Raw genomic sequence first — 72,089 nt, 5'->3', positions numbered from 1 at the left:
TGCTAAATAAAGAAGAAAATGATATACATTGAGATGATTACGTAAATCTAGTTTAAAAAATTTTTAAATCACAACAGTAAGAAATATGAATGGTGTGTCGATTTTTCAAAAATGTCTTTAAAAAATTTCACGTAAACATCTTTTTTTTTTCTTTGTATATTTTATCTAAGAGTTTTTCTATAAGTTGGATACGTTAAACAATGTGATAGTATTGTCTAATACAGTATTATACTATTATCTTAGTACTACAGTACCATGTTAGATTATATTATAGGTATACCATAATATTCAACACAAATTTTTGCATAAGAAATAAATGATTTTCATAAACTAGTGAAAATCATTTATTTCTTTATTTTATTGTAATGGTTCTTAATCTATTAACATGATTAATTCATACATAAATGTTAATCATCTAGTGCGTACCACGTCATGCAGAAAACTACTACAGAACGAGGAATTATTTTTACCAGGCTGCAATTTTTAATCGTATTTTTTAAATTTATTGAATTTAAAATATATGCTCTCCACCTCAAATTAGTAGTGTTTTGCCCCTGTACATCATACTTGCCTNAAAAGTCTTTTAAGCTAAATAAAGAAAAAACTGAAATCTAATTTTAAACACAAAATTTAAATACTAAAATACGATTTTATTTTGTTTGCTAAAGTACCAGAAAACATGCTAAATTGCCAATCTGTATTCTAATACCAATCTACTAAACTGAAGTTTCAAATACGCAAATAACCTCTCACTTGACAACAATAGAAATAAATAAAATAGGAGATTAGTAAATTTAATTTAAAAAATTAGCATAGTCCAAAAATGAAGCGAGACCTTCAGGATAATAGATCTTCCTGTTCCTATAGTCTTCAACAAAGACTACAGCTGCTACTCACTATCACATGACAGAGTTTATCATATTTTTCTACTTTTGAAGATTGGTGTGAAGTCCTCTACACTGTTTTTAGACTATTTGAATTTTTGTAACAATAGGAATTCACTGTGTATTGTCAATTGGGATAAACAAGGTCATTTCTGTTTCTCTCTCAAAACACATGGCTGTTTTAAACATAAATCATCTCTCACTCTTTTTAATCACCCTTTTAAAAAGTTTTTTTCAGTTAAGTATACAAAAAAATTAACAATATCAACTAAAAGAAAGAGGAAAAAATGTCAAAAAAAAGAATGCCAATAAAAAATGAAAAAGATGCAATAAAAATTATATAAAATGACACATTTAAAATTTTCTTCACTTTTCTAAAAGGATATAAGGGTCAGCTCGATAAAATCTAGTCATTAGTTTTGATACTTAAATAGTTATATAATTTGTATAAAATGAAAAATTTTACTATTCTATGATATGTTAAAATCCAAACAGTTAATTCAAAATATCAGAATTATTACATTTATCTATAACACAGTCAATTGATTTATTTTTAAATTCATATTTAATTAATACTAATGACTAAAATAATTTATTTTCATTTCATGTATTGTATAATTAAATTTATTAAAAATTCATAATCAGTAAACAAAAACAGATTTTAATTACAATATTCATATACATTAAAAGTAAATATTTTATTGATTGAATTATATTAATTAATCTGACTATTTTTAGCATTTTTAATCATGAAGGAACCTATTATTATTTAAAGAAACTTCAAATATTAATAGTATATTGAAAAAATATTGTATATCATATACAGTATATGCATTTATAACTAAAAAGCTGCTGGAGATCTAATCAATAAACAAACATATTTATTTATTAACCATAACACAACATAATAAATTAAATATTTATTTAATTTATTACAATTTTTGGAGAAATTTTAATCACTTTTATTGATCAAATATGGTATTAATGTTTAAATTTACCTACATGATCCACTAAAATAATAATGTAAATGTTAAGAATAGAACCAGAGAGCATAAGTTAATAGTAATTTTTTGCACAAACTAAAATTCAATTATTAAATTAAACTGGAGAAGACATTATGTAAAAATTAATTTTCCATTATTAATGCTGCTAGAAAAAAATTAACATAAGAATATTCAATTTGATGAATATTAAAAGCATAATTTCATCAAGAGAATACAAAAACAGGACAAGTGAATAATTTATAATATTACAAAAACTGTTAGAACAAAGGCAAACAACTGTAAGACGTTTAACAGTCAAGAGACACTGTTGCAAGGTTGGCATAAAAAATCAATTCTCATCCATATATGTAAACAAACTGAGTGAGTTCCCAACAGAGTACATGCCAAGACAAATTAAGTTCCCCAAATGGATGGACTCCTTTATTCTAACGACTTGAATTTATTGTTCACCTGCATTCTCTTTTATCGATTGCCTTATTCCAAAGTTGGCAATTATTAATATGTTTCATGTAAAAGGATATTTTTACTCCATGTTTTAAAATAAAGAAACTACTAGTTTTGAATCAAATCCAACAAAAATAATGTAAAAAAACAATGCATCAATTTTAAAAACTTTAGAAATGTCATTTATTATAAGTTTTAAGTTCAACTTAATAATAATTTTGGCATTGATTCGCGTTTTATGATATCGAAGCAACCAGTTATATATAATTAGTTAATAAATCATCAATACAAATGGTAGGTGTTTTATAGTTATCTGTGTGCTTTTAAAAGAATCAAATGGAAGGGAAAAAAGTACAGTAATAGAAGTAGAAAAATAGAAAAGAGACCATTAGTGTTGTAAGTTTTCTCGTTTGTTTCACATCTACAACGGATAACGAGAAGGATGAACTTTTTTTTTTTGTCGTTTTTGAACCTCTACTTTTCACGTAACATTTAACAGAACGTGATATTTAGAATCACGTAAAAGATAAAAGAAATTAGAAACTATCCGGCCTTTTTTTGTGTATAATAAAACACAAAATATATTTTATAACCAGGACCTTTGTTGGCATGGGTGCCACAAAGTTAAGGCTACACACAGTTTTATTATATGTAAAATTTGACTAATAAGAATAATAATCAAAACTTCTTTGATGGTTTAAAACTATGTGCGTATAGATATAAAGGTAAATATTACATATCAAATTCTTAATTAGTATTAAATTAATTAACGGCGGCGATAGACTATTGTTTTTATTTTTTGTATCTGGGCGGCCAACAATCAAGTAACGGCCTTGTTTATAACATCATTCAAGTTTTTGTTTTACTTCACAATATAGAGTGATGATATTGTTTTCAATGAAAGAATCGAAGTAGAAATTTTAAATGATCAAATGGGAGTAAATTATGTCTTCTGGCAACTTAAAACGTAACTATTGTCTAGAATTATCTTTAATTGACAATATAAATATTGTAAAATAAAAAAACCAGCTAAACAAAAGTAGTTTGCGTTAAAATTCTTCGTATTCGTGTAATAAGACCTATCGATTTTTTTACAACTGATCCAGTGCCGGATACGGAAGTCATTATTTTTGTCTCAAGTTCGCTTCTTGACACCGCCACATTTTAAAGTTTAGAAGGCATTTTCAACGCTAAAATTATTTAAAAATCGTATTGTGTGCTGTATTTATATATTATCAATCGCATTATATCAATATCACATTTAGGTTTTGTATTCAGATGCTGTATGATAAACGATAGCCAGCTATTATTGCTTTAAAGAATTCGATTAATTAGTTAATTATTACTTCACTTTTTCGCGTAAAAACGCGATTATAAAACAGAAGTATGGAATTATGTGATGGAAAAAAAAACGTAATTTCAAACCAAATAAGTATGAAACGAATATAATAAAACCATAAAGTTGCGGAAATTGGCGTGAAATCTCACTATAGATGGAACACGAATGAACGAATGAATTCCGCGTGACCTGAATATCTGATGTCATTTATCATTATTTATTCCTTTTTTTTTTAAAAAAAAAGGAAATGCAAACGATTTCTACAAACACGGAAGAAATTTGTTACATGCAAAATTTACATGGGCGAGGTGTTATTCAAAATTGCACGTACGATAAACTTAGTAAATACAGTACTTTATTAAGTCATATATGAATAGATAGATCAATCATGAATTACTTTTCTTTTATCATAAAAACATATCTTAAATTTAATAATTTGAAACTTTTACTTTTATTTCTGTTGTTTCGTAATGTAAAAATATTGTGGATATCAAATACTTTCGATTAAGAAAAAAACTGAAGTCAAATCCGAAAGGGATCCGGTCCCTCATCACTCGATTGCCCCATTATGGGCCTGACCGAATCTATAAAAAAGGCCCTCTGAGTGCCCACAAGGAGGAAAAAGTGTAAATAAAAGAAAAGAAAAAAAAAGTAAATGTAAAGGATTAAATTCTATGACAATAAATTACGATTTAAAATAGTGTATTTATTACTAACCGAATAAGGAGAGGTTAAAAAATAGAATAAGGAAGCGATTTATTAATTTTCAATGAAAACAAACTAAAAATGGAGGATAGGCCATAGTCTATTTTATTTGTAGGTGTGCGATGACTAATTTTTTTTGTCTGTTTTTAATTTTCAGCTCTACCTTCTATAGACTTTTGTCGCCTTAGGTCTAACGTCTTGCCTTAAATGCGATGCTACAGCAGAGCCTCACCTTTCTTTTCGAAGTTATCGCCTTTCCATAATAAATTAAAGATGTTTTGAAATTAAAATGTGATCAAAGTTCAGTCTGAAGAACTTCCTCTCAGTAAAAATCAATTGCTCTTCAAGGGAATTTTTTTTCTTTTATAAGAAAGAATCTTTTTACTTCCTCTCGTTCATTATTGATTCCATTAAAAAGTTAATAAATGTATTAAACATATATTATTCATTACAAATTTACTATATATATTTTAATCCTATTCTTAAATTATTAGAAAATAATTGAATTTTTATTGCATTTTAAGTTTATTATATAATCATGATTGCATGATTAGGGGCTATTCATAGATGATGTCCCACTGGGAGGGGAAAGGGCTACAAACTGGGACAAGAGGGTGAGGGAAGAGTAAAAATTTCAAGAGATATGCAGACATAATTTCTGGACAGCTCCTTACTAGGAAATTGGTAACATACAATTAATATTTTATGCTGAAAAGTTATGTGAATAAATAATGAGCACACAGAATATTTAGCCATGAAAAAATAATAGGGAAAACTTTTTTCATCGCTTTTCCTATTATTATCTATTACCTATTTTACAATAAAAGCTTAATTTTTAATATTTAAGAATTTGTTGGTTAGATGCGTGCATATCTACTGACAGCTATATTAATCAAATAGCTTGTGTCTGTATTTGTATATTTATGTGTAGGCCTATGTGTACATGTAGTCAAACGTCAATATAGCGCTACTTTCGTAAAGTCCCATTCAATACTCTTAGACAAATTTTCACCATAAATATCTCGTAATAGAGATCTCTTCAGTAGCTGTAAATTACTAAATATACAATTTTGCATTTCAAACGACATTTTCTTACTAACTTATGTGAATACCTCATTCCTGTATACATAATTCTTATTGTTTGACGTTCAGTACTTCAGCTTAGCACCAATTTCAGAAACAAACAAGTGTTGATGTCAATTTGTAGTTTTGCTGTATATACAGAGGCCCTATCACAAGGAGCCCAGAAGGACCATTTGACCCAGGTCTCATATTTACAGAAGCAACTGTTTACTCTAGTAAATGTGAAAATCCGTAAATATTTGCTCAAAAATATTTTCAATAAATTACCCTCTTATATTTCTTGCTTATTAAGAGGAGAAAAAATTCCTTTTTGTCAAATTTTATTAAAAATACAATACAATTTTTAATGCCTTATTTAAAATTTATAAGAGGCCCCAAAAATTAAGTGGTTTCGGCCAAATGTTACTTCAAAACTAACCTTTAGTTATCATCATCATCATCATACATGATGAGTAAAACATGTTATAATTCTGTGAGTTAATAATGACTGATTATTATGGTTATTTTTTTTAACTCTCCTCTGTGGGCACTAAGTTTATAGCATGCCCATTATGGGTTCTGCCAGACCAGAATGGTAAGGGACGGATCACCCCTTTATAATTCCTAAGGGTTTTTGACCCGTCCGGATTCGATCCCGGGTCCTCAGAGCGGTAGACTGCCACCTTAACCGCCTTATCCGTACTATGGGGCGTACTACTTATGATCGGGCGGTAATGCACGAGAAACGCATACTATAGTATCCTTGATTGAGGAACTAACAAAAAATGCTTTATAACTGTAATATATTTGTGATTTAGGTATGGAAATATAGTATACAAACATAACTACCAAATAAATGTTTATTCTTTATGTAAAATAATTCGTAATTTTCGTTTGCATTTGGGATTTGATAATTATTTTTTCTAATTCATTAGAATAACTAGAATTACATAAAGCAGAGTGGAACATATACAAGTTCGGTTGTGACGTGCAAATATCTGCTATGGTCAACGAATATGCACGAAATTAAACATTTAAATATTCAAAAAGTCGAAACAAATTAGTTGATCGTCGTTTTCAATATCTTAGACCAGTGTTTTTCAACCTTCTTGAATACGCGACAAGTTAAAAAAATCTGGCGATCCCCCACGGCCATATTAAAACTATGTCAGTGATTTTAAAAATTACCGGTACGTATTTAATTTTCTTTCTGTTGAGATTTAAATATCGATCAAAAAATAATTGTACTGTAAAATAAACAGGCACAGCCTTCTCACTGAAATTGTAGTTTTTTTATTGTAGTGTAGAACCTAAAACACTTGTCTTTTTCATTTACCCGCGACCCCCCGTGTATGGCTTTGCGACCCACAGGTTGAAAAACACTGTTTTAGACCATTGTCATCACTAATCACTACGGAACATCAAATTTTATCTAGTATTAGCGGATTCGATTATTTAATGATCGAATATGCAAACTATCAAATTTGGGGGCCTAGGGTCACCAAATTTGATAGTTTGCAAGTAGTTAATATTAAGCTCAGCCTAGTTTTAACTAGATTCTCAGATTCAATCTCGGGTCTCCCAGAGCGGCAGACTGATGCATTTACCACCCCGGCCATCCAGTCAATTAACACAGAAATTAGAAATTCCCATATAAAATCACCATAAAAATGCTAAATAAAGAAGAAAATGATATACATTGAGATGATTACGTAAATCTAGTTTAAAAAATTTTTAAATCACAACAGTAAGAAATATGAATGGTGTGTCGATTTTTCAAAAATGTCTTTAAAAAATTTCACGTAAACATCTTTTTTTTTTCTTTGTATATTTTATCTAAGAGTTTTTCTATAAGTTGGATACGTTAAACAATGTGATAGTATTGTCTAATACAGTATTATACTATTATCTTAGTACTACAGTACCATGTTAGATTATATTATAGGTATACCATAATATTCAACACAAATTTTTGCATAAGAAATAAATGATTTTCATAAACTAGTGAAAATCATTTATTTCTTTATTTTATTGTAATGGTTCTTAATCTATTAACATGATTAATTCATACATAAATGTTAATCATCTAGTGCGTACCACGTCATGCAGAAAACTACTACAGAACGAGGAATTATTTTTACCAGGCTGCAATTTTTAATCGTATTTTTTAAATTTATTGAATTTAAAATATATGCTCTCCACCTCAAATTAGTAGTGTTTTGCCCCTGTACATCATACTTGCCTGTTAATCGGGCCTTCTGCTCCTAAGCTTCCATATCTGGTCTGGACTTTCATCTATCTAACTCCGTTCTCAAGATTACGTGATGACAGACAGTGGAAATTTATAGGTCTACAATTTTTTTCAAATTGCAGCCCAAAAACAAATCCGACTAGTGCTGCATTTTACTGCCCGTTAACACTGTGCAATATACTGTATTTTCACAGATGCATTAATAAGACGTCCAAACAATGTTATAAGAAACTCCATATGTGCAATAACTTATGTGAAGGCATTCAAACAAAATTTGAAATTTCTCGATGATAGTTTATTGGCAAACAGCTTCTAATTGGGCTGCAATTAAAAAAATATATATATATTGTAGACTTATAAATTTCCACTGTCGTCCGTTTGTCTGTCCTTCCAATATCACAACTTGATATTGTTTAATTAAACAATGAATGATTATAAACAACATTGAACTATAGCACTTCGAAAGGAAATTTTAATCGGCTTAAAAGTATTTCTGCAATAAGCAAAGATAATTTATAAGTTTTATTTTGATTCCAAAAGAATTTTAAAAATATTACCAATTAAAAATTTAAGAAATAATGGCCACATCTATATTAATGACTTGTAACTTATAAAAAGTTAATAAATGACGACAAATCGAAAGAATTATATATGAAGCAAATATTTAATTTGTAATTTGTTTTTTTCTTGTGTGAAGCCTTAGAGAAATTCTGAAATTAAGTAAAATTGAAAACATGTTAGCATTTAATCAAAGACAAAAATATAATGAAAATAAGAAAATTTTATTACAGTAATTCCCTGATTATAACCTGCAGTTTTCTGTGCTTTTTGAAGTCAATTTAAAAACAGGTGAAAGATATACATTCCAGCAATTTTTGCAAACAGGTATAAAGTACCCAGGAAATTATAGTACTTAGTAGTTTAGAAGCAATCTACAATCGAAGAATATCTGATTATTGTCATCATATCATTATAAGAAGCTATCTTTAGAACTTAATAAGTGAAGAACAAGATGGATTTGGAGTGGAAAGATCATGTATAGATAAATTATTTGCATTACAACTACTAACTAAAAAAAGATTGGCAAGACACTAAGAAACATGCTTAGTTAGCACTGATTAACCTAGAAAAGGCTATGACTTTATCCCACATTGCATGAGAAACACTTGAAAGAAAGGAATATATTCAGAAATAATAGGGAGATTTTATCGGGAGAGTGTATAATGTATAAATGTTATTTACAACCCGTTAATTGTAAATAACATTTATACTCACAAAATAGCAAAGGTTACGTACTTATGAGTTTTACTCAATTCAGATGGAATAGAACTAATTCACAGATTAACACAATGGTTTTGAACTGGCGTGCTTCAACGACACTTCAGTGGTGCCGCGAAATATAGTACTGAACAGTGCCATAATACTTCTTACGTATATTAATGAAACTACGAAAAGCGTAATAACATTAGTAAGAAGGATAAATGAAAAATTACCGAGCTACGGGTGCCATTATTAGAAAAAAGTTGAAAAATACTGGACTAAACAAGAATATTAAGAGCAATGAATCCGATGTTATGGAACAATATCAGTATCAAAAACTAAAAGCTATATTGGCAACTAATATGAGGCACTAATTGGCAACATAGTAATAGTGAAAGTGAAGTATAGAATATGAAAACGAGACAAGAAAAGAGTAAATGCTCTATAGATGGAATGTACTAGGAAGTGATAGCTTGAAAGAATTACTAAAGAAGATATAAGAACGACAGAAATAGAATTGAATTGATGAAAAGAATAGGAGGAAAACTAAAATGGTATGGATGCAAGATGAAGATGGGGAGGCGAGATCTTCCTCCCCAGGATCTTCCTATGGACTTCAGAAGAAAAGAAAAGAAAAAAAAAATCTATAAGATCCTGGAAAAAAGTAACCGAAACTATAGCAGATTAGGATTAAAAGCTGTAAGCAGGAGGCTATAAGATGAAGACATTGCCGAAGGCGTGGTGAATGGATATTAGCAGATGGCGTTCAACTGTATAAATCGAAAAAACAAAAATATCATTCTGCATTGTATTTTATCAATCATTAATCATAAAGGTTAATTGTAAATGTAATGTGTTATATATAATATATATATATAATGAATACCATATAATAAATTATATATTTTGATATTCTTGAATATATTATTAGAAGTGGGTGGCTTCTTTTAATAGATTATACTTGAGACCCGATAACACAGTAAAAAATTGGATCCCAATTCTGGCATAGTACTTTGTGCAGCACTTCAATCAAATTACTATAGGGTAGTTTGGTGTTATACTTGGTTTATTCTTCTTAAGGCTGTGAACACACTAGGCGTTTTGCGTTGCGTTAAACGCGCGTTAGCAGCGTACACACCGCGCGTTAGCTCGGCGTTAGACGACCGTTTAGTGGAGCATACGCACTGGCTCAGTTTGGAAATGGACGTGTGTGCCCATCCTTCATCGTCGCTATAAAAGACGATGGCAGAGGCAAAGAGAATTTTGGGTGCACCCAATATTACGAGATAGACTGACGCATGGAATGTTTCTGACGTTGTATCCAAAACTACGACAAAATGAACCCAAGTTTTTTAATTCTTTTAAAATATCTATAAAATCATTTGACGATGATTGGTCTCTTTTAGATTTCATCAATAAATAGATCAGTATCGAAATGATCGTTCTCCATTTCGGCCAACGTACGTCCACTCTACCCGAAAGCGCGCGATCGAATGTACAACAACATGGTAGCACATATATCGCAAAGCGCTGGGCTGACACCCGCAAAACGCGCGTTTTAAGAAAAATCTATAAACGCGCGCTTGGCCAAAAGCACGCGTTTGAGTGTGTACGCCTATGCAGAACTCTTAGTTCTTTAAAACGCGCGTTTAAAAACGCCTAGTGTGTACACAGCCTTAACCTGGACTTCAATGGTTTTCGCGCGTACATAATACAATATTTTTTTACTCTCACCTTTTTACTGTAGTATCAGGTGCCAAGTATATTTTTGAAAATTCAAAAACTTCTATAGCTACTAGAATCATACATATTTTGATAAATATAGAAATATGAGTTTAATAATCCGTAAATTTGATTTTCTTTCATGAACAAAATTATGATATCATACTTACTAACTTATTGTATCTTTGTCATGAATGTGATGTTATTTCTGTTTAACTATTAGAAAAATTACTGTATTACTACTATTTAATTTCTAATTATTGTGTTTTCTAGGATGTTAATTAAAAGTCCAGTTTTCTTAATTGAAAAACGAACTGTTTCTAATAAATTCAAACTTAACAGCTGATATTAACTTACAATTAAAATTGCCCATTTACAGAAATTAAATGGAACGAAATACGAATTTCGATTCAAATTTTTTTTTTTATAGATAATTTTATGAGATTGGATTTTGAAATAGATTTCTTAAAGCAGTAAAATAATAAAAAACCTCACCAAAGCTTTCGTAGATTCTCATTAAATTTTAACATCTAGTAAAAAAGGTTTACGAAACATCTCATAAAATACTTTTATCAGTAATTTGAATACTTTTATGTATAAAAAAAGTCAAAATGTTTTCCCTTTCTATTTGAAGTTATAATAGAAAAATATAATGAAGAAACGCCAAAGATAGATTCCAGAGCCAACCTGTCATTTTCTAAACAATGACACTTCCTTGTATTTTATGTAATGTTATTGAATATAAATATGACTAAATTCAATTCGTTTTAAAATAATTAAAATATTCGTTCTCTAATTGTACACGGTTAAGGCATCAACCTAATGCTCTGGGACTTGAATTCGAGATCAAGATTCCAAATTTCGAGTTAGGAGAATATCAACACGAATGTGGTACGAACTTGTTCAGTGAATGGTTTTAATGAATGCCTAACTCGTTACTAGTTATTCAGGTCAAGACCATTGGAAATTTTCACCAGTGATTTAATCTTGACATATCGGACATCCTATCTCACCCCGAATCTATCATGGACATGAAAAAGGATCCTCTTGCTGTCCACAGAACGGAATGAATTTGAAAAAAGAAAAGAAAAAAAAGAAAGAAAGAATACTTCTTATTCATCCAAGACTACTGAAATCATTTTTAGTGAATGTATATATTTTAATAATACAATTTTTCAATATATATATATATGTTATTTTGCTTCATGTTATGCCTATAAAAAACGGAAGAAAGCGGTTAAAAAATTATTATTAGAAAAACTTTTAGAATTTTTACATAAAATCCAAAAATATTTCCTCGGCAAAAAAATTCTTTATAAATTTATAAAGAATTAATATTTCCACATCAAAGTTATCTGGAATTTATACCCTCTGGTATAATATTTGAAAAAAAAAATAACGTCTTGTCTTCGATTTTGTAATCATTTATTCATTTCGAATTCCATTGTAACGGATTAATAATCAAGCAAAATACCTCCCATTCTTATTGAAAATGTTTCATATTCGTTAAATATTTCTTTTATTTTTTCCATAAATCTAAAACTATTGTTAAAGTGATAATTTTTAATAAATATTTTAATACATTTAATTTTAAGAGTGTGATAGCCGCTACACATTTTACTAAAAGCACCTTCATTTATAAAATATGAAAGACTATTAATTTACTATTTTTATTCATATACTTTTACTTACTTTTTAAAAAATAAAAAAACACGCATGCAATATATCTTGCCTTAAAAAGAATATAATTTTTTTTTTTTTTTTAAATATGTAGTAGTAGTAATAATAAATATATAGTTTGAAGAAGAAAAATCTGAAAAACTACAGCATTATATAACACTAAAGGTCAAAATTTATATTACACGTATTTCTTAACATACAATATCACTTATATTTACTAAAAGTAAAAATATTTTTTTTAAATATTAATTTATGAATTTTCTACTAACCTTACACTGTATTTATAATATTTACAGCACATAAATAAATTGGTACTGTATTCTCTTTGTGTTCTTTGCTTTTTATTACTACCAATGCCAATAATAACAGTAATTGATTTTATTTTGTTGCATTTTATAAATCTTTATATAAAATTTCTCAATAACTTTAAGACAAATTATACTTCATTTTGTATGTTACATTCAGTTAATAAAAATATACTCAAAATGTCTGTCAAATTTTATAGTAACTTTCAAGTATTAGGAGAAAAATATATTTAAAAATTTACAATAAAATATGAAATATGTGGCTATAGAAATCTGTTTTAATTATAATATGCAAATGTATTTTTTCTTATTCTACAGAGATACTTACTTTAATTTATACAATCTTATTTATCCTCTAAAACATTTTTAATTTAATTTTTTTAATCTTATAATAGGAAAAATAAGTATTATCTTTAAAACCGTAGAAATAAAATATAACTGTTTCTTTAAAAAAAAACAATTAAAACTATTACATTTTAGACCAATGATACGCAAATTATGAATCGCGATCCCCAAAGGAATCTCAGGAAAAATAATAAAATAGGATATTAAAAACAGAGAACCAAATCACACACTACGCTTTTATTGGATAAGTAGAAGTAAAAAGTAATGAAAACAATAATTAGGATCGTACAAAATTTCTGTCTAATAAAGGAAAGTCGCTAGTAAAAAGTTTGTAGATTACAAATGTTTAAGAAACTACTTACAAAGAAAATCAATAATGAACGAGAAGTCTTTTCAAAATACAAGTATAACAGGAGCAAATATTACCTTCAGCAACAGACATTTATCTAAATCATATATCTTATCTCAACTCAAAAAACTTATTGAATCATCTTTAACTTTCACGAAAATAATCTTTATATAGAAGATATTACATTTTCGATGTAGATATGAAGTATAATATCCTAATAATATATAAATAAAAAGTTATTTATAGATATTTCTGAACGTTTAAAAAAAAATAATAATAATAATTACAAACACAGCAAAGCATTGACAAATTTTTTTTCTACTTCAAAATATATTAAAACCGAATTATTTAAAACCTAAAACATATATTTTAGTCATCATTCATAAAGCTTTTTGTCTTTTTTCCCTTTATTGTTTGTTCTTTAATGGCTACTTTTCGGCTAAAGTCCGTCCAAATAGCCAAAAAGTAACTATAAAAGAATAAACAATATATTTTCTTGATTGCCTGCAGATGCAACATGAGAATTAGAAGAGTTCTACGCATGATTCTTCTTAATTTTGATATTATACCTGTAAATATATACTCAGAAATACAAAATTACGCACCGAAACTTTTCTGATTTCTGTTGCATAATTCTGTATTTGTCTGTACCAATATTTATTATAAAATTTAGAATCTTTGTTATATTACCAAAACATTTAAACAGTTTTTAAACAATAAATACAACTTTATAATCCTTCTAAGTTAAAAATATCTTTTTAATTCAATTGATATTTCATTAAAAATTTACATTCGAAAGACATACACACAATCATTTTACCGATTTCTAACCGGATGAATTTTACTTAATTTATTCTACTACGTGACTCAGAGATCAAATCAAGGTTATCGGGTCATTTCACTCACGATATCGACGAACAAACACGATCGTTGCTATAAGAAAATGGCAGCAGATAGAGTACAGTTATATAATTTCTATGCTTTAGGAGAGTGGAAACAAATTTATCTAAATATATAAAATGACTTATTGATAAAGTTTTTAAAATTAATTAAATATTAAGTTTTCATTTATAAGCCAAATAAAACGAAATAAACATAAAAATGAGACAAATATATTGATGTGTTTACTTCCACAAGGCACCACTCGGGGCAGCATTGTCGCATGTAGCAACAAGGCGTGTCGATGAAAGAAGTATTGTACAGTATATGGAATTGTTGTCAACTATCCAATTCTTCAGGAAATGACGATTACATCACATCAATGGACTTCTATTTAATGATCGGAAGTACTGTACCAACGATAGTAGTCATTAACCATTTAATCCGACTAAACTAGACAGAACTTTAACAAGAAATTGACCTCAGATCGTCTAGAAATTCGACAAATAAATGGATTTAAAATGAATATTCCTATTAGAGTTGCTCATATTATGTAATGTGTCATGCAAAATCTATTTATTATATTCTAAACAATTTATTTTTATTTTATTTTTTTTTTTTATTGGATGGATAGAACAAGCGAAAATTTCAGTATTACTACGTCTTAAAATATCCTTTTTTCTATGTTTAAAAATATTTTAAAGATGGCACTTACAGTTTTATTCCTCTAAATAAAGGAGTTCGAGCTCTTAACACGATGTTCTCTAATCACGTGTTGTCCTTGTATGTATGTTTACGCCCCCTTTCGTTATTTTCTGCAAACTATTAGAATTTTTCCGAAATTCTATTTTTATTCATTCAATGAAGTTGTATTTATTTTAAATATTTTTATAAAATTAAATTAAATTTATTAATCAATATAAATGATAAATGATAATAAAATTCATTATTATTATTTTTTTTATTTTTTAAAACGCGTGGTTTATCTGGTAGTGATATGCGCAGGTCAAAGTCACAATGATTAATGAAAGTATTTGAAGTATGGTTAAATTATGGCCACGTCTGAAGTTGCAAATCTTATGTAGAGAGAACAGTAGCAATGCTTCTGTTCTAACACACATAAATTGTACATTTTAACCTCTCGCCTAGCTTCTGCCAACTTCGGATTTCCTGCAGCAATTTTAAGATTTAAATTTAATTTGTTGAAAATTCACATTAATTTCACACTATAAATTATCTCAGATTTATAAATATTTATGTAATAAATAAAATGTGAATAAATTTGACTAATAATAATAATTTATAAAAATTTATTCTAAAGTTAATAAATTAGACCAAAACCCGGAAACAATACGTTTTCACAATAACTTTAGATACTCAAATTTTCCGTATGACACAATAGAGAATAATTATACAGAGATAGGGCAATGTTCTTTTACATAAAGGGCTAAATTTGAGGTCTTTAAGGCCCCAAATTTAACCCTTCATGTAAAAAAAACATGGCCCCTTTCTCTCATCATTTTTTTACATAAGAAACTAATATAATTATTTTTAAAAAGAAATAATATAAATTAAAGTTTCTAAAAGTAAGTGAGGAAAAATTTTGTTTTTATTCTATTAATTAAATTTATTTAATATATTTTTGTGGCTTTTAGAAAGGGGCCCCACATCCGCGACTGGTTTGGCCCTATCTTAGCTCTCTTAATCCTTCTCTATATATAGATACACATAGAGGGGGACTAAGACTGATCGGATTCTCTCTGTCTCTCTCTCTCTCCTCTATATATTTATAGATAGAGAGAGACAGAACTATAAACAATTTAAAAAGAAAAGCAATTGTCGGTATTAAATTTACGTAATTCAACTGTAATTTCTACTAAAATAAAAATAAAAATAAAAACGAGAATTTATATTTATTATTTTTATATACAAAATATTTTTGTACTGTGTGTTATTTCAAAAGGGTTGTTAAAATACGTCACTGTCACATAATGAGCTCCATCCGTGTCAATGAAAACTTCACGGTATTATATGTTGGAGAAAAGAGCAAAATTGATGATTATATATTATAAAACTGTCAAGTATCTTTGTGTAGAAAATTTTATTCTTTTAAGAATGTGTTGTGTCATAAAACTACTAGAAAATGTAGGCCATTCAATACCCATCTACATGTTTTTTTTTTTTTTTTTTAACAAACCAACGTTAAATGTGGCTTTTTTGCAATGTTTTTCTTTAAATAATAAAATTTATTATTGATATTTTTTAATGAAATTTATTTATTTATGAGTTATACTTTTTTTTTTCTTTCATTAATAATATATTATGAAAGATGTAATAAATCATTTAAATAAATAATTAAAAAAAACGTTTTGTTTATACAGTATTTGAATAAATATTATGACAAAATTTGATTTTACAATCTTAAAAATTTAAATGGTAAACATTTTTTATTTAAATATTAAAAACAAAAAAATAAAAAGGAGAAGTTTCTTATATACATAAAAAAAATCCCATTAATAAATTTATCTTAATGCTTTTTAGTAGTATAAAAGATACATAATAAAGACTTTTATAATTATATCTAATTATAATANTTCTCTTTCTTCTTCTTCTTCTTCTTCTTAGTGACCTGAAAATATACTAATCAGAAATTTTTAATTAAATGGAAAAATGAATATTATTATTATTATTATTATTATTATAAAAAACCGCAAACATGTTTTTTGTGACCAGTATTACTTTCCGCTAACCCCACGTGAATTAGCTTTCTTAAATCCTATTCGTTATCGATCGAGTGAGGATTTTTGGTTTTACTTGTAAATCAAATATAACTTCCTATTCTTAGAAATATTAAATATTTTTTAAGAAAAGAAACACAGTAGTAAGAATAGGAATGAAGCCAAATTTATAAAAACCTATTACACAGTTGCACTTGGCTTTGCATCCGTGAAACTTTCCACTTTGGACAGAAATGTCGAAATATATATGTGTGTGTATAGGCTTATATCTTACGAAAATTTAAAATATAGGGTAAAATATATATGAAATCATTAAAAGATTTCAAGGATACCGTCAACCTACTTTCAGTTACGTCAAGGAAAACAGTCAATAACTGGTTTGACAATATTCGCTTTTCTACGTCCTAGACCTTATTTTCGTGTTTATAGAACCACATAAAAATCTTTTTATATTAAAATTTTCCTATTTCGTTTTGCAAAGTGTAGATTCCTCTCTAACGATAAGAAAAATATTGGTTTTTTATCCTCGCTTCTAGCGATTGGAAATTTTCATAATCAAGATTTATAGCGGGCATATTTTTTTATTTATTTATTGATATTCGTAATTTTAGTAATTTGATATTCTAAGTTCGTATTTTGCGTAGAATATAAGCTTTATTTATTACTGTATTAATTAAATTTGTTTTATTTGATAAAGTTTTGTTAATAGGGTCGTTTTAGGAGCTTTTGAGACCCGTGCCAAATTGATTTGCACGCATTATATAGATACAGTTATCGAACAAAAATATTAGTAATAAACAATGAGTCGTGGCTTCGAGGATCCTTGTAAGAAGGCGAGGCCTCTGGTAACGGTTGGGCACGTTCGGGTGTGCCACTGCATTAATATAGCCCTGATTTTAGGCTATCGTAAGTTTATGGATAGTCTAAAAGTTAGTTAACAGAATTCTTAATTTGTAATCAATTTAGTTTTAATTTTGTATGTTTTTCTGGTGTATTTCTACTGTATCAATTATACCAATTTTGTAAAAGAAATCAATTACTCGATTATAAATTATTTATGACTCATAAGTTACAAGTGATTCGGGCACAAAAAGTTAACCTACTTTCGAGCCAAACTGTATTGTTTATGTTATAGAAAAAAAATTGTTTCCTTTAAAAATATGCAATTTATTTTTTGTGAGGATTTGAAATCATTTATTCAATGAAAGTTACAATAAATTTTACGAAAAATTTAAACAAAAGATGAACTATTTGGCACGACCTTATTGAGAAGTAAATCCGAAGTTATGGCTTAATGGACTCGGTAACTTTATGGATGCTGCTGTAGTATCATTCTTGAATTTTAATAAATAAAACACGTTAACTGCAAAATATATTCAGTAGAAATGGATTTTAGAAGGAGCTCATAAATTTTCTTATTCCATGAGTTGTAGTGATAACAATTTAATACGTAATTGTACGATACTAAACATATATATCACTCAATAAACGTATACCTATCTCTACTACGAACACATTGTAACAAATCATTTAAATTCGGTAACTCCTCCTAATCTTCTTCACCTTCGCAGTTCATTCACTCGCAATGTTATTTAAAAAAAATGATAGTATGACTCATTCTCCTACATAAATAACGCCAACATGTAAATTTCTTTTAATTAACATAAAAAGTTTTAAAAAAATTAATTACATTCAAACATTTATTCAAAATATACTTCCTGCCAGTTTTTAAATATTTTTCTGTATTTTTATTTAAATTAGAATTATGTTTTTTTACAGTTGACAACGGAATGCATAACATTACTTAACCGTTTAAAGGTGTTAACCGAATGGAAAATATTAAATAATTCATTATTTCCATTGTGAATGCCCTAAGTATATATTCCGCCCTATTAAAATTGATAATAATATGACATAAGAAGGAAAACCGCACCTGTAAAAGCTAAAATAATAATAATAATACTAATAATGAATGATTACTAGAATACACCTTGCTGAGGCATTTCTACCGTAAATGGTAAAAGAGGAAGTCGTTCGAATCATTTAAAATCGCAAGGTCAACTAGTATAATACGTAGGACAAAAATTATCGTCATCGAAAGCATTCCGATTGGATGCCTGCCCATCAATTCTATTCACGTGTTAATGGCGTAAACATGCCTATGTAAACAAGTGTAGTGTTTATAACTCTTACATAATATTCTGTAAGTAAGCAGCTGAGTCAATTGTCTTACAAAACAGTAAAAGGATCTCTTGTCTTTCTATTTCGTTTACCGTATTAATTTCGAAAAACATTCGAAAAATTTTACTATTAACGATATTCTTCTAAACGTGAAGGGTGGCCCAAAAATTAGTTAACCGTTGTAATGCTTAAATGACTCACTCATTCGAATAGAAAAAACGCTGTTCTAAACCCAGTGTACAAATCATATTCACAAGTACTTGGAAAATATGGTTAACTGACTTTTAGACTGGCATCTTCTATGTGTTTATAAGGTTTCTTTGTGTTTTTGTAGTGTAGTTTATGCTTTAACAGCATATTTTAATAACGTACTTTTATGTAAACCTTATTGTCATTAAAAATGAACTTTTTTTCAGCTTAAAATGTTCTATAATTAATATAAGATAATTCTTCAAATATTTGATTAATTACGTTACAGTTAATTAAGCTTAGATAATTTCAAAATACGATTTAAATCAGTTATAATATATCAAATATTAAATTGTAATAATATCTATATAATAAATTAAAGAATTCCATATAAATAAAATTGATTTTTATACGACATATTAAAAATTAAACCCTTTAAGTTTAGTAATAGCGATATAAATCTATAAACATAAATATGTTATTATATCTAATAAATTAAATTTAAAAATATGTTATAATTTCCTCTCAATTTTATTACATTTAATTATATTATAATTCTTAAATTTATTTAAAAAATAAAAAATAAAAAAAAGATGCTTAATAAATTCATTTAAAACTGAAAAATCCCTTTATTCTGCATTTATCATCTTAATTGAATGAAAGTAAAATGCATTTAACAGTAATTTGTTAAAAACATTTTATAAAATTCTATTCTTTTCATATAAAATAATGTAAATTATGTTAAATATTAAATAGAATAATTCAATTTTTTTGTAGATTGACATTTATAATTTTGTAAAATGAAAATCTTTCTTATCCAATATATACACAACTAATTGAATTTAATTACTTGGATGACAATTTCAATTAAAAAGAAAACTTTATTTTATAGTTGGAAGCAAATAATTCTGAAAAATAATAATGATAATAATAATAATATAAATTAGTTTAAATGTGATTAAACCGCAGAAGAATTTAAAGATATTTATAAATAGATAAGGAGGAAATTAATAAACAAAAGTATATCAAGTTTATGTAAAGTTCTATAGAAAACTAACTTTAGCTTTGATGATTCATATACAACGTTTACTAATTATCGAATTACAGGAACTCTTGAGTAATTTTAAAGGCTAAATTTTGATTATTTTAATAATTTATTATCTTAAATATAAATTATTCATCAATAGAATTGCCTTTCATAAATATTACATCACATATCTTTGATAAAATTTTTTCGATTTTTTTTTGGAAAAAATTCGTACAAAATTTTTCGACAACTAATCTCCATTGTTTACATTATTATTCTTGTCTACTCGGCCAAGGTGTCCTAATGTAAATTATTCGGCCAAGGATGTTAAGTATTGAGGCTAGACTCAACAAATGGATATACGAAGAATCCAAACTTTGTTTATTCTTTCATTTATACGCCCGCGTATTAAATTAATTAATCTGTACATAAATATACAAATTTTTAAAAAAGAACAACTAGTATTCGTATTAATAAACTATATAGCCTATTAATAAGACAACCGTCATCACAGCTTTGTACAGTAGCTTTCACTGCAGGAATCGTTGCATCCGACACTTTCGTGGAAGGGTAGAGGTATGACGTTCTTATTTTCTTCCTTATTTTCGTGAAAAGGCAACATAATAACAGTCTTTTCGGGTGTTTTCTGTTCGTTTTCTGATTTCTCATAAGGGAGCACTATAACATTTTTGTTTGGCTCTACGTCTTCGTTCTTGTCTGTTTTATCCTTCTGCGGGTCGGGATGCGTCACTTCCGTTGTTTTGTAATAAGGGAGAACTATAATACTTTTATTAGGTTCTACGTTGTCATCTTTCTCATCTTTACTACACACCTGTTCGGTTTGTGACATCGTTTCCTCTCTAGATGGCTGTTTATCGTAGAACGGTAAGCTGATCACAGTGTTTTCGCAATCGGAATTTTGATTATCTGTTTGAGAAGGCTTAGGAGGAGGAGGAGGAGAAGGAGGAGGAGGAGGATGAGCTTTCAATTCTAATAAGTCGATACACGATTGGACTCTTCCTATAGCGTTCTTTCTTGCCAAGCGTATATCCTCCGAACCCATGGTGTCGATATTGTCTAATTTTAGCATGCAGCGAGTCAACATTTCGTCTAAATAACGATATAGTTTATCTTGGACTTCTGTCAAATTCTCCACCTGCGTCTTTAAATCTTCTACTTCTTTAATTATAGATTCGATTTCCGTTGATTGATCGCTCGATTTTTCTTTCACCTCTTCGGGTTCGCAATTGACTTTGACTGTTGTTACATTTCGTCGCCTACGTTCCGGGACTTTGTTAGCGAATTTATGATACATAGGCTCTGCCGAAGACTGCGACTGACTACGCTGAATGTCTTCTTCTACAACATTTCTACGTCTCCTGCGTGGGACCGTGTTGCTCTGTTGAGTCTCGAAATCCGTAAACCGAGGCATATCTTCCTGTATTCTCGAAGATTCGGGAGTTTGGGGGCGACTGGTAGATTGAAACTCGTCTCGACACTCCACCATAATTGGAATTCGGTGCACCCTTGGTGGTTTTCCTTCCTGTTCAATGCTTTCGTCTGTTTCTGGCATGCTTTCCACATCCGATCGACTACTAGTTCTTGACATTCTGGGACTTTCATCAGCGAAATCAAATCTTCTGATTCTAGGGTTTGTATAAGACCCTGTGTATTCTCTAAAAGGTCTACCCCACTCCATATCATCGTAATGGCTGGGCTAAAATAAAAGAAAATTTAAAAATAAATAAATATTTAAAAATACAACCGATAGAATTGAATAGCATTTAATTGGAATTTATTAAAAATAAAATTTAAACGGTTTGGCACCCTTTCAGGTACCTTGATCTAATTGAGATAAAGAGGTCTTCGATCGTCCTACGACCTTAATTGCGAAATTCTATCCAACGTACTTCAAAACTATACAAAGAATTTAGAACACGTGACCTTAAGTAAAACACACAAATATAAAGCAAAAGCATTTTGTAAACTTGATTACCGCAGGAAGTTATCGATTATTGACTAATTAGTAACGTTATATTATAATTTACAATAATCAATTCCGACCTTATTAAGAGTTTATTGTTCACGCGTTTAATCATCATACACTGGTAGAAAACACGCAAAATTTTTGAATTAAAAAAGAGAAACATAAAAAACGAGGCACGGTTATTAACTTACCATAAAAAAGTACTACTTTGTTATCGATCTGGGTACGTATAAAAAGAAGTTATATAAATTTCGAACAATTTTTCCGGTCAACGAATCCAACTGTCACTACAAAGTGTGGTGGAACAAAAGCACTGACATTAAATAGAGTGTTTACGTCATAATTTCCGGACTTTTATTACTTTTCTAGTCATTAAAACGCATTTTGTTGATTAAATTTCTATACAATACTTTACATTAATGACAAAGAGGGAATTATATCATTTTAACTTTAGATAGTACGAGTCGTATAATATCAATATCCTGCAATCTACATTTACTTTCTAAACTATTTTTTTTCTCCCTGTACAATTTAAAATTTAAGACAATTTAAGCCATGATTTAACTTCATTTTATACGTCTCATTCTTCTCTATCGATCAAATCAATCGATAGTGTAGAAATTTCACAATACATTGATCGGCCATTAACTTAAAGGTTAAGCCAATAAATCTGATTAATAAAAATTTCTATTAAAAGCAGATTATTAAAATGAAGTGTTAAATCTATTTTTACAAGTAAAAGAATATATATATATATATATATTTTTACCTTATAACTTATGTAAGTTTAAGGAAATAAACATAACGCCTACTCATTAATTTACCTGAAAGTTATATACAGAAGGGTTTACCCTTTAACCTTTATTTTTTACATATAAAAACCATTTTATATCTATGTATAATAAAATATTTTATGCCCAAACCTATTATTGATGCCTCCTTAACGATGACATCTGTCTAGGCCTTTAACTTTGCTTACTTTATGCCCATATTACATTAAAAATCGAAGGAAAACAATAATAAAAAGTCGTAAAACACATAAAATTTTAGTGTAAAGGTAGAGAATATAGGCTATATATATTTCAATTATAAATTACAGCAAACTGTGTTTTCTTGTTTTCTATTTTAAGAATCTACGCAGCAGTTACTGTGTCTAATAGACAAAACACCGGCTGCGATTGTTTGAAGTTTAAGACAGTCGAAAAAATGTCGAACATATAAAAAAAAAAACTTACTCTGCTCATTCTTTCCGACCATTCAGACCAACTGGAACTTAACGGAGGAGTAGGATCGTAAAACATGGCTTAAGTTAGACTTACAAAACGAGAAAGATGCTATATCCCACGTCGAAAAAGTGTTATCAAATAAAAGTAACGTAATAAAAAGAGTTAACCAATGATAGCTTGTTAATTCGCTTGTTTCTCCAATGAGATAGCATAAATAGCGCGACTTCCTTAAATGGAATTAGACCCCTGTATAGTGACGTCAAGTGACGAGATAGGTAAAATAAGAATAAATTCCACGTATTTTAAGACTTCTGCGTTGCACTTTCTCATTTTCTAACGTCTCTAACGTTAAAAAATAACGAAAATAATCTCGTACTTAGAATAAACAACTACTTCTTTTTTCCTCTATTATTATTATTATTATTATTATTATTTTTTTAATTTTAATAGTTTAAAATTTTACAAAATGATGATGTTTTTTAATCTATGAAATACATTGTTATTTGTTGCAAATGTGATGCTCAGCTGTTACTGGTGCCAAGTGCTATGCCTGACTAAAGTCAAAGCATAGCTATCTAAGCATTACATTAAGCTTCTGTGTTATTGGTGTGTATCCAAATATAAAAACTTCTTAACGATGTGATGTATTCAATATTGCAGCTTTCTGTACGTGCTTAGTGTCTTGTACATGTTTTTATTAAGGTTTAGTTTCTAGACTCTTGTGTAGTGTATGTGGTGACAGCAGTAGAAGAGAGATAAGTGCACAATAAATACCTAACCTAGCCATCCACAGTTGTCTTATTTCTTGGATGAGTGGAGTGTACTTGATGATTTTTTCATTGTGAGCATTTTTCATGTTATGAGTGTTTGGAATGGATTAATAATATTATTTACATAACTATAAACTGTATCATAAGGTAAACTTTTTATACCAAAATATATTTTTATTTGTAATGCATTATCTAGACAATATATTAATTTTCAGAATACAGTGGGTGATCGGTTAACGAACAAATCAGATAATGAACAGTTTTGCAAAAGATTTTTATGATCAGACAACGAACACATGTTCGGATAATGAACACATCACTGAACAAACACAAGAAGAAGTGACGTGAAATAACAAATACCAATTGGTCTTCCTTTGTCTTCAGGCAACAATTCGAAACATTTTGGAGCGCGGGAGACGTTGACATCGACATTCTACCCAGTATATACTGATCGGATAGTATTCCCCTGAACGTTGAAACTCTTCCTTGTAATTCCATCCTTTTATATTTGACAGAAACAATTCTTTTATGTTTTCTTCTGAAAATGCAGATTTATGTCTATCTGCTAGTAAAGATTTTTTTGAAGAAGTAGGAGGATGTCAGAACAAAGGTCTTAAATGGCATNCCCCTATAACACTGTTGATTATTCCGTTTTATATGAATTCCGTGTTGTACGAGTCACTTAGATTTTACAAATACGTGTGCCGGGCCGTGAACGGCTCACGTATTTGTAAAATCTAAGTGACTCGCACAACATGGAATTCATATAACACGGAATTTATCAACAGTGTTATAGGGGGGTCGACTATATTTCCACTTCATATTGACAACAAATATAACAGAAACACAAAACAAACACGGTTAACTGTCTTTTGGGCCATTCTTTTATATATTATCTACACAATTTTCGATTTATAAAACAAGAATTTATACTTAGATTATCGTTACATTTTTTTTTAATATTCAAATTTCATAATTTAATTAAATAAAAACATTTTAATTTATATTGATTTAAAGCTTCCTCGTGTAAAGAATTTAATGTATATTTTTAAAATTAATATATTTAAGTCTTCTAGTATTAAAAACTAAGAAGAAATTAAGAAGGAAAGGGAAGGAAAAATTCTCATTTAAATATTCCAAACATGATTTAGTATAAAAGTTTTTAATGAGATTCGAATATCTTTCAAGTTTTCTATACTTTATATACTTTAAAAATGATAAAAACTTATAGAAAATCCCGAATTGAAGTGTACCCTTTACAGTTTATCTTGTAATATATGAGGCAATTTTGATAGAGGATCAGATTGAAAGGATTAATTTATGAGCCCCCATAAAAGAGAAACCACAACAATCTCCACAACAGATATTGCTCTCATCTATTTTTATGTTTTATTTATGAAAACAATTTTTTACAATATTGTATCTATATTATAAATATTTTTCAAAATTAGATTTTATAAATGTTTTAAAAAAAACCAGTAAAATAAATTAAGCTTTTAAGAGAAAAAAAATTAATAAATAAGAAAATTATAAATGTTTCTTTTATTACAGAAAATTCTTAAAATAAATTATATTTTAATAGAAACCAAAAAAGAAATTATTATAATTTTTTTTTACGTATGTAAACTCTATTAAAGTGAGTATCATCATTTATGCAAAACTTCAATTTTGAATAATTTTAAATTTAAAAAAAAAAAGAGAGAGAGAGAGTTTTGTATAATGTAATTTTAATTTCCGATCGAAATTTTTATATATATATTAAAAAAAATTATTTTTAAGGAAAAAACTTTCTGAATTTTTTATTTTATCTTTCTTCTTTTATATTTCTATACAATATTTCATTTACCATTTTTTATTTCTTGCTAATGACTATTTTGTTCTCTTTTATTTCATATCTAGTGGCACTCGAGATAAATTTTTATTAGTAGTTTTAAAACTTATCATTTATTTATTTTCAACTCGAAACGAAGACTTAATAATTAAATTTTTATATACGTTCTTACTCATTTTAATTTTGTTTATATTTAAAATTCTTTTCTAGATAAATTAATTGAATAATTTTTGTGTTTAAATATTTCTAGAATAAGTTATTTATTATTTTCGAAATAACTTATAATCTACATCATTTTCGGTTTGAGCAATTTTATTTACATCTTGAAAACATGGCTTCCTGCATAGAGCATTAATAAAAAGGTACAATTTCCTGGTACACACACATAAAACGTAATAAATGTGTACAAAGTCGATTGATTGTGTGACAAAGAAGATGATATGATCTCGAGGGAATAATTGTTTCTTTTTTTTATTCCTCCCTCTGCTATAAAATAATTTAAAAATCAAACTGATCTACATATAACACTTTAAAATCACTTTCTTTTCAGTGATTTTTTTTTTCTGAGAAATCGTGTCAAGAATTTTTTTTTCTTTTAATAATCTCCATTGTAGATTAAAATAATTTTAAAAACATGTAAAAACTTATATACCAATGTAAAAACACATTCAAACATGAATATTCATGAGATATTGTAATTGAGCGATTTAAAACCTCTGTCTTCTACTTTGACATCGTCTGCACAGTGAGAAGACAAGGCAAAGCAAAACACATCCACAGACTCCCAAAGCAAAACCTATGATCCACCAATACAGTCGAAACGAATCTTGTTGGGGTAAACATATAGTTGGATCCTCATCTGCAGCATATAATCTGTTACGATGGCCACTACTTTGTTTTGGACAGTTTTGTACTCCGTTACATACCAGTTCTTTTCTTATACATGTCATTGTCGATGCACAAAGAAATTCACAATCTTTTCCTAGTGAAACGAGTGAATCGGAACTGGAGGGAGTTGGTAAAACTTTTAGTTGTGTCCACCATAAAGTAAAATTTCCTTCAGACGATTCTGATGTACGATATTCGACCGTAACATCAGACTTGCGAATTTCTTCTTTCTCTAAGATAAATGTCTCGTCTGTAGATGATAACGTCTGACAGAGGATTATCTGATTGACGATTATGTAATCAAATGTACAGTTATTCTGACCGTGAAAATGTTCTAGTTGAAAAGAAACGTCCATTCGTGGAAAAATGGGAACTCTCCATCTACAATACATGGCTTTAGTTGGATAAACATTGGAAGGTGGAAATTGAATTACCCCTTGCAGATCTAAAGGTCGTATTTCCGTACCACATCTATAATCGCTAAAATGGGTATAATTTCCTTGTAGATAGGTTTTAATTTTCATTCCCTTCACTTCTGGAGTTAAATGTAGTGATAGCAACACTTTAGATCCTAGAGAAGTAATATGATGAACACGTTGACGATTACTCTGACATAAACAATACGGTGGATCATCTAAAACACCAGCGTAAACTTCCATTAAAAGTGGATCACCCAAACATTCGTGACAATTAACAACCATTTTCGAGAGCGGTGATAATAGGGTAATATTTATTCTTCCGTGTGGGAGCGAGCTGGCATCGAAGGTATAATTACACACTATAGGTTGATTTCCGAGTGTAAAATTTAAATCTTGCAGTGACAAACTGAATGACCCAATATCTTCCCTGGCGACATCGTATATTTTATTGCAAGCAGATTGACTTATATGATTATCTTGAGGCATAACATTAACAGTTTTCACCTGAAAGCCATAACTGAGTGATGAACCATCTAAAGATCCTGCGTGACTAAAAAATTCGACAAACATTACCGGCCCTGTTGTTTCATAAACGGCTCGTGGTTTATTCATATCACACAGTTTAGAAATTATCTTCATCCCATCCGGTTCGTATGAATCATACAATTTAATAGATTCTTCACAAAGAGTTACTCGTTCGACTCGAAACCACAAAAATTCTAAACGAATAACTTCTTCTTCAGAAGCCACGAAACGATAGAAGCACGTTGTATTACCCGGATACCAAGATCTCAAGTTGGAAAAATCACTCTCCTTATACCCTCGCAGATGTCGTTCGATACTGCAGCTGCTGTTCCTTAATTGAAGTGATTCTGTGTCCCCTGTATCGTAGATACTATCAGCTTTGAAATGGAAGCCCGTATTGAGCAACGGTCCTGCTGGAGATGTAATAAATTCTACTAGCATTTCAGAACCTGAGGCTATTATATTAGATTTGAGCCTTCCTCTCCCGCATAAGGTGACGATAACTGGACTATCTTCGGTTGGTCCATCATAAACACGAACGTAATCGAATGGACAATCTTCCGCCTGGCGCGAAATCGGGCGAGGAAAACACATTAAAAGGTTATCACACCTTAATCCGTCGACATCGAATGTAGTGAGATCAAGTCCTACCAAACTGTGTCGAACACTAAGACGATATCTACAATGTAAACCACGTGGATAAATTCCCGGGAAACCTGGTGATTGTACAAAGCATCTACCCGGAGAACAATCGTGAAAAACACGATCGCAATAAGTTCCGTATATCGGAGCACCCCTTCTGTTTGGATATAACTGTGGATATTGTCCGTATCTGGCATGAACTTCTCTTTGCTGTTCCACATTGGCATCGAACTGTAGATAGGTATCGTAGTCATATTTATCGACATGGAAAACAATTTTAACGTGAGGCGTTTCGGATATAAATGTCTTCGGAGAGTCAATATCTCCGCAATAAAAACCAGGATTGGCACGGTTGCTATGATTACTTTCTCGATATCCATCAATTATCTGTACGTAACCACCGATGCATTGCTGCCTGTCTTCTGTGGGTCGACCTATTCGGAGTTTAGTAAAGCGTACAAAGACTACCCAATCGTCACGTGCTGGTCGAACTCGAACACGATAGCTGCAATGTAATGCTTTGCCACGATTTGCTTCCGTTACAGGAGGACTTGATACTGCTTGATATATATCTACAGTTTTATTGCACCTGTCTTCGTTTTCATCTAAATTAAAAAGTATATGTATATAGAAATTATATATTAGATATCTTTAACTCATTTTAAAATAATCGCATTAATTTATTATTCGAAATTAACTAAACTTAAATTAGAAAAATCTATATAAAAATAATTGCAATTTATCTCTAGAAAATTTCGAATCAAATTTCCTACATTTTATAAAATTATAGACTAAAAATTAGAAAAAAAATCAAATGAGATTTTCGTAAACGAAATAAGATTCTAATAAATTTTTATATTTTTTTAACATTATAATAATAAAATTTTAAAATGATTCCATCTGTTTAAAATGAAGAGAATTCTCAGAACGAGTAGATAAAAGGAAATCTTCAATTATTTGCAAATTTGTGCAAGGTGGAACCTTACCCACGTGCACGCTATCTGTCAATAGAGGGTCTACCTAACATTGTTCATAAACTAGTTACTATGACAACTATACTTTAATATGACAGCGAGATATCAAAGTATGCAGTCAATATCGAAAATTATTCTTTTTTAAACGACAAAAAAGCGGCATAATTGTATCTAACCACAGTAACAAACGATAAATACCACATAATAACATCAAATACATAAATAACGACTAATATAATATCAAAACAGTGATAATTAATTGATGCAAATTAAAAAGGACATAACATTTTAATAATTCAAATAATACACACGAATATTTTTGTATTATTAATGCTCTTGTATAAACTGACTCGATAATAAATTTTAATTTTTATAAAGTTCACTATATATATATATATATATATATAATAAATTTAATTATTACAAACGACGTGTTTGATAAATTAATTTAACAGAATATATGATAAAATTGAGTTTACTTACTTCCTCTATAGGCAACATCAGCAGCCATGCTGCCTTCAATAAGACAATATAGAAGCAGAACGAACGTACGCCTATATATTTCACTCTTCATTTCGACGAGGGGAAGGATGTTATTCGTCTAATAAATCGCCTTTCTAATCTTTAACATGCTCTTTCTCGATACACGAGTAATTACAAGAGTCCACATCACTGTTAAACTGCTCTGACCCTTCTTCAACTGAGAGTGGTTGTTATTACGATCCACAACGCATGTGCAACGTTTTATCGATTAAGAATTGGAAGTCCGCAATGTTTAGATGAAAACTGTTGTACGCTCAACTGATTAAAATCCTTCATTTATAAATGTACTACTGTATCAAAAAGCGCTCTTCAGAAATTCTCTTGATATTCTAAATTGCTTCTTCTTATAGAAAAAAAAAAATAAAAAAAATGCAAAAGAAAAAAAAGAGTAAAAAATTATTTTATAAATCTAGCTGATCTCTACACATCAAATGTTTGTTAAGAGGGAAGAGAATACATTTGATCACTTTTATATCTGCTTAACTGGCTATAATTAAATTTCTGTTTTAGTTAAAACAGCCTGTTTAATCATAACATTGATTTCCCAAAGCGTCCTCTTGAAATATGTAGATGCTTGTATGTATTTAACTTTCCGGAATTAAATCGTTGTTCCACCGTTAAAAGACAATTATAAAGTAATTAGTCTATGTAAATTATGGAAATCAGACGAGACGATCATAAAAAAATATTAGCATAATTCTTTAAACCCAATCGTTTCCTATACTTTTAAACGCTTTAAGGCATAAGTTTATGTAAGGCTTTAAATTTATTTTATTGATGCAGAATGAAAACAATAAATAATTTATATTTATCATTGTTGTTCGGATGCTCATTTGAATTTTATAAAGTGAAAATTTATATCTCAAAAGTAGTGTTAAATAATTTTCTAAAAGACATATAAAAAAACTAAATGTAAGTGCTTAAGTCACTCTCAATTATTTATAATTATTGAGGACGTGTTTTAGTGGAACCATTCCTTTTTCAATATTAAATTAATTCTACTTTTTAAAATACATACATATATATATATATACATTAAATTTTAAAATATTTATATGTACATTTTTTTAATATTAAAAAAAATGTATGATTTAAAATGTGAATAATTTTCTTATTTAAAAATTTTATTTTTCTTCTTCTTGTAATTTAAAATTGTAAAAAAAATTTCACAAAATTTCATTTTTTTAATATTTTTCTTGAAAGAATTATCTTATGAATTATATAATGAGTAAAAAAAAACATAGCATAGACATTACAAAAGGAAAAGCAAAACTATTATTCACATTTAAATTTTTAAAAATATTTTGAAATCTTACATGTCAAAACGAATTATTATCTAATAATTTTCTTTTGGATTTAGGCTGAAAAATTACTATTAAAATTTAATATTGTATCATGATATAGAAAGTTTGACTATTTTATCTATTTTAAACATCATAGTTCTATGTATATATATAAAGAGGAATGTCTGTTGAAGAAATATATTAAATAACAAGACTTTTTAATAATTTAAAATTCTAGAATTTAAACTTTTATCAGTCTCTTATATTTATTTTTAAAAAAAATTATTTTTGAATTAAAATTCGACATTTTAAGCTGAAAAAAGTTCATTTTTAACGACAATAAGATTTACATAAAAGTACGTTATTAAAATATGCTGTTAAAGCATAAACTACACTACAAAAACACAAAAGAACCTTATAAACACATAGAAGATGTCAGTATAAAAGTCAGTTAACCATATTTTCCAAGTACACTTGTGAATATGATTTGTACACTGAGTTTACAACAGCGTTTTTTTCTATTCGAATGAGTGAGTCATTTAAGCATTACAACGGTTAACTGATTTTTAGGCTACCCTTCACGTTTAGAAGAATATCGTTAATAGTAAAATTTTTCGAATGTTTTTCGAAATTAATACGGTAAACGAAATAGAAAGACAAGAGATTCTTTTATTGTTTTGTAAGACAATTGACTCAGCTGCTTACTTTACAGAATATTATGTAAGAGTTATAAACACTACACTTGTTTACATAGGCATGTTTACGCCATTAACACGTGAATAGAATTGATGGGCAGGCATCCAATCGAAATGATTTCGATAACGTTAATTTACGTTCTACGTATTATACTAGTTGACCTTACAATTTTAAATGACTAACTCTTTACCATTTTTATTAAAATAAAGTAAAATAGATTTTAGTTTATATCATTTTCGCATGATTTCTTTATGTAGACTATATACAAAATTCCGTATTTGAGGCCCTTTATATAAAAGGTCGATCGTAATGGTCCTGTTGACTTCTCCTCTGTAACATCAGATCGGTTCAATTCTTGTTTCCTCCTGGATTAGCATCCTTAAAAGGGAACGATATTAAAAGTATTTTATTTAACAAATTATAATAATTAAATAGAATGTTAGTAGCTAAATTTTAGAGAATTAGCCATAACGCAAGCCATTATTAACGAATATAAGATTATATTTGAATCTGAAAATGCATTAAGCGCTTCATACATTTATTAAAACTGCTTTGAAATTAAATTTAAAAAGTAATGATTATTTAAATAATCTATAAAGTTGCAATCATTATAGTTTGCAGAGTATTTTTATTAATTAATGCGAATTTCATTTCCATTTCATGTTATACTGTTTTATCATCTCAAGAGAAAACCATCGGAAATATATATGTCCATTTCTTTTAGTGATTCTCTTCTATTATTCAATTGTTTATTCTTGTTTATTTGTATTCGTTTCGAATGTTATATTATTTATTCATAGTTCTTTTATTAGAATCTATAATAATTTTATGCTGTAATTGTTCGATCCTTTCTTTCGTTGATCTCTCTAATTTTTGTGTCATATTTTTAAAGATGTATCCTTTAAAATTTGTATTCAATTAAAGATGTATACAGTATAGAGAGGAGTGAAGACGTTATAAATAAATAAGAGTTACGGTTTATATTTAAGGAGTGAAATTTAAGTGTTAATAATTTAAACTTTAAGTTTTTGAAAGAGTCTTCAGTGTGAAATTACTTGTATTCGTGCCCCTCCTTTATTATTAAATTTGTATGAACGATCCCACCCTGTAATATATATAATTACGGCACTCCTGCTCTTTTCTTACGGTTATCAATCCCTACTGTATCTCCCCTATGTACAGGAAGTAGCATGAATCTGCATTACCCCTAAAAATACCTTATGATTCTTATATTTATTCTATTTATCTAGTTTATTAATGATGATTATTGTGTGTTTTATTCTTTATTTATTTATTTTAAACATAACACAGTGAAATCTTTATTGAATAAAATACAAGTAATGAACCGTAACCCTTACAGTTTAGGATTAAATTGTGCATAATTTTCCAATTAATTACTATTCCCTCTACTGAAAATTAATAAAATGCAAATAGTCGGACTTAATATCAAATTACAAAATATAGAACTCAAATATTCATTTGAATAATTATTTATTTTGCAATTAAAAAGTTTTCGATTAAAAAAATTTAATATAGAACGTCAACTACTAGTGAATAATTCATCAATTTTAATAAAGTGCAGTGATATAATAATGCTATAAGCAAGAAGATAAACTTAATTTAGTTTTTTTTCCCTGGTTAATTTATATCAAAGAACGTTTCTAATTTCTTCTTATATTTTAATTACCTTCTGTTTTTTTATAATACGAAATATCTTCATTAATGTCATTTTAACTGTAATTACTCTGTTTAATTTCTTTTATTATTGTTTTTTCTTTCTATTTTTCAGGTCTTATTAAATAAAATTTAGCCATAAAAATGGAAAAAAGGGAGGAATTAATCAATTAAAATTAACGAGCAAAATTACATTTAAGCATATACTATTCATTTGTTAATTTATTTAACATTAAAGATGAAATAAATCATTCGAAACAATTGCTTATGTTCCGAGAAAAACGTTTAAATATTAAAAATAAATAAATTTAAATATAACCAGCAAAAATTATTGTGATATGGTCACAATGCTGAGCTTCAATTTTTTTTAAATCATATTTTTAATTTATTTAATTTAAAATATATGCTCTCGATCTCAAATTAGTAGTGTCTCGCCCCTGTACATCATACTTTTCCTTTAACATTAGAGTTGTGCGGGTCATCTGCCTAACACTTTTCAGGGGAATTTTTGAATTGAAATCACGTGACTTCCGGTCTAGACTGGACGTTCGTATGTAGTTAATGAGGCCAAATATGAAAAGCTTAGGGGCATTAGGCCCCGCCTCATGCCCCTAAGCTTTCCACATTTGGTCTCGACTTTCATCTATCTAATACCGTTCTCGAGATTAAGGAAGGACAGACAGACAGCTGGACGATCGTGGTATATTCTAGGAAAAATATATATATATTTACTTTACCGTTATGCTTGTAGAAAGATAATATAAGTAAAAGAATATAACAGATTTATCTATATTTTAAATTACACTTCAATCGACTGGTGTTTTTATTAAAAGAAACACATCTTTTTTTTAAGTATAAATTTAACAAAAATGCTTATATTTAACTTTCTAATAAACTAATTTATTGATATTTAAATATTTTTTTTTACACAAAATCTCATAAATAAATTATTTTTGTTGGTTTTAAAGATTATTAGTCTACCTCGTTTGATCAATATTACTTAAAGTGTAGGTTAGATTTTTACGAGAGACTTGTTTTATATTCGTTATAAAATCTTATCTTCAAGTTATTAAAGTATTAGCGATAAATTGAAATGATTGAGAATGATGCTAATAAGTTATTCATCTCTTATATATAACGTTTAATTATTAACAGTGTAATTTTAGTTACTTAATAAAGAAAAAAAATATCAAATGTATCTTTCCACACTTCAAAAAACAAAAAAAGAATTTATTTTTCTGTAGTTTATTTAAATATCCATAGGAAATTTCTTTTTCTTTCTTTTTCTTTTTTTTTACATAGTATAATCGATACTGGCAGCAAACTGAGCTTGAAAATCAATTCAAATGATGATTGTAACGCAATTTTACGGTTTATAATGTTCGTCGAAATTTTCTTTATTATATTACATATTATAATGAGCATAGAAAGAGTCTCTTAGAAATCAAGAGAGGCCCAATTACTTACCCTTTTGAGACTCCACAGTATGTTAAAAAAATAATAATAATAAAACTACCGTCAAAGTTTTATCGTATTATTTAAATAATAGAATTTGGTAAAAGTAAAGGTTTTTCTAATATAAAAAAATGCAAGGAATTGAAAAATACCTTTTTTTTAAGGCCTCCATGAATGTGAGGCCCTTATCAAATAACCTCTGATAAGTTGAATGCTGTTATGAGCATCCTACTTTAGAAAAGTGCAAAAACACTATGATAAAAAAGTTAATTAAAATAATAATTTATATGCTCTCCACCTCAAATTAATAGTGTCGTGCCCCTGTACATCAGACTTTCCCTGTTAGCAATAGAGTCATGTCTGAGCACTTATCTAACTCCTTTCAGGGGAAAATTGTGAATTGAAATAACGTATCTTTCGGTTTTTATCAGAGGTTCGTATATATCAATAGTTAATCGAGGCCACCTGCTCCTAATATTTCCACTTCTGTTTTCGAATTTCATCTATATAACCCCTTCTGGAGATTAAGGAAGGACAGACGAACAGACAGAAAAAAGACAGTGGGAAGTTATAGATTTACAATTTTTAAAAAAATAAAAATATCAAAGGTATTTTTTTTCATTTCTTTTACAAAAAACTATTTTTCTCGTTTATTTAGATAATGTATTATAGGTACAGAAATTTTATTTTATTATTCATTTATTGTTTTTTTAGTATAGTACAAACAGTATTTTCAATAAACTATACTTAAAAATTAACTAAAGCAATCGTTATACACAATTTTACAATATATAATGCTCATAGTATTCATGTGTCATATTATATCATAATATAACAGTGAGTATGGCTATTATGAGCACGATTACTATAATAAAGAAGAAAAAAAGAACTATGATTAAAATTAATGAAGATAGATAAAAAAATAATATCAAAACTATTTTTCTTTATTTCGTTCATAAAAAAATGATTTCTTCTTGCTTTTTCATATAATAAACTATACTCATAGGGAATTTATCTTATTTTTTTTTATATAGAATAATTGATTTTCACTGTAGATACGTTTAAAAATAAATTATAACGGTGATTACAATATTATTTTACAAGTTATAATGCGTATAGTAATTATATTCTTTATTATATTGCTATATAATAAATAATATAATTACTACACAATTATATAGCAAATATAAGCACGATTATTATTATTAAATTTAATTAAAAAAACGAAAAAATATAATATAAAACAAATGATTTTTCTTTATAATATCATAAAAATTTATTTACTTATCTATTATTTTATATATATATATATATCTTCTATANATATTATAACTAGAGTTTCGTATAAATTTATTAAAATCGTTTTCTTTATTTTTATTCCGTTACAAGTTTAAAATGTTAATTTTAAACATATAGTTAAGTTATACATATATATATATATATATAGGTTATATGATATTATTTATATATCGAACAAGATGAAAGAATTGAATTCCTTTAGAAAATTTTTTCCGATACGTAAACAAAAAGAAAATAAATAAATAATATTTTGTTGAGCTTGATCTATATATATATATATAAGGACAATATATCGATTGAATTCTTAAACTATTATAACATTTATATGGTTTTCTAGTTGATCCCCAGGAAAAATTCAAATAGCTATGAAATGAAATTTGCATATTTTATATTTACTTTAATCATAAATGTCGCCTTTTTTTTTCTTTCTTTTCTACAAATATAGATTATTTTTCTAGATTTTTATCTAATTTTTATAAATAAAATTAATTATTGTTTGTTCATAAGGTATAACTTTCTTTTTATTATGAAATTTATTAATGAAAATCTAGTGAAACAGAATGAAGATTTTTGCCCGGAGTGATGTACGAAGTTTTAAATTAATTTATAAATATAAATATTTCCGAATTTAAAATTAAAAATTTAACCTTTTGCTTTTAATTAATTTTTAATTAAAGATCTTACCTTTCATGAGTTGAGTTTTAATAAAATGATACACAATTAATATATAATGATACAAATTAACAGAATAATTTAATTTTATGTTTTTAAATATCGAATAGAGTTTTATTATTTTATATATATGTGTACTTTTTTTCCTTAAAATAAGTCTTTTTATATATTAGGAAACTAAATAATCCGATCGATACTTCACTTACATTTTTGTAATATTTTACTTTAAAATGCGATATTTTCAGAGAGAAAAGTCTACTTATGTGAAAACAAAGCTGTTCGGATGTAACTAAATAGCGTAGACGACTTCTTTTCTTTTAATATTTTTACTTTTTAGAAGGAGAATATAGCATATTTTTCTCATTTACACGAAACAAAATTCTTTAAAATGATCTTCTCCAGAAACCTTTACGAAAATAAATTCTTGGATTTACACGAAAATTATTTTATTATTTTTCTTATCAATAAATATAATTAATATCTGTAATTGAGTCACAATTTAAAAAAAAATTATAGACCTATAAATTCACATTGTCGTCCGTTTGTCAGTCCTGCTCTTCCTTAGATGCATGAAATTCGAGACCAGATATGGAAACCTTAGGGGCAGGAGGCCCGATTAATTATATAATAACTTTCGGTCTAGACCGGAAATCACGCGATTCCAATTCATTTATTTTTCCCAGAACGAGTTACATAGATGACCGGCATGACTCTGCTACTATCAGGAAGAGTATGATTTACAGGGGCAAGGCACTACTAATTTGAGATCGAGAGCATATATTTTAAATTAAATCAAATAAAAATTGTCGATTATAATTAAAAAATGTAATTATTTAGTGATTTATTTTTTAAAATTTTGTATGTCCATAAAAATATCTAGTAAATTACAAAAATAGCATTTTGGGTCAACTTCGATGCTATCTCTTTGTAATCAAATTCAAAAGGACATTATATGGATTATTGGATCTGAGTACTGTTTAAAAAGATTGAAGAAAGAATTTTTTTTTCCTTTCCTTTCTTTAGGTACAATTTAATTGATTAAGAAGATGGTTTTTGCTATAGTCATACTTGAGCGAATTAAATTCGATTGGGAACGATGATATATATATTTTTTTCTTACCACAGATACAATAGAGATGGTGATTGATGAAAATCACTGTTAAATATCTTAATAGATATTTTATTGATTTAATTTTTTTTTAAATTGTTCTTCAGCGTTTAAGTGATAAGTACGGACACTTTTAAAGGATTAAATATGTAAAAAAAACCTATTGAGAACACACAAAAACTAACCATAAAGCGCTTTGCTAATGATTAGCTCTTAAACTAAACTCGATAATTACGATGATAAATGATATTTTTTAAACTTTCAAAACTTTACATCTCGATAATCAAGATTTATTAGAGTTAGATCGATTGATTGATTAATTAATTAATACAAGGTACTATCACATTGTAAACTTGGCACAATAAAGTCCATTTACAATCGGCTTGAACTCACGATAAAGTCGACCAACATGGATGAGGAATATGGAATGACATCCTGTGATGCATCATTAATTATAATTAAAAATTAAAAATTATTATTGTTTTTAATTATAAATTAATTATAGTGCCCATAAATGTAGATATGTGAAAATAAACACGAGTGTCTGAATGATCTTCGAGGGGCTGCTTAAAATAAATTATGGAATGATGCCATGATCTCTATTGCCGTACATATTACAGCATCATTCCATAATTCATCATGGGCAGACTTAATAAGGTCCTAAGCCATAACACATAAGAAGCCTACCCCTCTATTAAATAATAATAAATTTAAAGCGCGACATATTAAGTCATAGTACACTAGATTCTTGCTAATTCGGCATTCTTCTGTGCAAGGAATGGCCGGATTAGCAAGAGTCTAGTGTATAGTACAAGGCCTTATAGGCCTTATAGTCCTACTAGGCTGGAACGGGTTCGATTCCAATCCCTAAGGCACTAAGCTAACTTGATATTATCTGATCAATATTTCTTATCGATGAAGAAGAAATATTGTTCAAATAAAAAAATTTATTATTATTATTATTATTATTAAATTGTAAATTTAGATTGAAACTTATAACAAATGAATATATAGTATTGCTATCATACTAATTTAAAGAATGAAATTGTTATGATTTATAATTTTTTTAATGATACTAAAGGAAATCAAAAGCATGATTGCATAAATGCTATATTTATTGTATTTTGCATCAGATTTCAAATCCATGAGTTTTAAATGATGATAATGTTTCAGAAAGTTTTAGAAGGCTAAAATAGAATATACCAGTTAAATTAGAAAATCTTTAGGTATAATTAGATAAGCCGACACATAACATATACACAGAAGGCACTGTACAAAACAATTGTTTGTTTAATGACATAGAGCAAATATTTGTTTAAACACATACAAGTAGTCCATAAACTTGCGATGAGTTCTGAAACAGAACTTTATTGTAAGTTTAATTGGTCTAAGTTGAACACAAAAAATAATGGTGATAATGGGGCGGTTTTCAAGGCTGTCCCTAATGAAAATTAACATAATTTCTAAAATTAATAACATTATTTATTTATCATTTTAAAAATATTTTGTTGCTGGTTTTTTCCTTTGTATAATCACCAGTTACATGACAATAAAAGCAAGTATTGTTTACAGACAAAAAGTGAAAGTACATCAACTGCGGATGAAGAAGCACAAGATTCTTGGGAATCTAGCATTGGTGAATGGTCAATGAAATATGAAGAAGCATCTATTAATCAATATACACCAGAAGTACAATTATTAGCTGGATCACTTGCTAATCACAATGTAAGCATTTTTAATTATAATGAAAAGTTTTTTATTTTACAGAAATAAATACTTTTATATTAAAGTAATTATAATTAAGACCTATTTACAATCAATAGTTAATAGTATTTTATAAAACATTTTACTTTCCATATTTTTTAATGATGTATTGCTTTTAGTGAAAAAATAATTGCTTATGAATTTTAATTTATATAAATATTTTAAATAGTTGAACATGATTGGACTGATTGGATCAATTTAGATTTTTTTAATGTCTTTATATGTATTATTAGTCCTTATTTGTTTGTTGATTATCATAACTTAAAAAGTTGCAAAAAACAATTTTATGGTATTGAAGTAAAGGCATAATCTGTTGTACAAACATTTGAGCTTGGATATATGATAATAACAGCAGAATTTTACTTTAGCTTTACTGAAGATGAGTCATTTTGCTATGCTTAATAAAAGCATTAGATAAATGACACATTTTTCAGTTTTTTATTTGTAAGAAGTTTTCTGTTTGTTGATATTTATAGATTTTTTAATATAATTCAATATTTATTTAAATTTTAATTAAGCGAGCAATGTAATATAAGTCTGTAACATTACAAAAGAAATATTCAAAATGCAAACATCTTTGGTATTCCTAACACATTTAGTGATGAAGATGCCTTGCCCAATATGCCGAGGATACTCAAGTTTGATTATATTATCACTTGACTTTTAGAATATTTTGGATTTTATATTTTATTTAAAATGGAGTTGTTTATGTTATAACTATTATACGATAATAAATGAAACAATGGATTATGTAAATAGAAAATAGAATTATACTAGATTCAACTCACTTTTGTATTTGGGTATGGAAATGATAAATAAATGATGTATTATTATAAAAACTGATGTTTTAGCTTGCTTGTGCTATGATATTTAATGTTTTTGAAGGTTTCCAATTTTTAAAAAAATTTCAAATGACCAAATAGTATAATGTACTTGAAATGGTTGTCTTAGACACAATTTTGAAACAGTTCACTTATTCCAATAATAATGATTATGCCAAACAAAAATAAGATAATGTCATAACTTTTTAAAAATATTCAAATTATGAGAATAAAGAAAATATAAGCAGTATATCAGCAAATAATCTCAAAAACAAAATATTTATGNTTTATGTTTTTAGATTATAATAGAGAGAGAGAGTCGAAGATAAAAAAACAGGTTGAAACAATTATAACAAAGAAAAAGATGTCTAGCTTTAGTTGTTTGCTCTCTGATGAAGAGAAGAATCCTCAGCTGCAAAATCTTCAAAATGTTCTGTACATTATTAGATGCATTGAAAATTTTGAATTTTTTGTAGCTAAATGTGAAATTAAAACAACTTGAGACCCAGAGATAGAGTGGTCTTTTACCCTTTTGCAGACCCTTTTAGCCATTAATCTTTTACTAAATGAAATACAGAGAATGTTTCTTTATTAACTAAAAGCAGTCTTAAATAATTTATTTTCTGTTAATAAAATAACATTAATTTTATATGAATAGGAATCACTACGAGCCCATAAGTTTTCTCCCAGCCCAGGGAAAAATCCCTAGTTCCCCTCTCGAAGGACCTTTATTTGTTGTCAGTTTCAGGAATAGGCAAAAGCCTAGAGCCTCGCATTTTTAGCCATCTTATTCACGCACAAATGTATTCTTAATAGTTGATATTCTTGGTCCAGCAGAACATATCTTGGGAAATGCCAGCAGGGCTTTTTATCCCGTACTTCACGTACAGTACATATTTACAAGGCCTCAAAAACATTTGTTTAACGTTATTCATCCCACTACGTGTTTCATATTGATACATAAGAAATGCTAGTGAGAATAAAAAACCCTTTATTCTTCGTACGTCGTACTAGGTATACTTTATATGTCGTACAAGGTCTAGCTAGCTAGCTACCTATACCTTGTACAATAGCTATACTAGATAGCTAGCTAGCTAGACCTTGTACATCAAGTAACACTATTATGCTGTATAAAACGAGCTTCACATCATATACAAGTAAATTTGGAAATAAGGGCCTCATAAGTCCAATCGAGGAATTAGCATAATTTAAAATCCTCACTGTCGATATTGTATGTGTGATCACTATAATAATAATACAGTCGATCCCCCTATAACACTGTTGATTATTCCGTTTTATATGAATTCCATGTTGTACGAGTCACTTAGATTTTACAAATACGTGAGCCGTTCATTCTAAAAAATATAAATATAATAAATCATGTAGTAAAGATAGAAAATAAGCAAAAAGCATTTATTCTTATTGAAATGCATTTAGATTTATGGTGCATCTTATCCTTTGGCACTCATTTATCTAATTTTAGATCTAATTGTACTTTGTAATGGGCATGAATAAAACTCTTCTTAATATCTATAAAGGTAAAAAAAAGCACTTATTTGTAAATTAGTATTTGGAAAAATAGTATTCAAGTGTAGAGAGATTTGTTTGTCTTCTTAATGTAATTAAGTATCTTAAATTGATTCATTATTTGATTTTCTTTCTCAGATAAACTAATTTTACAAATAAAAAATGTACTTAATTAGTATTTTTAAATTGATTATACAAAAACTCATTTATAGACAAAAAGAAAGTAAAATTATAGGAAATGATAAGCCATCTTACAGTAAAATGCATATTGTTGCTGATAAAATTTATAATTATGGAGTCTGTGTTTTAAGACTTCATAATTAATACAGGACACATCTTTTTACTTTGCAATAATTTATAGATAAATACAAATAACATTCTTTATATCCTAAAATACACTATTCATTATTTAGTATGCTTTAAAAATGGTAATTGGGTGTTTCTAATTTTTGTTGGTATATTTTAATTTAGAGTTACATCATGTGATGGTTTGATGTTTTTTAACATTAAGATTTCTTTCACTGGAATGGTTGAGTTATTGAGTGAAAATGATGAGTTTCCCAATATTGAAGAACTTTAATGTTTTTTTGAAATTTGAATTGCTCAATTTAACTCAAAGATAAAATAAGTGTATGAAATATGATAGAAATTATGCAATAACCTGACATTAATAGAAAAATCTGATATTCTATTCATTGCTAAATTTATTTATTTTTTTATATGGATAGTGAAATAATTTTGTTAAATAAACAGGCATCACTTTTGAAAATTCTTTTGATTTAAGCCTATTGTTATAACTTTTAATAATTTTCTATTATTTACTCTAATGACTACTACTGTGTCAGTAATTGTTATTCAATGATTTTAAGATATATTTTTGAGCTATGATCAATTAGCAGGTTTATTGTAAATATTCTGTTGCATATAAAAGTTCATCAAATGATGTAATTGAAATGAAAATTCACAAATAGAAAGACAAAACAGTTATTGCTGTTGTTGACAATTTTGAATTAGTTTGTAAAATAAAAGTACTGTAAATGTTTAATTAAAATAATACATATCTAAGAACTAAAAAAGGATTTCACTTCATGAGAATGAGGTCATTTGAAAACTGTTTTACAGGTTAAGAGTTAAGAATATAAATATTATGTCTTGTTAATAAAATAATTGAGTCATTTATTTATTCTCCTTTTTAATTTATACTATTAATATTCAATTTAAAAATCTTGACAATTCATACTTTTTTATTTTTATATAGTACAAAACATTATGAATAATTAAATTCTGTACTACATGTATATAATAACTTTTTACAATACAAATACAGTTCCGTGTTATTCCCAAGATATCTCGACCTGAAAAATAAAGAACCAGACTGTTGGACCTGAGANAGTACTATTTATTTATATTACTAAATAATGATTAATATAATTATGTTGATTTCAGTCTACACCAATATCTCACACAGTATCATCCCCTGCTGATACAACATTGGATTCTAATAAACCTAATCAAGAAGAACATGAACAAGATGAACAGTCGTGCAGAAAAATGGTTGGTTTTTTTAAATATTAATTCTAATATTATCATGAAAATTAATTATTTTTTGTTTCTAAATTATTTAAATTATGTATTTATTTAATATATAGAGTCCATAGAACATACAAAGAATTTTTAATTTTTCATTAAGGAAAAAAGTCAGTCAAAGAAATTAATAAATACTTTTACTTTTATTACCAACAAATCAAATGTAATTTAATATAAAGGTTTTTACTTTTGTAATCAATAATAAAAGAGTCCCTGACAAAAGAATCACAAAGTATCTTTTTGTATTGACTTACTTGATTGCGGCATTATTTTTACCAATATTAATAGTAAAATTTTTCTTATAAAATATTGTACTGTAATATATTATATTATATAAATTTTATATACACAAATTTTATTGTACTAAGGATAAAAACCTTGTTACAGGGGGGATTATTTTACAAATAAATTTGAACAAAAACCATAATAGTTCATAATACATCAAATATCCTTTTTAATTATATATATTATATAAATTTTATTTATACATACAGATTCTATTACAGTTTCTTTGTTTATTAAAAAATTCTTAATGTTCTGGAACCTCGTACAGTTTAGATAAGTGTTTCTCAACCTCTAATGAATCGTCTCCCCCTTCACTTCAAAATTTTGAGCGGAGGGCCAAGGCTAACGCCAAATTCGCACTGCATTGAATAGACTATTGACTAGTATAATGTTATTTGTTTAATTATTGTACGATATAACGAATAAAATATCTAATTATTCTTAATATAACGTTTTACTATATCGCTCAGAAAATTGTTTTTTGCCCCGAAAATATAAATTGTTACAAATTGCCCTCTCAACATGGAAAAACGCCCACATGGGGGCGATATCGCCCCCGTTTGAAAAACACTGGTTTAGATGCTTTCTACAAAAACTTAAATGTTTCTAATAAGTGATTTTTATCATGTAGAATTAATTTCAGTTTTGGTTTATAACATATTTTATAAGTTTAAATAAAACTTAAAATCAAAATATTGTCAGTTTTTATATTACTTGAGACTTGCATTTTTTAAAATGTAGCTAAAAAACACTTGTGAATAGTTTTTAAATGTAATTCTATTTAACTAATTTATATATTAAACAAAATTTGGGGAGAATTTGTTTTTATTTAAGTATTCAGATAATTTTTTTATATATGTTACATTTATAATGTTGTTACTCATAGCTGCACTAATAAAATTATTACATAATAATGATTTAATTCATTCAATAATTTTATATAATGATTATTTGGAATTAATAGTTCTCAGAACTAGCAAACATGTAATAAATAACAATAAAAGTAAATAAATTTTTTTTAGTCTAGTGCTCTAATTATAAATTGAAGTTTACAGCAATAAATCTTTTTCATTGAATGATTTTAATTCATTAATAATTAATCCTGTCTATAATATGGTTAGATAAAAAGTTTTACTAAAATATTGGGTAAAATCTGGCATGAAATATGCATATTTGACCAAAAATTTCTATTAATTCTTTTAATTACAGGAAAATATTTGTTAATAATACTAATTTCAGGGTATTTGCAATTTAAGTATTGATTTTCGTTTTAATTATAGTATCTGGAATTATAATCAGAACAAATCATTATTATTGAGACAAAACTGTAAAAAACAATTTTATATATATTTATCTGTAACAACTTTACTATTAAAAAATTTTTAAAGCAAACATTGGATATATTTATTTCCAATATAGTAAGTCCTCATTTAATGCTGATTGATAGATTCTTGGAAACTGCAACATTAAGTGAAATGACAAGTAATTAAATCAATTTTATCATAATCTAATTGATATAAAGAAGATAAAATTGTTAATTATAATCCAAAACAATATTAAGTGAGGTGGATAGTGAAATAATTTTGTTAAATAAACAGGCATCACTTTTGAAAATTCTTTTGATTTAAGCCTATTGTTATAACTTTTAATAATTTTCTATTATTTACTCTAATGACTACTACTGTGTCAGTAATTGTTATTCAATGATTTTAAGATATATTNATGAACATTGTTAATATTGTTAAACATGTATTCGTAAACATGTATTATATATGTAATTAAATATGACTAAATTTTATACTAAATATGGTTCAGCTGCTGCTATTATTTTTCTGTTCATTATCTTGTTTATCTATGCTTTTATATTTCTTAATTATTACAATTGTTATTTTGTAAATTTTGATAAATGATTATTGTTATCATTTTAAAAATTTCGGAAAATGTTTACTTTAAATTTTATATTTGCAAAATAATTTCATTTTATAGACCAGAGAAGAGCGTAAAATTGATGCAATAATGAGAGCTTTTGAACGTATGGAAAAAACTGCAAAACGTCGACAACAAGCGTTAGAACGCATGGCACAACAAAAAGCACAACAACAGAAACAAGAAGTAGAGAAAGATAATTCTGATGCTTTGTTTATAAAATCAGAATCAAATATAGGTGAAGAAGAAAGTTCAAATTTACAGTCTAGTGGAGAAGCAGCATGCAATGAAGAAGCTAAAGTAGCTTTAGTAACATGTCAAAATAACTCAGTTAATAATTGTAGGCATAAAAAAGGGTAAGGAAATATATTCATTATAAAATTAATGATTAAATAAATTGATTTAAAACTTAATTATTATGAATTTTTAATGAAAATTATAAAATGTGTAAACATTTGCAAACTAAGTGACTATTACTATTCATTGTGTTTTACCATGTTATAGAAAGAATTGTTGTAATATGTTTTTACTAGTTTTTATTTTTTGCTCAAATTATTCACAATTCTAATATTAGAGATGGCTTTGGCAAATTTTTATCATAAAACACATACTCACAATAGATTTTAATTAGAAAAGTTGTCTTCATCATATGTAAGTTGAGAAATGTTACCAAATAGTTGTCAGCCAAGTGTTTAAGCAACTATAAAATAATCATTGTTTTCCAAACTTTTAACAATAAATCAAAAATATGAAAACTTTAATTAAAGGAAAAGAAGAAGAGGTTCTGGAACTCCAGCAAGGAGGAGGACTCGATCAAATAGTGGTGGGTCTGATATCATGTCACCTGATGAATTACCTTCTTCAGGTATCAATCCTGTCACTATAACTTCTGCAATATCTCCACCTAATATTGTGACTAGTATTTCAACAACAACCAGTACAACTATTACCTCTAATACAGTCAGCAATAACAGTGCATTTCCAAAAACAAAGAAGGTAATTAAAAAAACAGTAAATTAAATTGTTATACATCTACAACAGCCATAAATGATCAGACTATATTTTGGATATATAATTATAAATTAGAAATGAATTTGGCCTGATCATTTACGGCTGTTGTAGATGTATTAGCTTAAGGTATCGGGTTTCAATGGTTGTGTATATTTAAATTGTTGTGTATTTGAAGTTTAAGGTTACAGATATAAATTTATGAAAGAAATTATTTTATAAAATTTATCTAAAGTTGTTGTTTTCAATAACAGATAACTACCAGAGACATTTCTTACAAAATAATAATACTTCCATTTAGATAGTGAAGTTTTGAAATTTTGCTTATCAATTTTTCTATATATAGTTTTTGATGCAGGAATGGCTACAAGAGAAAGCTGAAACATCAGTACCTGTATCATGTCCTTTAACTATTCATACTGAACTTAGCTGGAATTTATCAACAGCAAGTCCTACATGTTACGTAAGGTGCACCAGGGACAGTCCAAATGCAGGTGGTATATCATCAGCTCATCTCCGTCGCAACAGTACTTCCTGTATGGGTCAAGGAGGAAAATCATCATCGAGTCTAGGATCTGCAAAAAAGGTATTACTTTGATTTCAGTTTTTACATCAGTGATAATATTTTTTATTAACAATTTTAAGCACTTGCTTCAATATACAGTAATATTGTCTTTTGGTTTTAATTATTTTAATATCAAAAAGAAGAAACAAACTTCTGTTTTAGGAAGTGTTTCAATCATCTGTTGAAAATAAAGAATGTAATGAAGGTGGCTTAGAATAATATTACATAACAGTTTAAAATACAAATACATACTTAATTCATTTTTGATGTTACTGTATATCCATCAGCAGTACATAATTTATTTTCAGTACTTAAAATTTTCCTGAAAATTGACACACAAAATAAAATATTTTTTATGAATGAATTAATAGGATATTTCAAACTATGTAGCAATAATTAAATAGGTGTACCTTTGTTTATATTTGCTGCATGACACTAAACTGATGAACTGTTCTTTTAATTTAAGCATGTATCATCAAAGGATAGCATATACAATTATAAACCTGATATAATATGTTGGCATGTGCTTTCCAGACCAGCTATAACTAGTGAAAAACTAAAGAAGAAAGAAGAATCCAAAAATGATTTTGATTTAATGATTATAATATAAAAGATACAGTGGAAAGTTTTGGGTTTTAAATTTTCTAATTTTTGCTTCTTCTAGGATGCAAAAATTAGAATATATCATAACCCTCATTTTTTTAGGATCTGATCTGCAAATCCATTCCATCTTTTATAATTTCAACTTGATTGGTGTTTCTTTACCTTTTTTAAAAGTCTAACAATGAAGTTTCTCCAATTACTAAAATAGCATTATAAGTGACTGACATTTGAAAATAATAACAAGCATATAGATGTTTTGAATTGAAAAAAATATTGATGAGTGGAGATGAAATTCCCAAAACTCACATATGAAAATGGAAATAAAGATGGAAAATAAAAGATGTGTTGTTGTTATGGAGCATTATTCTACTCAAAAAGAAATAACAAATGATTTTAAGTTGGATTTTTGATTTCTTTGTATACATTGATAAAAATTTAATAAACATTAATTATTTAGATAATTCAGAATAAAAATATTTTAACTAAGTAAATAAACACTAACCTGTTTCATCAAATTGGTGATTAAAAAGTTAATTTATTAAAAATATTCAAACTCAGTTAACTATTTTTATTACAGCGTTGGCTGCGTCAAGCTATGTTTGAAAGTGGTACTTCAGAAATTGAATGTTCAAATTTTGAGACTTCAGTATTAGATGGAGGTCAGAATTCTCCTTTACATAATGGATGTTTCAGTCCAAATCCTCACAGTGATGCCAGTAGTCCTTGTGTTTCTCCACCTGGAGGTAATATACTTTTCATTTTACATATGTAATTTTATAACTTGAAATAATTACAATTCTTATAATTTCAGATATTGTAACACCTTTAAAGAAGCGTAGACTTATGAGAGAGTCGTTAGAATCCTTACCTTCTCCAAGAAGTTTATCACCTAATGCTCCGAGTGGCTGGCCTGCTTCTTTATCTTCTATAGAGAGTCCGGACCATTCTAATTCAGCATTAGAGATGTCATTTCCAATATTAAGTAGTGAAGAAAAACTTGTACAGATTGAAAATGTTGGGGAAGAAGATTATGATGATACATCAACAATTCAAAATAATTTAAATGGTTTAGAATTACATCTTGTGTCAGCAGCTAAGGAATTAAGAGAACATTGGGTCACAAAAGTAAGAAATATGATTTAAATATTAAATTAACAAAGATTCCTTAGTTTTAAAATTAACACACACTATTTTATCTGTCAAAGAATCTTTTTAAAGAAAATTTTTAAAAGCGTTCTTTCAAGGAAATAATTTTCACCAGAAAATTACTGTTAAATGCTAAATCTGCCTATAAATGATAATNGAAAACAATTTTAATAATAAAATTTAACAAAATTTGTTTTTGTTTTTATAAAAACATGTACAAAACATTATGAATAATTAAATTCTGTACTACATGTATATAATAACTTTTTACAATACAAATACAGTTCCGTGTTATTCCCAAGATATCTCGACCTGAAAAATAAAGAACCAGACTGTTGGACCTGAGATATCTAGTTCCTGCATCGGAACGTTTTTTAACACTAGATGTTGCTATTTGTCATAATTATCGTATTAAAACTAACTTTGAAAATATGTTTTTTTTTTTTTTTTGGTTTTTACATTTTTTAATATGTCTTATTTTGTTTGGGAAAAATAAAAAATAATTTGGAACTATACAATATCCATAATTATTTTTTTTCTAAAATGTTTAATTTTTGTTAGGCTTAAAATTGAAAAAAATTTAATATGAAGTGGCATATTTGGACATTGGACAAAAATTTCAACATGGGATAGGTTAAAGTTTGAATGTTTCTCTATTTTCAAGCAAATTTTCAAATTTGTATTTACAACAGTAAAAAATATTTTTACTATTTCTGTATAAATTAAAAAGACCCCCAAGATAGGAAGTTGATTTTCATTGGTCATTTGTTGCCTGGTGTGAATCAAAATCAAGAAGAATTGTTCAATAATGTATGATACTTATGGGTTATAATGGTAGTGCAGTATACTGTAATAATGTACAGTATCTATGAGAATAAAGAAATGTTTAAACAATAATGTATTGTGTATTGTTTTCAGCAGCCTCACGGATGAGAAATTTTAGATATTGTTTCTAAAATTTTGCTTCAACTTTTTAAGTAAAATTATCTAAAATGCTATAGAAAATTTTTTTCAAGCTTAAACCCTGAGTTTCATAATTAAAATTGTAATTAAAGTAAAAGTTTGCAAAGTGATTAAAATAAGTTATACATAAAAATATATATTTTATATAAATTTTGTTTATTTTTAAATGATATGTGTTAAAAATAAACTAAATGGAAGTTAGGAGAAAGAATAAGTGTGTATGCAGAGTTATATTATTCATACATTATAATATTAAATGTGTAGAAGTAATCACAAAAGTGTCTTTTTTTAAATCTTAATGTCCTGAAGTATGAAAAGGGCATTAAGATTTAAAAGAAGACACTTTTGTGATTACTTCTATGCATTTAATATTATGAAAATAATTTAGTTTTTCTTACAATTTTATTCTCCAAAAATATTTAGTATTTGATCTTAAATATGATTATGAAAATAGTAATAGTCAGAATATGCAAAAAATTAGTTTTATCTATACTTTAAATTAATTGAAATTAAATTTATTAAGCAACTGAAAACAATTTTAATAATAAAATTTAACAAAATTTGTTTTTGTTTTTATAAAAACATGTACAAAACATTATGAATAATTAAATTCTGTACTACATGTATATAATAACTTTTTACAATACAAATACAGTTCCGTGTTATTCCCAAGATATCTCGACCTGAAAAATAAAGAACCAGACTGTTGGACCTGAGATATCTAGTTCCTGCATCGGAACGTTTTTTAACACTAGATGTTGCTATTTGTCATAATTATCGTATTAAAACTAACTTCGAAAATATGTTTTTTTTTTTTTTTTTGGTTTTTACATTTTTTAATATGTCTTATTTTGTTTGGGAAAAATAAAAAATAATTTGGAACTATACAATATCCATAATTATTTTTTTTCTAAAATGTTTAATTTTTGTTAGGCTTAAAATTGAAAAAAATTTAATATGAAGTGGCATATTTGGACATTGGACAAAAATTTCAACATGGGATAGGTTAAAGTTTGAATGTTTCTCTATTTTCAAGCAAATTTTCAAATTTGTATTTACAACAGTAAAAAATATTTTTACTATTTCTGTATAAATTAAAAAGACCCCCAAGATAGGAAGTTGATTTTCATTGGTCATTTGTTGCCTGGTGTGAATCAAAATCAAGAAGAATTGTTCAATAATGTATGATACTTATGGGTTATAATGGTAGTGCAGTATACTGTAATAATGTACAGTATCTATGAGAATAAAGAAATGTTTAAACAATAATGTATTGTGTATTGTTTTCAGCAGCCTCACGGATGAGAAATTTTAGATATTGTTTCTAAAATTTTGCTTCAACTTTTTAAGTAAAATTATCTAAAATGCTATAGAAAATTTTTTTCAAGCTTAAACCCTGAGTTTCATAATTAAAATTGTAATTAAAGTAAAAGTTTGCAAAGTGATTAAAATAAGTTATACATAAAAATATATATTTTATATAAATTTTGTTTATTTTTAAATGATATGTGTTAAAAATAAACTAAATGGAAGTTAGGAGAAAGAATAAGTGTGTATGCAGAGTTATATTAAATTGATTGTAATAATTTATTTATTATCATAAATAATTTTTATAATTACTTTAAATATAATGTTAATAATATAAATCATTTTTAAAAACTTTCAGTTCATCTGAAAAGAAGAAGAAAGGAAAGAAATTTCCAGAATTAGATAATAATGATAACCAATCTTCTGCTGTTGGAAATTCAGTTATATCTAACTCTCCTTGTAAAATACAAAAGAATTCACCCATAAAAAATATTTATCAGGTTTGTAATATACTTTTATTTTTATAGTATAAGTTATTAAAATATAACAATTGTAATAAATATTTGATGAAGTATTAAATAATCAATTTTAGAGAACAATTATTACACTGTACTATAGACATGTGAAATATTTAAGACAAATTTGTATTACTTTTTCTAAAAAATATAAATATAATAAATCATGTAGTAAAGATAGAAAATAAGCAAAAAGCATTTATTCTTATTGAAATGCATTTAGATTTATGGTGCATCTTATCCTTTGGCACTCATTTATCTAATTTTAGATCTAATTGTACTTTGTAATGGGCATGAATAAAACTCTTCTTAATATCTATAAAGGTAAAAAAAAGCACTTATTTGTAAATTAGTATTTGGAAAAATAGTATTCAAGTGTAGAGAGATTTGTTTGTCTTCTTAATGTAATTAAGTATCTTAAATTGATTCATTATTTGATTTTCTTTCTCAGATAAACTAATTTTACAAATAAAAAATGTACTTAATTAGTATTTTTAAATTGATTATACAAAAACTCATTTATAGACAAAAAGAAAGTAAAATTATAGGAAATGATAAGCCATCTTACAGTAAAATGCATATTGTTGCTGATAAAATTTATAATTATGGAGTCTGTGTTTTAAGACTTCATAATTAATACAGGACACATCTTTTTACTTTGCAATAATTTATAGATAAATACAAATAACATTCTTTATATCCTAAAATACACTATTCATTATTTAGTATGCTTTAAAAATGGTAATTGGGTGTTTCTAATTTTTGTTGGTATATTTTAATTTAGAGTTACATCATGTGATGGTTTGATGTTTTTTAACATTAAGATTTCTTTCACTGGAATGGTTGAGTTATTGAGTGAAAATGATGAGTTTCCCAATATTGAAGAACTTTAATGTTTTTTTGAAATTTGAATTGCTCAATTTAACTCAAAGATAAAATAAGTGTATGAAATATGATAGAAATTATGCAATAACCTGACATTAATAGAAAAATCTGATATTCTATTCATTGCTAAATTTATTTATTTTTTTATATGGATAGTGAAATAATTTTGTTAAATAAACAGGCATCACTTTTGAAAATTCTTTTGATTTAAGCCTATTGTTATAACTTTTAATAATTTTCTATTATTTACTCTAATGACTACTACTGTGTCAGTAATTGTTATTCAATGATTTTAAGATATATTTTTGAGCTATGATCAATTAGCAGGTTTATTGTAAATATTCTGTTGCATATAAAAGTTCATCAAATGATGTAATTGAAATGAAAATTCACAAATAGAAAGACAAAACAGTTATTGCTGTTGTTGACAATTTTGAATTAGTTTGTAAAATAAAAGTACTGTAAATGTTTAATTAAAATAATACATATCTAAGAACTAAAAAAGGATTTCACTTCATGAGAATGAGGTCATTTGAAAACTGTTTTACAGGTTAAGAGTTAAGAATATAAATATTATGTCTTGTTAATAAAATAATTGAGTCATTTATTTATTCTCCTTTTTAATTTATACTATTAATATTCAATTTAAAAATCTTGACAATTCATACTTTTTTATTTTTATATAACAATTTAGAGATGAAATTCTTTCCAGTCTTTGACATTCAGTACTGACAGTAAAATGTTAAATCTCCAATTAAAAGTTAATGCTGAAGAATATTAATTAATATGAAATATTTTCAAAATAATTTATTTTAATAATGTAAAAAAAATATGGTTTTTCACTATTACAAAGTACTATTTATTTATATTACTAAATAATGATTAATATAATTATGTTGATTTCAGTCTACACCAATATCTCACACAGTATCATCCCCTGCTGATACAACATTGGATTCTAATAAACCTAATCAAGAAGAACATGAACAAGATGAACAGTCGTGCAGAAAAATGGTTGGTTTTTTTAAATATTAATTCTAATATTATCATGAAAATTAATTATTTTTTGTTTCTAAATTATTTAAATTATGTATTTATTTAATATATAGAGTCCATAGAACATACAAAGAATTTTTAATTTTTCATTAAGGAAAAAAGTCAGTCAAAGAAATTAATAAATACTTTTACTTTTATTACCAACAAATCAAATGTAATTTAATATAAAGGTTTTTACTTTTGTAATCAATAATAAAAGAGTCCCTGACAAAAGAATCACAAAGTATCTTTTTGTATTGACTTACTTGATTGCGGCATTATTTTTACCAATATTAATAGTAAAATTTTTCTTATAAAATATTGTACTGTAATATATTATATTATATAAATTTTATATACACAAATTTTATTGTACTAAGGATAAAAACCTTGTTACAGGGGGGATTATTTTACAAATAAATTTGAACAAAAACCATAATAGTTCATAATACATCAAATATCCTTTTTAATTATATATATTATATAAATTTTATTTATACATACAGATTCTATTACAGTTTCTTTGTTTATNTGAGTTTTAAGAATATAACTACGAAATTACCAACATACCAGCATAAATTCATTTCAAAAACGAACATTTTCTACCGTCTTCAACGGTCATCATCAGGTTCGAATCCAAGATTTCAAAAAATCGAACATCGCAGTTATGCGCATGTCCGATGCAGGGCCTTAATAAAATTATTCGTGTAATTGGTTTCCTGCTTCAAAAATCTGATGTTGATATTATAGTGTAGACATATATGGTGCGCATCCATTATACGTCATAAAATGCCCTCCATGCCATCGCCAATGACGTATAATGGATGCACACCATATGTCTACACTATAATATCAACATCGGATTTTTGAAGCAGGAAACCAATTACACGAATAATTTTATTAAGGCCCTGCATCGGACATGCAGGGCCTTAATAAAATCGGACATGCGCATAACTGCGATGTTCGATTTTTTGAAATCTTGGATTCGAACCTGATGATGACCGTTGAAGACGGTAGAAAATGTTCGTTTTTGAAATGAATTTATGCTGGTATGTTGGTAATTTCGTAGTTATATTCTTAATTCTCACACCAGTATGATGAATGATTGTTTAAAGAATTTTATGTTGGGTATTATTAATATATATATATCTTAAGTCAGTTAATTCAATGAATGAATAAAATGAACACGATCACAATATATAATGCACTTATTTGATATTCTGTATATTAAAATAATAACTTTCACTGAATTAAAAGTGTGAAGTATCATTTAACCATATTCATCAGCTGTAGTCACTAATCAGAGAAGCTGCTCCCAATGTGTTTTGTGAATCTGTATGAAAATGAAATGATTTTTGTTGTTATTCCATAAATATCACCTTAAAACAAAATATGCCTGTAACTTTAAGATTTAATTTGCAAAGATTGGTTGATTGTACATGTTATAAATGATTTCTTTTCCAATCTGTTTAGGATAGATTTTAAAGTTCATGTAGTAATAAATTTAATTGTAATGTTTAAAATATTTATTTTACAGAATGAAAATTCTGATATGGAACCAACTAGTTCTAGTGGTTTAAATCAAGATATTAATTTGAATGAGGAAAAAATTCCTTCTACAAATGTAGGTGATATTCCATCTGCAAATGTTAATATGACAGATTCGTCACAGGATTCATCGTGTTTAGATCTTACTTGTCATGATGAAAGAGAATCTCATGTTAGTAGTTCAGAGAGTATGATACCTGTTAATAGAACTGAAGATGATATAAATGATTCACAAACTTTGGGTAATGTATCTAGTAGTACTATTTGTGACAGTAATGAAGTTACTTCAACAAATAAAGATTTAAGTCCTGTGGAGGACAATAAAGATTCCTTACCAGACTCAAGTCTTAGTGGAGATGTTGAATTAGCAGGTAGAATAAATGAATCGGATGTTTGTTTTGTACAACAGGAACAATTTTCTGTTGAATCAAACTGTGTTCAAGATTGTGTTACATCATCTCATATTGTAAATAATATCACAACAACTGATAAACAAGACTCATCACATATTGTTAACATGTCAACTCCTTGTTTGTCTGCTGAAAATGCACAAAATGTACAGTTACCTACAACCACATCAACGGTGTCTACATTATCATCTTTAAATAATAGCAATTCAGTGAATGTTCCTCACTATACAAGTGTGGTTTCCAGTTCTGTTAGTCATAAAAGAAAGGTAATTAGATGTTTTTAAACAGATGATATATTTATGTGTTTATGTAATTGTCTTTTATGAAGTCTTAATTATCTATGTATTGATCTGCACACACACATACAGACTTAATTATTTTAGAATTTTGCTGTGCATTTTTGATAAAACCCATCCCTACTCTCAAAATTAAGCTTTTTGCTATTTTGTAATAGTTAAAAATATAAAAAGTAACTTTTTTAATAAAATGTCATAACAGATGGTGCCATCAAATGTTGCTGGAAAAATTAAGCAACTCGTTTATTGGATTTTTTACAAAAGCTATGAAATTTGTAATTAATTAAATAAATATTTAAATGTTTAAAAGTTAATAAATAAAAACTACTTTAATGAGTTTAAAGTATTGAGAAAAGAATGAAGTGGAAGAATCATGAATGACTAGATCTTTAATATAACCTTCTAATGTTTTTCAGTTGCATTATTTTGCAACTAAAGCAGATCAATTCAAAATGTAGAAGAGTTTATATGGATAAAAACATTAATTAAAATATTGTTAAGTTACAAAAATAATAAAGTATCAGATTTAGATTTCAGCTGAAATAATTTATTTTCAATAGGGAATGGATTGCAAAATCTAAAATAAAATATAAAAATTTAGGGTAAAGTTTGATATTTATATCTTTTGTTCTTTAATTAACTCTCCATTTTTTTAAATATATAATTCTGCATTTCCCTGCTCTTTCCATTTTCATACATAATTATACATACTTTATATTGATAAATAAACATATTTTGTAGGTTTCACTTTCTGAATATCGTTTGAGAATGAGGGAACAAGCAAGTACAAGTACAACAGAGACTAAATATCAAAAGGCTGATAATTACTCTAAAAATGAAGATATTAATGGCTCACAAGCAACTACATCAATCATTTGTAGTCCACCTAAAGGAATATCACAATCAAAGACTGAATCTAAATCAGCTAAACATAAAGGTATTGTTTTTAATAACATAATAAGTATCACCATAATAAAACTAGTAGTAACAAAACACTAAGTTTTTAAGGATTCTTAATAATAATAATTGGTTACTCTTTTTTCTTTATTCAAAACTGTACTTGAGGTTTGCATATAAGATTAAATGTTTAAGGAATTTTATCATTTATAAATTTTCTATTCATAAAAATTTAGTGTATTATTACTACTTACATTAAAAAATGAGTAGAAGTACATTAAGCATTAAAATCTTGTAAATAAATTTATACTTTTAACATTTTGCATTTTATATAATGTGATAGCAGTTTGCCAAATTTTTTCACTGTTTGAGTGATAAAATTTGGCAGACCGGTTTAAACTGATATATAATAATACTAATAAATCATTTTTGTAATGTTTACAAAAAGTTAGATGAAATTTGAAATTCAAAATTATAGAAATAAGTTCTACATTTAACAGCTAATTTAGAGTAGTTTTAGTGAAGTCTATATAGAGATTTTAGGATTTTACTATTTAACATTTAGCAGTTGTGGCTAATTACTAAAAGTACAGGTTACACTTGTTTAAGAAGCTAATTGAAATGTTATATTTAGAACATAAATCACTAAAATCTTTTTATAATTTCATTTAAAATATGCTTCAAAAATTTTGTTTTTGTCTTGGAAAGCTGTTTATTTAGATTTCCAGATAAACTTTGTATTTTTTGAGTCTGTCTTCAGTGTGAAGAAAAACATTTTAACAAAAAAAAAACTTAAAAGGAGTAAAAGATTCTGAAAATAGGTTTCATCAGAGGTCAGATATTTAGTGTGATGCAAGTGGGTCAATTAATAAACAAATAATAAGAAATTTTTTGTATCTGGAAAAGCTTAAAAAATTTCTTGAAAATTGCTGTTTAATAATTAAATAAAATAAAGAATATTTGTATAAAATAAAGAAAATTTTATATTAAGAGCAATAAAGAACTTCAATGAAAAGAGATGCTGAATACTGATGACATCTGAGTCCATTTAATACATCAAAATTGATGATTTACAGTCGACCCCCCCTATAAGATATAGATACGTTCCAATTTATTAGGAATCCGATTTCTTACAAGTCGTTCCAATCACAGCCCGACACATGTCAAGTTTACGGACTACGGCTGATTGAAAGGTTTTCTTCCATAAAATTAATCGATTCTACACTAATCCGACTCAACATTTCCAAAATACGTATATTTTTTCGTAGTTTTATAGGAATCGTAATTATAGGGGGGTTGACTGTAAATGCAATTTTATTTTGTTTCGGTAGAAAAATGTATTCATATACATTATGATAATGAAATTTTACCGTACGTTTCTATATTCAACGGTTGACTCAACGGTGAGAGAACGACGTTTCTAAATGGAACGTTGAGTTTTCCGGTGAGACTAGTGACGTCAGCACTGTTTCACCGTTGAGCTCAACGGTCTCAACGACCTGAAAGACCGTTGAGTATTCAACAAACTAACATGGCGGCTTCCATGAAAAAGTAATTTCCTTTTATAGAAATCCATTCGCTACTGTGGATGCTGTAATAATGGACAGATTAATGAATGATCTGTATATGATAAAACATATGATTGCACGATTATGTTGGATAATTTGGTCAATATTAAAATATTAAGATTTTTTTGTTCAAAATTGATTATGACCGATATTTGGCCCTCTAAGTCTTTCTAATGATATAAATATTCAAGAAAGTAATTAAAAATTATTTAAGAAAGACCCAGTAAACAAGAAAATGATACAGATATGGGTTTATTTGAATAAAAGGATTTATTCGAATAATGGTTAAGCGAGTTACTTTAATTATTTAGCAAAACAGCCACAATTGCCACCTTCTAGTTACTTAAGTTAGCCATCTTGAAAAGCGACCTCTCAACGAAAGCGTTTCTTTTTTCTGCAAAATGTGACATCAGATCGTTCAACGAGGGACTCAACGAAAAATTCACTGTTGAGTCAACTGTTGAATATAGAAACGTACTGTTAGTTGAAAACAAGCAAATTAACTTTGTTTATTTGAAAATCAAATTGAAAACCTTTGAACTTAAATTATTTTAAAATTTTCACCAATGTTTATATTTTAATAGTTATATTGTGGAATAGTGCTTTTTCTTTCTTTTCTGGAAATCTGCATTTTAGGCTTTTCAGCCCCTCATTACTTAAATACTTAAATGTCACCTAAATGTATACATCCTTTTACTAAAAACATTAAATAAAAATGGTTTTGCAAGTCTAACAATATTTCACAATTCAACTATTAATAAAGAAATATCTTCCCTTGGAATTACATTGAGAAAAACCAAACAATGATAGTATTTTGTTAATTAATTAAATTCAGATCATTGTTTTATGATTGATCTTGTAATGAATTAACTAAATTTGTTTATAGTAAAAATATTCAATTTCAGATGATATTGAAAGTAAATATTTTTAATAATATCAATTTAAATTTATTTTATCATCATAAATAGATAATGTCAATAAAGAAGAAAATCACAATGGAGAGTTAGATGTTAGATGGAATAACAATTCTTCAGATGAAATGCTAGAACAAGAAGGACAACCTGAAATATGTTCTGCTGAAAATTCTGAAAACAACAAAGATGATAATGGTAATTAAGCATAAAACTTTATAAAACTATAGTCAACAAAAAAGTACTCTATCAGTATCATTTCTTAAAAATTCAAACTCTGCTTGTAGTTTTTCAAATTCATTTCTATTGTGTTATTTTTCTCTTTTATACTATTTTAATATCTCCATTTAGACTGTTAGCACATTCAGCTTCAAACATTTACTGAGACTAGAGTCAAAATAATAATTATCCCTTTTGGGTTACTTTTAGGATAAAAAAATTTTTTTTTTCAATATTATTGTGTGTAGAATTATACTACCATTTTTATCGTAAAAATGCTATATGAAAAATAAAATTTACATCAGTATTTAACGTAAATTGTTAAATATCTTACTTTTTTTTTAATTAAAAATTTCTAAAGAATTGTATATAAAATCATTATATGCTAAATTTGGATTTCACTTTATTCATTTTAATAATAATTCCATATTACTTGAATATTGAAATAATATTCAATAATGCAATTTTTTTTTAGTCAAAAATCAAGATCAAAATGTATTACTTATCAAATCAGTTCCAAATCCCACATCTATTCTTCAGCTTTGTGTACAACCACCACCACCACCTCCATTTCCTTCAACTAATGCAAGCACTTCTAAAACAAATTCACTCCCTCAATTTAGATATCCAGCTGCACAATCATTCTGTCAACAGCCATTTATTGTTGCTCAGGTAACCATAAAATTTATTTAGTCATTTTAATATATTTAAATTTGCATTATACCAAATTAAAGTTCTGTAAATGTATATATTTTTTGTAGAATTTGGACTAATATTTTTCAATTAATTGTCTTATTGTATACAGTATTTTAAGTAAATTAAATTTAAAGTGTTCTATAAAAGTTTTTGGAAGATTTAATTTTAACAAACATTTAAAATTGTATTTATTCTGTGCATAATATTCAAATGTTATGTTAGTATTTACAGAACAATTATTTTGTCTTAGTTTCAAAGAAAATCTGAAAACATAAGTCACTTTATATTTTTAGCTTCAGTAAAATGGTGTGGATATGTTTAGTGTTTTTGGAGTCAAATTAAACATTCTAAAAATTCTAAATTATATGATTGCTTGATGTTTTTTACTTTTTCTGTTAAATATAAAAAATGTTTTTACAAGGATTCCATGTAAACTGTTCTAATAAAAATATGAAGTATTTAACATTTTGAAAAATTCTTTCTTCTAAGCAAAGTAATCAAAGCAGAAAACTTCTTAAGACATGTAGTTTTCCTATTTTCTGTAAACTTTCATTACAGTGCTGATTCTTTACATGACTGAAAAAGTTGGGTTATATTTATATTAACAGAATTGGTCAAAAAAATTGTAATTTTGTTTATTTCCCTAATGGAGTAAATATTAATACAAATTAATTAAATTCAATTTACTGTAATATTTATAAAAATATTAAATATTTTCATAAATATTTAAATATTTATAAAAACAATAATTTTTAAACATGATCATTGTTTTTAAGAAACAGATAACTTTTCATTCACTTATTAAATTGATATAGTGTCAATGCAATGAAATGAATTTATGTAGTTTTTTATTTTTTAATTTATTCTATTAATGCATATATATCTATTTTTTGTTTTATGTAATTTTACTTCAATGAAGAAAAGAAAGAAAAAAATTATTATTAAAATTATTATAAAAATTCAATTACTAGTAGACTGACACTGATAATGGGTTAGTTATAGTGTAGAAACACGGAGGTGCAGAATTATGTCTCGTCATACAAATGAAATTGGGGAAAATTTGCATAGAATAAATAATATTACAACGTTAGTTGCAGAAAGGCTATAATAAAATGGAATAGTGTCTGGATAAGCCTGTAGAAATTACTTGGGGAAATTTGCCAAACACAGCTTTAAAAGTGAAATTGATATATTGTTTAGTTTGTTTTCTATCAGTTCAGTTATTTGTTACATTGCTGTCTACTTTCATGATTAGGCACTTGTATTAAGCCATAGTTATCAAACAATGGTTTCAGTTTTATTATGAAAATTTAATGAAAAAATGAAAAGGGAAGCTTTCAGCAAAAGAAGATGCTTGTAATGGCTGTGGATTTTCACATAATTGATTCTTTGTGGCTCCTGCCTGGAAAAAATCACTGTGACTGCTGAAATCTATAAGGACTTTATTAAAGACCGTATTGAAGAATGGAAAAGTATAAACAATGTAGTGTCCAGTTCATGAAGGGTACTTGATGTCAATACTGTGATGAAGTTGAAGCTGCATTGTATAACATGATCCGGCATAGTTTTACATGACCTCTATCAAGGTACTAAAACACTGCCAGAGTGATGGGAAGGACTCATGCATAAGAGAAAAACTATAATTATTGTAACACTTTAAATAAAAAGATACACAGCCAAAAGTATTATTTCAATAAAAGTCTGAAGCTTTTTATGTACCTTAATTGGAAATAAGTATCAACACACTTCCTGGAATGCACATGCAGCAATGAAATCATGTGACAAAGCAGGTACATTTGTATAGTCATAAATGGTGGATGTAGACTTATTTGCTTGGAAATATAAGGCCAGGTAGAGAACTTAATGACTTAGAGAAGGCTGGTAATAGGATGCTTTGTTAACAGTCAATTTAAACTACTGCAACTATACTATGCCATCTAAAATTGACAATGACCGATGTTATTAAGAAATGGAAGCATGAAGGAACCAAACCTATGAAGAAATGAGAAGGATAGCCTCCAAAAGTGATTCCTTATGGCAAGAGAATGTTAAAATGGATAGTTATGTCTGACTTCCATGCTTTAGTCAGTGATATCACCAAATCCTTCCAGGAGGTCTTGGCTCAGATACCAAGGCATCCACCAAAACAGAAAGGAACTGTATAAATTAGGTTGTAATGGTAGGCTGCTGCTTACAAAACAAACATAATGTCTGCCAATCTAAGAATCACATTTCAGTGTAAAGAACATTTTTACTGGTCAATGCATTATACTATACACACTACCAATCTAATGAGAATATGGTTATTCCCCTAGTATATGCCAAGGGAATACTATACTCTGGAGTGTATTGTCTAAACAGCAAATTTTGGAGGTGGAGTTTGGAGTTTGTTTCTGCTATACAGGCTTCACCCATTGGTTATTTTGCATTGAACTACAGATATATCTCAACTTACGTAGTTTTGAGTTACGTTGTTCCCGATTATACGTTGTTTGTCAAAAAAGTATATGGAAAAATAAAAATCAAGTTTAAGTCATTTTATTCGACTTTACGTCTGTCTGCCACAAATATTGAAGTCGTAATATCACTAGAAAAGCACTTAAAGCACATAAAATCATATTAAAATATATACATTTACAAGTATGTACTGTATTTACAGTATATGCATTCTTAAATTTAGATTACTTTTTTCTGTACTATATTAAAAACTAAAATTTATTTGTTTGTAAGCTTAAAATAGATCCTTATTAACCATATATTATTAAAAATGTATTAATAAATAAAATACAGAACCGGGAATGGTAATTTATGGTTTAGCCTAGTTGACAAGTAGATTCGGAGACAAGTAAATTCGACTTACGTTGCCTCTCCTGGAACCAATTACCGACATATGGCGAGGTATACCTGTACAAATACCAGTAAATACTGGGCTGTCCTAGATAAGCTGACTATAACATTTACAATCCAATTTGGGATATAGTTCAGAATTAGTGAAAATGAGTTCTAAAACTGATTGAACTTTGATTATTTTTTAAAATTTATTTATGTATTGATTTATAAATTGGTGATATTTAACTACTCTAATTAGTTGGAATATGGCATATTGTTAATAACACACCATAAATTATATTGGCATGTTAATAAAATTGCTTTATTCAAAGATTGATTCTACAGTAATTATTAAAAACAGTCAAAAGTGGGAATATCTGGTCACTCTGTCCTTAGATAATCATGCACTTCCTACATAGTGACAGCACTTTGGGAGTGCCTTTCTTCTATTATAGAGCTCACTCAGTACAGACCTGATACAAGGAAATGGAACTTTTCAGAGACTGGAATGGTCAGAACAGAACCATAATCTGAACTGGAATGCCATGGGCACAAGACCAACACACCTTACCTCCCTACAATAGCTGACTGTGACCATGAAGAATGAATGGACCAAAATACTGGTGGCTTGTTACCAGAAACTTGGATATGTTTTCTATAAGAGGGTCATGAGTGTCATCAAGGACAAAAATGGACCAGCAACTTATTGATTTTTATGGTATAAAGGTTATCTAAACATTATCTAAAGGTTTCTAAATATTTATTTCAAATTAGGATATGCACTGTACAAATAAGTAATATATATTAAATAAACTTAAAAACTTTTAGTTTATTTAGTTTATTTCTAAATGCTTTAAATTTAATGTAGCTACTTGTTCAAAAGAACATAGCAAGTGATTGAAGTTTCCAATTTAATTTATTTTACATTACTATTGTATAAAATTAAGGAATATAAGTGAAATTATTGAACTTTCCTAATTAATTTTTATGATCTATAAGATGATAATTTTCTGTTATCTTTGAAATATGTATGTGTATTATGTCAAAAACCATAAAATGATAAATTAAAAGTTCCATACACATTGAAATAAAATAGTAGTCATATTTTTATTAAATATTGATAATGTCTGACTTTATTTTATTTGTTTAATTTAAATCAATGATGAGTAATCTTTCCTGAATGTGGGACACAAATGAACTTTGTAGCCTTCCAGCAGGCCACATACATTTTTTTCTGCTTATGGAGTTGCAGGCTTTATCTATTGAGTAGAAACATATTCTATAATTGCCAGTATACTAGATACTAAAATAGTATATACTAATGGTATGCAAACTATTAAAGGCCCATATTTTCACTGGTCAAGTTTAGTTTGAATGTTGCAGTTCATCATGAATATCGGCTTAATTTTATTTTCCCCGTTTTCTGTCTTTGGCCATTATGCAATTCTAATTATGTTTCCAAAGCCCTGTGGCAGTATATTAGGACTTTGCAAGCTCTGGTTGCTCATGACTGATTTAAATGATTATAATTCAGACTAGCTTGCATCTGTTAATCATTATATAGTCAATAATAGTAAATGCTTGTAAGTATCTAGTGTAGGGTTGCCATAAGTTCAAAACTAGAAATTGGGACATTGTAAATGAGGTAGCATTGTGGCAAAATTTGATGGATATCTAGCATTAGACATTTTTCAGAGTAGGTATAGTCTAAGTGAATAATTTAAACTATTTTTATTGAATTATCAATTACTGAACATTTTTTATTATTTGTTGGACCAATTGTTCTTGTTTGACTTATGTACTTCACCTAAAGTTTTATTAGAAAACCTGGCTGCCCCTTTGTGGACATACCAAACCCACAAATAATAATATTAATAATAAAGATCCTTTCAATTCCACAGAGCAGAGAGTCAAAAAAAGAAAAAGCTAGAATGCCAGGCATAACCATTGATCTATTTTTAATTATTGCACAAAATCATAATTTTGAAACCACACAGTATCAAGGCTCAATAGAACATGACATGTGAATCAAAAATTACTAAAGGAATGCATGTATGACACTTGCAGACACCTGCTACTTACAATTCATATTAGACTGGTTTTAATTCAGATTGGAATACTTTTCGTTAGAAATGAATGAATTAGAACAAAGTGTTCCAAATTGGACAGATCTAAAAAATTGGGATATATGGCAACCATAATATGGATCTGTTATTATAATCTGTTTATCAATTTTTCTGCTAATGGTTTCGAAAATATTTAATAAATAATTTTGAATATATGTACAGTACAAAGAAAAAGCATTCTGCTCTCTGTTTTCATCTAAAAGAAAAACAAAAATGTTGACAAAGGGAGTAAAGAAAACTATTTTACAAAATTGACATTTTGATTCTAAAGAGCAATTGTAAAGTTACTCTGCAATGGGTAGGGAAATGGGAAGAGCTTCCAGGAATGAAGTAATGACATCATAGGCAGACTGCATGACAAAAGAGTTAAATAAAGTTGGGATCACTTGGCCAAGCCACATGAGCATGGTCCAGTGTGGAAGGACTTTACAATCAAACTGTAGTTTTATTTCTTATATTTAATTTATAACATTATAAAACATTTTTACTACTTTATAACATATTAATTCTAATTTTTTTTTCAGGTTGCTTCACCTTATGTTGCCCTTCCTCCTCCTCCTCCTAATCAAGCTTTACCATCACAAAGTTCTATTCCAGTCATTCATCACTCTTCACATATTCGTCCTCTTCCACCACCGCCGCCATCTGTAATTCCCGTTCCGGCATCAACCGTCAATCCTCCTCCATCTATATCGCATTCGTTTCCGTCGCCGTCTACTCATCCTCCGCCTCCGCCTCCACCGCCGCCTCCTCCTCCGCCGCCACCTCCAAACGGATTCAATACTGTCGCCGGTGTACAAAATTTCGTTACCTCTCCCATACCCACATTACTGACGCAGCCGCAAGGATATCATTTCAATCAAGGTCTTTTCAAATGAATGCCCAATTCATTTATGTTAACTGTGCATTTATCAGAAACTAATTCCAGCAAAGTGAAATATATCTTTTAAGCATTTGTTGTGAAAATAAATTAACAAAACTATTGTGCAAATTAAATCAGCAGTAAAAATTGTATATTTACAAAAAATGAAAAGACCAGAAAAACTGAAAGATCTGATTACTGGCTGGATGCAGAGTTGTTTTGGCAAATGATGTCCATTCAACTGATGATTTATGTTTGAGATTTCAAATCATTACTGCAAAAATGATTATGTTATTGCAGTGGTGCATCATAAATCTTCATAAATCATATGTAGAATTATCCAAATCTCTTGTACATAAAGATCTATATATTTTTTCTTCATTATATGTAAAATTTTGCTATCTTTGAGAAGCTCTTTAGTTATAGCATTAAACTAACATTTAGATAGATAATACATTGAATACATTCAATGCATACATACAAACATATATGTGAGATTTTAACTTCATTAAATCAATACTATCATCATTACTGCAAAAGCAGCTCCTGGTGCCCTACTTGTATCATTTTACTGTCTGGAAGATAGATGTTGTTATTGTTATTATTAAGTGAATACTTGTAATTAATCTACAATTGTTTCTCCAAAAGAACAAAAAAGAAAAAAATTACCAAAAAACAAAACAAAAAATGATCAAGTGGTTAATAATATTTTATGCCAGGTTTATAATTTTGTTATTAAACATTATCTCAATTGTTTCTTTTTGTTATTTTTGCATGTCCTCTATCATAGAATTTTAAATAAAAAAACAAGCGATAGTTTTTTTTGTATACTAAATATTCACGTAACTTATTTTTTATCGGTTCGACATGTTCATAGATAATGCTATGTAAATATTTTACTTCATTGTGCATTTGTAATGTGACATTGACATCAGTTGTGAAATAAACCGTGGTCATCAGTACCTTTTCCTTAAAAAAATACAAAGTGTTGTTTTGTTTATCATATAAACAAGTATTGCTACCAATATATATAGTTGACTTTTGTATGCTTTCATAACATTGTCATCTGCCTTTGTATTTATCTTAGTAATATTTTAACTTTTTGTTTTTTTTTGGTATCAAATACTTGAAAATGGATCCATTGTTATTCATTTGTAGACAAAAAAAATCTTAAATAATATCCAAATATGTGGTTCCTTAGAAATTTATTTTAACATGTTCTTAATAAGATCATGTGACAGTTTTACATATATTTTTAATTGGGAATAAACAATTTTAAATTGTTTTAAAAAGAAATGTACAGTACATGAAAACATTGCATTTTTTCCACAGATTGGCAAAAAAAAAAAGAAACTTTTAAAGGAAAATATTACAAAAGATTTTTATTGGTAGTTAGAACAAATTTTTTTACCTCTGATTTTTTGTGTGAAAATTGATGAAAATTAATCTGCTGTATGTATATTGTAAATAGGGTTTATGTAAACCTTTTTGGTTAAAAAAATTATTTGAATAACATCTATAAATTATTTAACATTATATATTCTGTTGCAAAAAATATTGTATATCAAAATAGTATTTTTATTGATATAAAAAAAAGAAGGAAAATTGCTTCGTTTTTAATTTACTTCTACAAATAAATGATTATAAAACTGTTCATTTTTGGTGATGGTAGTGGCCTTCTAGATACTATTCACTATATACACGTGCAGTTGTTATTATTTTTTTTGAACGGAAAACTTAGAAAACAATACATCAGTTCGAACGGGTGTATGCTTATTTTATTAAATAATTATAAATTCATCTTTAGTACTTAAATTACTGAAAAATTCCTTTTTTCGAGCATCCTGTAGACTACATTCTTGCCTACTGAACAAGAAAATACCAAAAATGAAATTATTGAACGAATGGAGTTTGCAATAATAATAGTGTTTTTAACTATATTGTTTTATTACGTTACCATGACGATATTGATTCAAAAATATAAAATACAGATCGAAAAATTCTTCAGAAATTCAAATGTTTAACGGAATCGAACCAATTATGAGAAGTAAATCGACGATTCTGAAGTAAAACAATGCATTTTAAACACGTGGGTGCCAAATATAAGTGCGAAATTGATCGTCTATTGTTTTAAAGCCATTTTCGGGTATTGCGCATCGCTTGGTCAAGATTTGTGAAACGAACTGCTACGTTCTGTTCAGTTGACAAAGTATTCTTCCCACAACTCAGCTCGATTAATCGGGATTCAGCAGTATACCTTTAAATTTACACCCTTATAGAAATAAATTTTGGCTATTTAATGTTTGTAACCATTATTCTACCAGGGAGCTCCACCCCCGCTAGTTGATCTGGCAAATTGACATGCCAAAGTAACGTTGTTAAACAGTTCCCACCCGTTAAAAAATGCGGAAAGGAAAATCAATTAGAAATACTTTCAGTCTGTAGCACGGAAAGAATACAGAAAATCAAATTATAAAATACTCTTAACTTCTGTTGTAAGCAGAAATATCAATAAAAAAATCCAGCAAAGAATTGCATAACTTTCACGGCTGTTATAAGTTTTTATTTAGAAAAATAACTTTTATAGTATTAAGCAAAGTAAATAAAATTGTATGTGGCACCATCTGTTATTAGATTTTTGTTTATAAAAACTTTTTATATTTTTAATTACTATAAAATGGAAAAAAAGCTCAATTTTGAGGGTAGGGATGGATTTTATGAAAAACTATAAATGTTAGTAACGAATTAAGTCTTACCCGTCTCGAGATATGAGTGTGCTAATGATTATTATTGACTACAGCTAAAGATTAAGCCTTAGATAAAACCTTGCACAATTGCAACTGTTATACAATTCAAACAAATACTGTGTCATATGACGAAATCTGATAGACGATGGTAATATAACTTTATTTGTTTTTCTCGCAACACCTGGTAAGAAAACGTAAGTTTATCATTTTGGTGATTATCTATTCTATCCAATATTCACTAGATTTTGTCACAATGATTGACACAGAATACCACAGACGACAGTTCTTACTTCTTATCATATCCTTTATTTAAATCGAAATAAAGGATATTATAAGAAGTAAAGAATTGTTTTCTGTGTCAACCGTTGTGACAAATCTAGTGAAAATTTACTGAGTTACTGCAGTTTATGAGATGACATTGAGTATGATAATGACGAATATTATCGTCATTATCATGGGCATCCGCAGAAAATTTTCCAGGAGGGAAATAATTACATCTATAAATTTTTATCTAATTATTTAATTTTTGGGGGTTTTTTTCACAAGTATATTGTAGAATACAAACTGTATTTCAATTTAAAGATTTTCTCCTGAAATGAGTTAGATAGATGATCATGCTAAGAGGAAAAGTATGATGTACAGGGGCAAAACACTACTAATTTCAGGTGGAAAGCATGTATTTTAAATTAAATAAATTAAAAAAATATGATTCAAAATTGTAGCCCGGTATTGTGACGATGTTACGATAAATAATTGCTCGTTACTCGTCCAAAAGATACGGCAAAACCTGTGTAAACCGGAGTAGCAGGGTATTGATTTTTTTCCACTTAAAACAAGTTTTTACAATACAATGGAAAGTAAAAATGACCAGCATTTATTTATTTTAAAATATATTATATTATATTAATTTATTTAATTTAAAATACATCCTTTCCACTTCAAATGAGTAGTGGCTTGTCCCTGTACATTATACTTTTCCTTTAACAATAGAGTCATATAGGATACATTACATAAGACTAGATTGCTCTCTGGAGACAAAAATCAAGCTAAAATAAAACCAATATGCACGCAATTATGCTAGACAAGATGGAAGGAAGCTAATGAGACGGATGGAATAAAAGAAACTGCTGACAGGATGGGGTGGGAGACTTTTATCCACGATGTAATAGGAGTCAAATTCGACTGGACTACACTTAAACAACAACAAAATTTAAAAATATTCGAAGTAACAATTAAAAAAGTTAAATAAATGTATGATTTTCTCTATACTTAAATATATATTTCACAATTTCCGCTTTCATTTCGAAATCAAAACAACCTTTTCGAAAGGTCGTCGTTATTTAGCCAATAGAAAATACTTTCGCTTTCAAAGATTACGTATTCTTACTTGAATATTTTTATAGGCAAATACATCCTGATAATTAGAAAGTTACAAGCTAACTGTATACAAGGTAATATTCTTATTTACTCCACTATTTAGATATTAGTATATTAACTCTTGTTTCATTCGGTATTTAATTTAGTACGTGTTTAGTAATTAATTATATTTTTACGTCAATTTATAAATAATATAACTAACAAGGGAACTGTCGGAGTGGCATCTAATAAATTTTAATAAAATTTAGTTAATAGTTACGTTAAAAGTATACAAACTCTATATTAAATTTGTAGTGTTCACTAAAGGAGTTAATCAGAGTTATTAGCAATCAAATGTCGTACTATTTTATATGCGGATTTTTAAAAGTGAAAGGGTCGCGGAGGAAGACGGCGATATTACATTTACAAGTAAGTAGAAAATTATTTCGTAGTTAAGTAAGAAAGTAAGGTAATTTTCATATATTTGCTACTTTTTAGTGCGCGTGAATTATGTCTGTCCTTTGCAACGTTAATACTCCAACCTTAAAAGGAAATTAAGTAAATTTGTTTTCGGATTTCCGGTCTACCGTCGAATTTTAAATAAAACACAACACTTGTCTTGGATTCATCCGGGATTTTGAAATATAGGTGCAGATTGGGGGACAGAGGCACGTGCCCCCGTCGTTTTTCGGAAAATGTTACCTTAAGTAAGATTAAACAAGTACAGTACACTGTTCTAAATAACTCTGCTTTCCGTTATGGATAATCTGCAGGGATTAAACATTATACTGTTTGACGGTGAAGGAAGTATAACAACCGTTTATGCAGTACAGTCTAAACTCTAGAGTCTAAACAAAGTATTTTGCTTGACCGCATCTTTTTATTGGTGATTGCACTTAAAATTTAACATATAAATGTCTTGTCTCGTCTTTAATGTATCTAACTCCTTTCTCGAGATGAAGGAAAGGCAGACAGTGGAAATTTATAGATCTACGCGTGACAATGACTGGATTTTCTTACACTATACTCGTGGTTTGTAGGATATCAAACGTAATTTAATTGCCTGTTTTCGTAAAGGGGATTGCGACGACCTTCAGTTCATAAGACGANAAGGAAATTAAGTAAATTTGCTTTCGGATTTCCGGTCTACCGTCGAATTTTAATTTAATTTAATTAAATAAAACACAACACTTGTTTCGGATTCATCCGGGATTTTGAAATATAGGTGCAGATTGGGGGACAGAGGCACGTGCCCCCGTCGTTTTTCGGAAAATGTTACCTTATGTAAGATTAAACAAGTACAGTACAGTACACTGTTCTAAATAACTCT

The 72,089-nt window shown here is 27.5% G+C and overlaps 3 protein-coding genes across 5 annotated transcripts; 1 reads left to right on the top strand and 2 right to left on the bottom strand.

Moving 5' to 3' along the window:
* Positions 1-20,718: 20,718 nt before the first annotated feature.
* LOC111640186 (BAG domain-containing protein Samui-like) lies at positions 20,719-23,955 on the bottom strand. Its single transcript, XM_023386189.1, has 2 exons — positions 23,587-23,955; positions 20,719-22,081 (listed from the first exon to the last, which is right to left on the bottom strand). Exons 1-2 carry the CDS (start codon positions 23,650-23,652, stop codon positions 20,873-20,875), a joined length of 1,275 nt encoding a protein of 424 aa, XP_023241957.1. The 5' UTR covers positions 23,653-23,955; the 3' UTR covers positions 20,719-20,872.
* Positions 23,956-26,483: 2,528 nt separating this feature from the next.
* Positions 26,484-30,439, bottom strand: LOC111640183. Its single transcript, XM_023386181.1, has 2 exons — positions 30,110-30,439; positions 26,484-29,257 (listed from the first exon to the last, which is right to left on the bottom strand). Exons 1-2 carry the CDS (start codon positions 30,198-30,200, stop codon positions 26,886-26,888), a joined length of 2,463 nt encoding a protein of 820 aa, XP_023241949.1. The 5' UTR covers positions 30,201-30,439; the 3' UTR covers positions 26,484-26,885.
* A 13,452-nt stretch (positions 30,440-43,891) lies between these two features.
* LOC111640184 (histone-lysine N-methyltransferase 2E-like) lies at positions 43,892-67,968 on the top strand. Of its 3 annotated transcripts, none has more exons than XM_023386183.1 (11): positions 43,892-44,022; positions 46,327-46,622; positions 47,034-47,262; positions 47,633-47,860; positions 49,020-49,185; positions 49,254-49,567; positions 55,832-56,518; positions 57,290-57,485; positions 59,982-60,122; positions 60,619-60,815; positions 66,319-67,968. In XM_023386183.1, exons 1-11 carry the CDS (start codon positions 44,020-44,022, stop codon positions 66,670-66,672), a joined length of 2,811 nt encoding a protein of 936 aa, XP_023241951.1. In that variant the 5' UTR covers positions 43,892-44,019; the 3' UTR covers positions 66,673-67,968. The 3 variants fall into 3 exon arrangements, with proteins under 3 accessions (XP_023241951.1, XP_023241950.1, XP_023241952.1); XM_023386182.1 differs by having other exon boundaries at positions 47,621-47,860; XM_023386184.1 differs by lacking the exon at positions 60,619-60,815 and having other exon boundaries at positions 47,621-47,860; positions 66,319-66,496.
* Positions 67,969-72,089: the final 4,121 nt, after the last annotated feature.

This window comes from Centruroides sculpturatus, unplaced genomic scaffold (assembly GCF_000671375.1).
Source record: "Centruroides sculpturatus isolate CEXI.00-Female unplaced genomic scaffold, Cexi_2.0 scaffold1439, whole genome shotgun sequence".
Taxonomy (NCBI): Eukaryota; Metazoa; Arthropoda; class Arachnida; order Scorpiones; family Buthidae; genus Centruroides; species Centruroides sculpturatus.
The sequence above is the reverse complement of the archived record's forward strand: the minus strand, read 5'-3'. Positions and strand labels throughout refer to the sequence as shown.

Coding starts and splice junctions, on each gene's coding strand:
- LOC111640186 (XM_023386189.1), bottom strand. CDS start 23,652: ATGTTTTACGATCCTACTCCTCCGTTAAGTTCCAGTTGGTCTGAATGG. Junction 22,082..23,586: donor GGTCGGAAAGAATGAGCAGA/GTAAGTTTTTTT, acceptor CTTTTATTTTAG/CCCAGCCATTACGATGATAT.
- LOC111640184 (XM_023386182.1), top strand. Junction 60,123..60,618: donor AAACAACAAAGATGATAATG/GTAATTAAGCAT, acceptor ATTTTTTTTTAG/TCAAAAATCAAGATCAAAAT. Junction 60,816..66,318: donor AGCCATTTATTGTTGCTCAG/GTAACCATAAAA, acceptor TTTTTTTTTCAG/GTTGCTTCACCTTATGTTGC.
- LOC111640183 (XM_023386181.1), bottom strand. CDS start 30,200: ATGAAGAGTGAAATATATAGGCGTACGTTCGTTCTGCTTCTATATTGT. Junction 29,258..30,109: donor TGATGTTGCCTATAGAGGAA/GTAAGTAAACTC, acceptor TTTTTAATTTAG/ATGAAAACGAAGACAGGTGC.